The 56,866-nt window shown below is 42.8% G+C and overlaps 1 protein-coding gene and 1 pseudogene across 3 annotated transcripts; one reads left to right on the top strand and one right to left on the bottom strand.

The window, feature by feature from the left end:
• The first annotated feature begins 3,242 nt into the window (after positions 1-3,242).
• Positions 3,243-36,777, top strand: Cdk5rap1 (CDK5 regulatory subunit associated protein 1). 3 transcript variants are annotated; one of them, XM_037205331.1, is made up of 15 exons: positions 3,248-3,332; positions 3,747-3,840; positions 6,007-6,337; positions 8,367-8,470; positions 9,068-9,102; positions 11,002-11,102; positions 15,837-16,047; positions 17,061-17,181; positions 17,824-18,054; positions 19,841-19,938; positions 21,741-21,796; positions 23,446-23,576; positions 26,798-26,947; positions 30,175-30,315; positions 36,539-36,777. In XM_037205331.1, the coding sequence occupies exons 3-15, from the start codon at positions 6,028-6,030 to the stop codon at positions 36,623-36,625; spliced, it is 1,776 nt and encodes a 591-aa protein (XP_037061226.1). In that variant the 5' UTR covers positions 3,248-3,332; positions 3,747-3,840; positions 6,007-6,027; the 3' UTR covers positions 36,626-36,777. The 3 variants fall into 3 exon arrangements, with proteins under 3 accessions (XP_037061227.1, XP_037061226.1, XP_028744751.1); XM_028888918.2 differs by having other exon boundaries at positions 3,747-3,859; XM_037205332.1 differs by lacking the exon at positions 3,747-3,840 and having other exon boundaries at positions 3,243-3,332.
• Positions 36,778-37,175: 398 nt separating this feature from the next.
• LOC114706537 lies at positions 37,176-37,630 on the bottom strand (annotated as a pseudogene).
• Positions 37,631-56,866: the final 19,236 nt, after the last annotated feature.

Here is a 56,866-nt window from a genome sequence, read left to right as displayed (position 1 = left end):
AACCAGAGGGTTTTGTTTCTGATTATTTTTAAAACTTCCCTGACCCAAATCCCACACTGGCCTAGGAATCCGCAGTTGGTCTCTGGAGTACTGCCACAGCCCCGGGCGCTTTTCTGATCCTCCGGCCCCTCCTCATCCCGTTCACCCCCGTGCCACAGTGTATTCACCACACAGTCGCCACTTTGTAGGCAAGGACACTGGCGTCAGCAGTGGCTAGTTGGCCATGGTTATCCGACCGTCAGCAGCACAGCCCCAGCGGGAACCCAGCCAGTCTGAGGTTGAGTTAGTCAGTGCTAAGAATAGGGCTTTGGGATCAGACTGAACTATGGGCGGATCCCAAACACGGCCCAGCTCTGTCTTACTGTGTGGGCCTTTGTGTGTGACCACTTTTGTATTCTCATCTTTAAGTGTGTAAAATGAGTTAATCTCATAGATTTTTTTTTTTTTTTTTTTTTTTTTTATGAAACCAAAAAGAAGTTTTCTGAGATAGGTCTCACTCTGTAGCCCAGGCTGGCTTGGAACTAGATATGTATAGGCCAGATTTACCTCAAATTCACAGAGATCTGCTTGCCTCTGTCTCCAGAGTGCTGGGATTAAAGGTATGTGCCACCATGCCTAGCCTAGGTGTCTTTAAGAAGCTAACTACATCCGTGAGGGCTCTGCCTTTATGACTTAATTACTTTGCAAAGACCCTACCTCCTATCCTTGAAGGGTACAGTTTCAACATGTGGATTTGAGGGGGATACCCGCATTGAGACCATAGCACTATCTATGTCTTTGAAATAGGAGAATGAGGTGGAGAGTGAGGCCCAGGATGCCTTACACAGAGATTTCAGAGTTAACATAGTAAAGAAATCAGTTGGAGGGCCACTGAGATAGCTAGTACTGAGCAGTTAGCACTGTTAGTACTGGAGTTTGACAACCGGCACCCACAGCAGGTGACTCACAACGCCTGTAACTCTAGCTTCACTCGGAGGATAGGGGGTTTCTGGCTTCCCACACAGAGGTGCTTCCAGCTTCCCGCACAAACACACAAAACAAAACGAAGAGGAAGACTGGGAATGCCGATCTCCTTCCCTCCACCCAAATCCAGGCTCTTGGTGGGAGTAGTGACGGGAAGAGACCAGGAGGGGGCGCCTCTCCTCTGTTACTCATGCTATATGCTTGTGGAATTTGAACTGTCCACATGGAATGTTTACACTTTAAAACTAGGTGTTATGGTGGAGCTTGCAAAACACCTGTGCTACACAGGGTGGTTCTGACCTCAGGGCTCTGGTCTGTCTGCCTGCTCTCAGCATTTTCCTGAGTATAGAGTCTATAAGTTAGGTCTAGGGGAGAAGGAGTGAAAGGACCAAGGAGATGCCATAACAGGCTGCTCAGTCTTCTCTCAGAGACCAGGCCTCAATTTTAGTTTCCTGAGACTTAAGCAAACAGTTTCTGAGAGGGCCTTGAACAAAAGACATAGTCCTTGCAGTAGCTCCCTTTTTGCACTTACTTTGACTGTTCAAGGTTCAGCCAGTTGTTTACTGTCTGGGACCCCTCACCCACTTAGAGCTACGTGCATGGGTCAATGTGAACATGCTAGGCCAGCCTGCCTTCATGGCAGCTTAAGGACAAAGCCTGGGACTTGTCCTGGACAGCCCCCAAAATGATAATTGTAACCCCCAACCAGTAAATTCAAAGGTTACATACCCTCACCTAATTAAAAGAGAACAGAGACCTTCAAAAATAAAAATAAACCAATGCAAGTTGCACCTGTGCCAAACCCCCAACCGCCCTGAAAGGCTTTCGGTTTTTGCCTTTAAATAGCTAGCCTCACAAAGAAAGAGCAACTCCTCCCTGCCTCACTGTATTGGGTGTAGGAACGAGTTCCCTGTCTAGACTTGTATCTATAGAATAAACCTTGCTGTTGCATTCTGGACATCCTCGGTCTTTGGTCGCGACCTGGGCATAACAGAAGCACCTTGGCTAGAGGCATGACCCACGGGGAAGGGAGAGCAGCTGAGAGCAGCTGAGAGCAGCTGAGAGCAGCTGAGAGCAGCATCAAGGCCCTGCCATGTGGCAGGAACAGGTAAAGAAGTGGTGAGGAACAACAGGGCTGTCCAGGGCCATTTGGGAGATTCAGGAAAGGTGGGCAGTTCAGAGCTAGCCACAGAAACCCTTCTTTACTGACTCTTTTCTCTAAATTCTTGTTTACATTTATTTATTTACTTACTTATGAGACAGAGTCTTACTAGGTAGCTCTGTGTGGACTTGAATTCACAAAGACCAACCTGCTTCTGCCTCCTGAGTGTTGGGATTACTGAAGTATGCTACTGGGCCAGGAGACATTTAGTGTGTGTGTATTTGTGTGTGTATTTGTGTGTGTGTGTGTGTGTGTGTGTGTGTGTGTGTGTGTGTGTGTGTAGGTTACATATCCCATGGCGTATCTGTGGAAGTCAGGACTTGTGGGACTTGCGGGAGTCAGTTCTCTCCTTTCACCTTGTAGGTTCTGGGGATTCGAACTCAGGTTGTCAGGCTCTGCTTCCTGAGTGTTGGCATTACTGCACAACGAGACGTTTGTGTGTGTGTGTGTGTGTGTGTGTGTGTGTGTGTGTGTGTGTGCGCGTGTGCGTGTGTGTTGGGGAAGGTTGTATGTCCCATGGCGTATCTGTGGAGGTCAGAGGACCTGCAGGAGTAAATTTTATTTCACCTTGTAGGTTCTGGGGATTCGAACTAAGGTTGTCAGGCTTGGCAACAAGTGCCTTACACTCTGAGCCATCTTACCAGACCCATGGGTCACTTTTCTTAAAAGGGCCTGGTGCGGGGAGAAGAGTGCATGTGACAGGAGGGAGCTAATGGGTGACAGGGCAGAGCCCCTACTTTCCAGGGGTAGAGCACCCCTAAGAATCCCCCATTTTCTCGGGAAGAGGGCAGATGCAAACTCTGAGGCTGCCCACGTGCCCAATCTGTTTGTTTTTTTGAGACAGGGTTTCTCCATGTAGCCCTGGCTGTCCTGGAACTCGCTCTGCAGACCAGGCTGGCTTCGAACTCAGAGATCCGAGGAACGAAAGGTGTGCGCCACCACCGCTCGGCCCAACCTGGTTTTTAAGTCTTATTTAGAATTTTTTGGTTAGCATATAAAGAACTGGATTTCACACCCGTATATTTTTCAAAGCCTAAGGCCTGAGTCTACCAGGCCGGTAGGAAACATTTCCCTTAGAACACCGCTGACGGAAGTCACGGCGGAACAGAAGTTGCACGCCTAGGCGCGCAGCGGAGGACGCCGGAGAGCAACCCACACCAGCTGCCAGAGCTTCCGGTTCGGACGCGGGACCTCGCAGTTGCGGGAGGTGAGAGACTTGAAATGGCTTTGCTCAGGTGACGCGCCGTGGAGCAGGCGGGTTCGCGGCGTCCAGGAAAAGCCGGGTGCACTAGGGGAAGGTGCTAGGTGTTGGGCGGCGGGCAGCCTTGCGAGGGACCCTGCGAATGTAGCTCAGTCCCGCTGCCTACTTCTGTACGTCCTGGGCCAAGTCCCCGGGTCGTGCCGAGCCCTAGCGCCTCCCCTCGGATCGGCCTTGCTGGGTGGCTGTCGGGGTTCTTGTGGGCGTGCGCGCGGAGCCCCCGCCACGCCCAGCACCAGTATATGCCCAATCACGTGCTTGAATGTGGCAGGTGGTTCCGCCCCTTTCCACTGCCATTAAGAACTCCGCCCTGCGCCGTGCTGTGCAAACCTTTAATAAGCTTGCGTTTGACCCTCCCACCAGGTTCAACCAAGAGGATCGCTGCCCCATCCCAAGGCTCACAAGGCTCCGGATCCCAGGCTTACCCGGCTAGTCAGCAATCACATTGACTCTTAAGGTCCATGCTGTGAAAAGAGGTGTGGGCTGTGAATGAATGTTTGCTGAAGTCTTAGTACGCCTGTTTGGGTTTTTTCCCACCTCTTTAAAAATATTATGTGTAAGCCGGGTGGTGGTGGCGGCGGCGCTCGACTTTAATCCCAGCACTCGGGAGGCAGAGGCAGGTGGATCTCTGTGAGTTTGAGGCCAGCCTGGTCTACAAAGAGAGTTCCAGGAAAGGCGCAGAGCTTCACAGAGAAACACTGTTTTGAAAAACAAAACAAAAAATTATGTATGTGTGGATACAGCATGTGGTGATCAGTGTCATTCCTCTTTCCACCGTTATTTCCATTCACGGTGGATTCAGGGGCTCTAACTGAGGTCTTCAGACTTGAGCCACAGGCACTTTTACTCACTGAAGTTTAAAGTTTTTTGTTTTCTTTGTCTTTTGTTTTCTCTTTGTGTGTGTGTGTGTGTGTGTGTGTGTGTGTGTGTGTGTGTGTGTGTGTGTGTGTCTGGGCTTAAAAGTGTGTGCTGCCAGTGCCTGGCATCCGACTTTTTTTTTTTTTTTTTTTGAGACAGGAATTTTCTGTGTAAGAGCCCTGGAATTCAATTTGTTGAACAGGCTGGCCTCAAACTCACAGAGATCCTCCTGCCTCTGCCTCCTGAGTGCTGGGATTAAAGGCATGTGCTATCACCAACGGCTTCTGGCTAGATTTTTTATTTTGTTTGTTTGCTTGTTTTTGTTTTTAGTTTTTTGAGACAGGGTTTCTCTGTGTAGCTCTGGCTGTCTTAGACCAGGCTGGCCTCGAGCTCACAGAGATCTGCCTGCCTCTACCTCCGGGTGGTGGGATTAAAGGTCTGCGCTACCACTGCCCAGTTTCAGGGTGGGATTTTAATGTGTGATTTTCATAACATCTGGCAAGTGGTTAAGTCTTGTTTTTACTTTTTAAAAAAATAGTTATGACATTTGTAGTCCAGGTGGTAATTTGACTTGCAAAAAGTGGTCACACAGCAATTAAAGCGCAGAGGTAGATGATTTTAAAGCTCACACCTGGGCTGAAAAGATGGTTCACATGTATGCATGAAAATAAAAATATAGTGAAAAAATTTAAAGCTCACACTAAAAGTTGCTTTTCTGACACTTGAGAGTAGGTTAGTGTGTGGTCCTCCCTGACCCCCAGGGTTTCTCTATGTAACAGACCTAACTGTCCTGGAACTCACTCTGTAGACCAGGCTGGCCTCAAACTCACAGAGATCCACCTGCCTTTGCTTCCTGAATACTGGGATCAAAGACATGCACTATTACACCCATGTTTTTTTTTTATAATTACATTTTATTTATTTAATGTTTGTTTGTGTGCTCATGCACATGAGTGTGTGCCATAGTGTGTGTGTGCAGATATTAGAAGACAACCTATGGAAATCAGCTCTTTCTCTTCACTGTGTGGGTCAAGTCAGGGTTTGTGGCAGGTGGCTTTACCCATCTCACTGCTCTACTTTAGTTATTTCTATCTGTAAATTATAGATAATATAAGTTTATTATTATTTTTTGTTGATACAGGATTTCTCTGCATAGTTTTGGCTATCCTGGAACTCGCTCTGTAGACCAGGCTGGCCTTGAACTCACAGAGATCGAAGTGCCTCTGGCTCTCAAATGCTGGGATTAAAGGCATGCACTACTATGCCCAGTGTGAGAGACCCTGCTAGGTTGTCCATGCAGGCCTGGAACTCCTGGGCTCAAATGATCTTTCTGCCTTAGCCTCCCAGGTCACGGAGACTATAGGTTTACCATGCTTGGGTTAAGGTAAGCTATCAGGAGTACCTTTGAACTGGATATGGTGGTCTGTGCTGGCGATTCTAGTACTTGGGAGACTGAGGCAGGAGGAATGAGGAGAGTTTGAGGTCAGGCTGGACTATACATCAAGATCTCAAAAAAAAAAAAAAAAAAAAGAAAGAAAGAAAGAAAGAACAAACAAAACCTAGTCCCTCCACCCCCACCCCTCAGCCTGGATTACATAGTGAGGTCCAGGCTAGCTGAAGATAATACTGAGATTATGTCTCAACACTTCTTATGCTCCCCACCACAAGGCACATTCTCTTCTGCTTTGGTGAGGAGGAAGTGTCCAGAGCAGTCAGTACCTGTATAGAGTGTGTGGTAATGTCGGTGTGTCTCACTCTTTTGCAGACTTAGGACTGCAGGTGCGCCATGCAGCCTTTACAATGTGTCCTCCAAGCACAGAGATCGCTAAAGTGGGGGCCGCTGACCTCTGTGTCCTGGCCGCTGCTCAGGACCTCCAGGACACATAGCAGTGTCCCCACCACTTCATGTCTCAGTCCAGAGGGGCAGAGCTCAGAAGGTGTTCAGAAGGATTTCAGCTCCAGGCTAGCCGCTGGACCAACTTTTCAGCATTTTTTAAGAAGTGCTTCGGTTCTTCAAGAGAAACCATCTTCTCCAGAAGTGGAGGACCCACCCCCCTATCTCACGGGGGATGAACTTCTAGGAAGGCAGAGAAGAGGTTAGTTTTACATCTCTCTTCCCCTTGGCTTCCTTCCGTGCGCCACCGCGGCCTCTGGCTCGACTGCTTAGCTATTCTCTTAGTACACTGTGGCTTTGGGGGGTCAACAGCGTGGGCAGGTTGCTCAGTTATAGAATCATCAGACCCTGCCGAGTAACGTTACTGTAGAGAGACTCAGAGGCTGGCCTGGGGGAGAGTTGTTTGGTAGAGGGATTGCCTGGCCTGCATGAAGCTCTGAGCTCCATCCTCAGCTCCTCAAAAAGAAAACAGAACTCAAAAGCTCTGCCCAGGAAATGGAGTCCTCTCTTTGGTTACTTTTGGAAACACTGTAATCTGTGTTCTATTTACAATTTTAAAATTCCATTTAAATTTCATCGTTTATGTGTTTGTGTGTGTGTGTGTGGTTTGTGTGTGTGTGTGTGTGTGTGTGTGTGTGTGTGTGGTTTGTGTGTGTGTGTGTGTGTGTGTGTGTGTGTGACATGTGGAGGTCAGAGGACAACTGTGAGAGTTGGTGTCTCCTTCCACATGCCATCAGGCTTGGTGGCAGAAGCCTTTATCCATTAAGCCAACCCTGCCCTCTACCGTTTGAAGCTGGGTCTTGCTGTATAGCCCAGGTTAGTTTGAAACTCATAATCCTCTTGCCTCAGCCTCCTAATTGCTGGAATTACTGATGTCTGCCATCACTTCTGGTTTAGAATTTTATTGCTTGCCCTCAGGTCTGATAACCTGAGTTTGATCCCTGGAACCCACATGGTGGAAGGGGAAAACTGACTGCCACAAATTGTCCTTTGACCTCTGAACCTGTGCTATGGCATATGTGCCCCCACCTTCCAAAATATATAAAAAAATTGGCTAGGCCTGTGGTAAACACCATTTTTCTCAGCACTTGGCAAGCAGAGACAGGAGGAGTTCTCTGAGTGCAAGGCTAGCCTTGTCTATATAATGAATTCTAGGCCCGCCAGAGCTAGTGTTCTGCCTGCATGTGTGCCTGCACACCAGAAGAGGGCATCAGATCCTATTATAGATCATAGTGAGCCACCATGTGGTTGCTGGGAATTGAACTCAGGACCTCTGGTGGAAGAGCAGCCAGTGCCCTTAACCACTGAGCCATCTCTCCAGCCCGTTTCCTGTTTTTTTTTGCTTTTCTGAGAAAGAATCTGTCTCTTTAGCCCAGGCTGGCCTGTAGCCCACTGTGTAGCTCATGCTGGCTTCCAATTCATGACAGTCCTCCTGCCGTGGCCCCCCATGTGTTGGCTTTATGGATGTGAGCCCACTGTGTCTGGCTTCCATTTGGGATAATAGCCTGCTGGTGGTAACGGGGTAGTAACTAGAAGTAAGATTTGAAAGGGCCTACCACAGTGTGAAATTCATGTTTTGCAACTTGGTGTAAATTTGTACTTTTGCTTCATAGTATCACCATGGCTGCCTTCTTTTTTATTCTGTGGTGTTTGTACCCTCTAGTCAGTGCTGCAGCTTTCAGAGGCTAGAGAACCTCCTTGTTAGAGGGGGGACTGTAATATGGGGCCTTGAATTTAGTTTTTCCTCAGATGGATGAAAATGATCGTTAGTCTTTCCTGTTCTGGTTGTTTCTGTAGCCCTATTTCCTCCTTTTTTTCCCCCCTCGAGACAGGGTTTCTCTGTGTAACAGTCTTGCTGTCCTGAAACTCACTCTGTAGACCAGATTGGCCTTGAACTTACAGAGATCCACCTGCCTCTGACTCCTGAGTGCTGGGATTAAAGTATGTGCCACCAATGCCCAGCTATTTCCTTATTTCTTAAGGAGCACTTTCCTTTTATATTTTAAATACCCTGTTTGAAATAGGTGTGTGTACATGATGCATTTCCTTTGTTCTGAAAGACTGTTATTAATTTGGGGGTACTTCTGGCCGTTGGTGTTTTACGGTCCTTGTGGATAACAAGGACAACAGGGGACTGTGGATAACAAGTTGCCTCAGGTGTTTCTGAAGGCTTTGGGAAGGAGGCCCAAGACATGTGGCCCTCTGCCTACTCAGCCCACCTTTCATTGCAGTCTACCTCGAGACCTACGGCTGCCAGATGAATGTAAACGACACGGAGATAGCCTGGTCCATTTTACAGAAGAGCGGCTACCTGCGGACCAGCAACCTTCAAGAGGTGCTTGCATTCCCCGCTTCCCTGTTTCCTGGGCCTGGGCTACCTGCCTTGGTGTAGGCTCTTAGATGAGTTTTAGGGAGAGAGTGTTGCTGCTGAGTTAGTTCCTTTGAGTGCTGTGTATACTAGACTGGCATATACTGGTGTTCCAGCTGTTTTCAGCTTTCATGATGCTGTTCATCTTCAGGAAAGGGGTTATCAGACTTGGTGTGGTCACCTGTGTCTGTAATCCTACCTTTGGGAGGTGGAGGCAGGAGGATCTACAATTTGAGGCCGTTTGACTACAGGGCATGATTGTGTCTCCAGAGCAGCCAAACCAAACCCAACCAAACCAGAGCCAAACAAAGATACTTTATGGAGAGTGCAGGTGAGGCTTAAGGAGTTGGTGCAGAATGGGTACAGAGCTTTCCCTGGGAAGTTCTGGAAGGAGATGGTGGTGATGGTTGCACTGTTAGTGTTCAAGTGTTCCCATTATAGCACTGTACCCTTAAAAATGGTTGAAACACCGTAACAATAGGAAAAAAGCAGGTGGGCTGCGTGATAGTGATTCTGCAAGGCTAATTCAAAGCTTGTAAGTTTCTTTTTCTTGTTCTCCCTTAGGCTGATGTGATCCTTCTTGTCACATGTTCTATCAGGTACAGATTTGTTCTTTCCATAGGGAATAAATATATTGTGTGTAACCATGTCAAGGAGGCTTACTTATGGAGATGAGCCAATGACTCCAGGTCAGTGAGAGTTAAGAGTTTCTCTGTAATAGAGATAGTATTGATACAATTGGCTGACATTTGCTGAGCATGTCCTGTGTGTTGGGTTCCATGTGTACAATATACATGGATGTATTAGTTTAATTCTCACAGTAGCAATTCTGTGAAGTTGTTTCTCTTACCAAATCCATTTATCTGGGCATGGTAGTACACACCTGTAACCTCAGCACTGCAGAAGTTGGGAGGATTGTGAGTTCTAGACCAGCCTGGACTACACAGTGAAACTGTCTAAAAAGTAAACAGCAGTCACAAAAATGCCTAAACCAAGCTCTGTACATTATTTAGAATGTTTAAATTCACAGTGCTGAGCTCCCAAATTTCCTAAAGTTTTCTGGCTATTAATGGCTTATTCTTATAATATATACATCTGATTTGAGTTGTAGCCAGTGGTCGGGAAACAGAATTCTGAGAAGATATAAGTGACATCTTCAGAGCTTGCCAGGAAGTACTTGATCATAGGAAGTTCATCAAAAGTGATAGACTGGAGAGATGGCTCAACAGTTAAGAGCACTGGCTGCTCTTCTAGTGGACTCGGGCTCAATCCCTAGCAAGCACATGGTAACTCAGTTCCAGTTCCATGGGATCTGATCCCTCTACAGGCACTAGGCACATGGGTGGTGGTGTACATAGATGTAGACAAAATACCCATATACATAACAGATTTTAAAAATGATTTTTTTTAAAGATTTATTTATTTATTATGTATACAGCATGTATGATTACAGGCCAGAAGAGGGCACCAGGTCTCATTACAGATGGTTGTGAGCCACCATGTGGTTGCTGGGAATTGAACTCAGGACCTCTGGAAGAGCAGTCAGTGCTCTTAACCTCTGAGCCATCTCTCCAGCCCTTAAAAATGAATTTTAAAAGAAGCAAACATCCTCTTTTTGTTGTTGTTTGTTGTTGAAGACATGTTAGTGTTACTATTTCCACAGCTGCCTTTAACATTAACTCCTTGATCTGACACATTTTTTTTTTTAAAGATTTATTTATTTATTATGTATACAGCATGTATGACTGCAGGCCAGAAGAGGGCACCAGATCTCATTACAGATGGTTGTGAGCCACCATGTGGTTGCTGGGAATTGAACTCAGAACCTCTGGAAGAGCAGTCAGTGCTCTTAACCTCTGAGCCATCTCTCCAGCCCCTGACACATTTTTTTATGGGACCTCTGTGGAATGATACTGAGCGGTTGTTATGAGAGATTCAGAAATGAACCTTCCTCCATAAAGCTAGACTTCAAGGAGCTTGGTCTCGTATAGGGACTGTGACAGGTGTATAAGTGGCCCACTAACATCTGATGGAAAAAGTTAACTAAACATCGTACAAGCTGGGGTGGTGGTTTATGCCTGTAATCCCACTACTTGGGTGGTCAAGAAAGACAAGTTGCTGTGAGTTTTAGAACAGCTCAGGCTACATAATGTGTTTTAGGTTAGCCTGGACTACAGAGTGTATGAAACAACAAAAACAAATTTCCAGGTTCAGGAGAAGTAGAGTTAAGGTAGAGGATACTTGAAGGGAAGAGAGTCACAGAAGAGTTGGGAAGGGCTTGTGAAGGTTGTAGTTTTTGAGTTTGGTTTAAAGGCTAGTCTGGATTTTGAGATGTGCAGGGAGGATATTGTTGGAAGGCAAGAGAATGATAGCAAGTGGTGCTCTTCCAGTTCGCCTCTAGGTGCCTTCCCTGAGTTGAGGACTCAGATGGCTTTCATTTTCTTCCCATTGACCTGCTCTCCTATCGTGCTCATTTTTGCCTCATTGGGTCTTTGCAGGGAGAAGGCTGAGCAGACCATCTGGAACCGTTTACATCAGCTGAAAGCCCTGAAGACAAAGCGACCACGCTCCCGGGTACCTCTGAGGATTGGGATTCTAGGTATAAATTCATTTGCATATTTTTCCTTTTTGAGACTTGGGATCCTAGAGTTTTTCCTTTAGAGCAGTGATTCTCAACCTTCCTAACGCTGCGCCCCTGCAATACAGTTCCTCATGTTGTGGTGACCCCAACCATAAAGTTATTTTGTTGCTACTCCATAGCTGTAATTTTGCTACTGTTAGGAATTGTAATGTGAATGTCTGATATGCAGGATATCTGGTATGTGACCACAGGTTGAGAACTGCTGCTTTAGAGGCCTGGATCTCAGGGTGTAAATTAGCCATATCTATCCCGTGCATCTCTTTTACTTGTGGTTAGAGACTGCGAGATTAAGTGAGATGAAGCTCATTAGAAATAATAGGTACCCAGGTGGTTGTGGCACACGCCTTTGGTCCCAGCACTCGGAAGGCAGAGGCAGCTGGATTTCTGTGAGTTCGAGGCCAGATAGTCTATAAGTGAGTTCCAGAATAGCCAGGACCATTATACAGAGAAATCCTGTCTCAAAAAAAAAAAAAAAAAAAAAAAAAAAACTAAAACAAAAACAAAAATCCAGTCAACCAACAAACAAAAACCTCAAAAGAGTAGGATAATGGTATTCCTGCTATGAGGGATTTAACCGCTTGCCTTTAGCTGGGTGGTAGTGGTACATGCCTTTAATCTCAGCACTCAGGAGGCAGAGGCAGGCAAATCTCTGTGAGTTAGAGGCCAACCTGGTCTACAGAGTGAGTTGCAGGATAACCAGAGTTGTTACACAGAGAAACCCTGTCTTGAAAAAAAAAAAAAAGGAGAGAAAGAAACAATAGATGCTCAGTTAGTCATGTGCTCTTCCTAAAGCTTGATGCAGTTCATGTAGTACAGAGTAATAGATACAGGATTGGCATTTGGAATCTGGAGGTAACATGAGTTTACAGTATAGTCATCTGCCATGTGAACTACTGAAGCATGCCCAAGTGAAAATCCAGGTCTGCCCTGACCAGTATGGTAGTCAATAGTCACATCCAAAATAAAATTTCAAAAATCCACTTCTTCCTTTGCATCAGATATATTTCAGCTTTTCAGTAACCACAGCTGACCAGGGGCCACCAGCTCACACAGCAGCACCTCCAATCATGGCCATCCAGCACATCCCTTCACCTTGTTAGAAAGCTCTGTTGGACAGTTCTGGTCTAGGAGGCCAGGAAACATATTTCAAAAATAACTGCTTGGGGGGTTGGCCAGGTGGCTCAGCAGGGAAAGCACTCGCCGTCTAGTCTACTGACCTGGCTTTGATGCTGGGACACACATGGTAGATGGAGGGAACCGACGACCCCACTGTGTCCTCTGACCTCCACATGTGTACCGTAGCATGTGCACACCATGTAAAAAACACTCTAGTCAAAAGCGAAATCTCTGCATCCTTTCTGTCTCAGAATTTGGCTGATATATTTAACTTTATACATAGTGGACTGTGTCCATTGTAGTGTAGTTAACCCAATCACTCGATATGTCAACACACAGCTAGTGTATCCAGTTATACTGATTGATATAGGAAGATGCTAGAGGAGATTTATTCCTTTTCACTTCATTATAGTTGCCCTTGGGTATAAATCCTTCAGGAATTTTATAAACCCCAAGGAAAAAGAACTTAAAATAATCATGGTATACATCAATTTGCCATTTTTATAGTTTTTATATATGTTCTGTGGTATTACGTATATTCGCATACTTAGGCAGCCATTACTACTGTAAGTGTTACAGCTCTGAGGGCAAAGGTATCCTGGCAGTCAGGAGCCAAGGAATACCACAAAGTCACACTGCACAACAAACCTCACACAAGAGATTTATTGGAAAAGATGCAGGGGAGTGGCTGCCTCTGCCTGGGAGAGAAGCAGCAGAGAACTGAGCAGGAGGCAGGCTTTATAGCGTTGGTGGAGCTTTCCAGGGTAGCCAGGGTGGGAGTTTGTGGCCTGATCTTGGGGTACGCTCAGGGGGTTGTGGGATTTTGTGGCTTGATCTTGGGGTACGCTCAGGGATTTGTGGGAGTTTGTGGCCTGATCTTGGAGGTTTTTTTTGTCCTGTGGAGTGGAGGTTGGCCCCCTGTGTAGAGGGCTAGACACAGCTATTATGGCTGTTAGAGGAGTCTAGGGGCGGGGCCTGGCCGCTTGTGCCTCAAGGGACTTAATTACCATCCACCTTCATAAGCAATAATTTAACATTTCACCTTCCCTCCGGCTACTGGCATCCATCATTCTATTTTCTGTTTTTGGATATACTAGGTACTTCCTATAAATGGATTTATACAGTATTTGTCTTTGTATACTTGGCTGTGCCACTTTGCATACCATCAGTAAGATTCTTATGCTATATGTTATAGTGTGTGTCAACATTTCCTTTCCTTTTTTTGTGAATGGGGTAGTGGTGCTAGAATTTAAACCCAGGGTTTCACATGCTAGGAAAGTGCTCTACCACTGAGGTATACCTCCAATCTCAATCTCTTTCCTTTTAAAGCTTGAATAATATGCCATTGTATATTTGTGCTACATTTTTTTATATCTGTTTATTGGGTTGTTTGGGTTGATTCATTTAGGTTGTTTCCACCTTCTTTGTTCTGTGTGAGACATGGTCTTGCTATGTAGGTCTGGCTGGTGTGGTATTTGATATGTGACTTTGAGATGGCTTCAGAGGCATTGCCATACTCCTGCTTTAGTCCCCCAAGTGCCGGAATTACAAACTTGTACCACTTTGTCTGTCTGTGAATAATTTTTTAACATTTAAAAAAAATGTAATTTATTTGCCTGGTGTGGGTGACAGCATGCTAGTGGAGGTCAGAAGACAGTTTACGGAAAAGTTGGTTCTCTCATCCTATCACGTGGGTCCCAGGATGACACTCAGGTGGCAGGCTTATTTGCAAGCACCTTTACATGCTGAGCAGTCTGTCTCATTGGCCCTGGATGTGAGTAATTTTTAATTGTTTTCACAGGGAGTGTCTTGGTTTCATTTTTGTTGCTGTGATGAAGCACTCTGACCAGAAAGGGAGGAAAGGGTTTGTTTGGCTTACAGTTCCAGGTTACAGTTTATCACGGAGGGGAAGTCAAGGCAGGAAGGCAGGAAGTGAAGCAGCTAGTCACGTGACATCCACAGTCAAGGCAGAGAGAGAATGGACACATCATTTCTCTGTGTAGCTCTGACTTTCCTGGAACTCCCTTTGTAGCCCAGGCTGGCCTTGAACTCACAGAGATCCTCCTGTCTCTGCCTCCTGAGCACTGGGACTAAAGCCGTGCGCCGCCACCACCGCCCGGCTGCACATCATTTCTTGTTGGCTTGCTTCTGCTCAGCTGACTAGCTTTACTTCACTCATATACAGTTCAGGGCCTTGGCCATGAATGATGATGCCACGCCCAGGGTGGCTCCTCCCACTTCCATTAGCAATCAAGGCAATCCTCACAGACTTGCCCACAGACCAGCCTGATCTAGACGATTCCTCAATTAAGACTCTCATCCTAGGTGAGCTTAGGTTGGGTCAGTATGACAGTTTATACTATGGGACTAGGGTGGAGAGATGGCTCAGTAGTAAGAGCATATGTTGCTCTTCTAGAGGACTTGAGTTGGTTCCCATGTCTGAGTCACCTGAAACTCGAGTTCTCTGAGGTATCCAGTGCCCTCTTCTCAGGCACATGTGCATCCCTGCCTCAATAATTATAAATAATTTTTTTTTAAATCTTAAAAAAACAAACAAACTATGGGGCTGGAGAGATGTATTAGCAGTTAAGAGCGTGTATTATTCTTTCAGTTTGGTTTCAGAGGATCCAAGTTTGGTTTCCAGCATCTGTGTTGGGCAACTCACAACTGCCTGTAATTGCAGATCCAGGGGTTCCAACACCCTTTACTGAATTCCATAGCCATCTGCACTCTTGTGCACATACTCATACACAAGCACACATTCACATAAACAAACAAACAAAAAATGTTTAAAGAAACCCCAAACAAGCCAGGTGGTGGTGGCGCACGCTTTTAATCCCAGCACTCGGGAGGCAGAGCCAGAGCCAAGAGGATCTCTGTGAGTTCGAGGCCAGCCTGAGCTGCAGAGTGAGTTCCAGGACAGGCACCAAAGCTACACAGAGAAACCCTGTCTTGAAAAAACAAACAAACAAACAAAGAAACCCAACCAACTCACCACTCCAAAGAGTTTGTAAAAGGTATGCTTTAAAGTTTTATAGCCTTAATAAAATGATGGTTTGGGGGTATCAATTCTATCAGCATAATTATTTGTATCACTTCTCATGGGTTTAGTAAGTATTGTGGGCTGAAAGAGAAAGAAGGGTAAGTGTAGTTGTAAACTTATAAATAAGCTTCTGATGTAAAATACGTTCTAACTTAGCGGTAACTTTTAACTGCAGACGAGGTAGTTCATCTTTGAGAGGCTTTTGAGGGGCAGGGAATGCAGTGTGCTTGCTTAGTATGTGGGAAGCTCGGACTTCCATCTCCAGCAGTGGTGGAAAGAATGGGGGAAAGGCTCTTGGATGCCTCCCTGCACCCCCAGGCATTTAACTGAGTTGCTCTGAATATTTCTGTGGTTTTCTTGTATTTGAAGATGTGGGTTCAGTGCTATGGGTCCAGTTTGAAGGATAATACTAAACTCTCAGAGAAGTTTTCTGTGCCCTGGTCTCCAGGACAAGTTATAAATCATGTGCGCTGAGCAAAAGCCAGGAAACCAGATGAGCTGCGGAAGAGGTACTAGTTCCTTTTACTTCCTAGGCTGCATGGCTGAGAGACTGAAGGGGGAGATCCTCAACAGGGAGAAAATGGTGGATCTCTTGGCTGGTCCAGATGCCTATCGAGACCTTCCCCGGCTGCTGGCTGTTGTGGAGTCGGGCCAGCAGGCAGCAAACGTGCTTCTCTCTCTGGATGAGACCTATGCGGATATCATGCCAGTCCAGACGAGCCCCAGTGCCACTTCTGCCTTTGTGTGAGTCATTCTGTGAGACTTGGGGATGAGCTTCTCCCTTCTCTCTTGCTGTTGAAATGGCGTGTTTAATCTTATTATGTTGGACATAAGGGAAAGGAATGCATTTGAACAGGAATGGTACAACATACAGAAACCAACAACACGTGATATAGTAAGACTCCCTCACACCCATCATCCCTGCTCTCTCAGGCTATTTCTCAGAGGTTTGCATGTCAGTCATTCTTATTTAATCTTTCTAGAACTGTCCCTTGAATATGCAGTCATATACTCATATGGATACGTTCCATACCCTCCTTTTAAAATATAAATATTATTGTTCTATGTTTATTTTCCTTTAAGGAAATACCTTGGACTTTCTTGATAGAAAAACTTTTTTTTTTTTTTTTTTTTTAAAGCAAGAGGCAGAAACCTTACCTACTGTGAGTTCAAGGACAGTCTGGGCTCCATAGCACGTACTAGGCAATTAATTCAGAGCTCCATTGAGAGACTGTCAGAAAACCAAAGCTGGAGTCAGATGCATATCTATAAACATAACAGGTGGGAGATGGAGGCAGGAGCATCAGGCGTTCGAGATCCTCATCCAGGTTTTTTGCTACATACAAGTTTAAGTCTTGTCTGACCCAGAGAAGACCCTGTCTCAAAGAAAAAGATTGTATGAGAAGTGCAAACTATATTTTAAATTCAGGGTCTCTTTTATATCATAGATAGACATAGTTTGCTTTCAATCTCTACATAAAAGTTCCAGCTGATATACCTATAAAAACAGTAGGAACTCTGCAGTGCTGAGTCTGACCTCTTCCCTCACCACTGTGCTTCCTCACCAACATGTCTCCCAGTTATAGTCTGCTTCATAGTCCGTGATTATGTACGGACAGATCTCACATTAGTTCAGTGTGAGCTTAGAGGCAGGAGGATCCAGAGCCAAAGAAAATCCCAGGAGAGCTGTAGAGCTGGAGCCCTGCTAGGACAGCAGTGCTGCTCTGAAGGCGGTGTTCTGGTGCTTCCTTCCCCAGGTCCATCATGCGGGGCTGTGACAACATGTGCAGTTACTGCATCGTTCCTTTCACCCGTGGCCGTGAGAGGAGTCGGCCCGTTGCCTCCATTCTGGAGGAGGTGAGGAAGCTTTCTGAGCAGGTAAGGCTATCCGAGTTTTCTTTGAATGAGCATGTTCTGGACAGGCTGAGGGCAAACCTTTCTAATTTTGTAGACTGTGGTATCTCTTTTGCCTCTTTCCTATCCACAGATAGTCTCATCACTGGCAGCTTGTAAAATCTTTATTTTCACCTGCTGAAATACTAAAATTGTCCCCTCCTCTCCATTTTTAACTCTCTTATAGTACAAAACTCCTTTAGGATAGATACATTCTGTTTAAGAGATTGAAATGGTAACAAAAACCTGCCTTTACTTCCTGAGTGTTGGGATTACAGGCATGCATACTCTGTACGTAAGGTTTTATTCTGCTGTTTAGTCTTTAGATAAGATATTCCAGTGTGGCCGGGCAGTGGTGGTGCACACCTTTGATCCCAGAACTTGGGAGGCAGAGGCAGGTGGATCTCTGTGAGTTCAAGGCCAGCCTGGTCTATAGAGTGAGTTCTAGATACACAGAGAAACCCTGTCTTGAGGAAAAAAAAAATGACACTCCATAGTGAAATTATTGGATTAAAGACAAGTTTTTGCATGGCTCTTGGTAGATTGAGCTAATTTTTAATTAGTGGTTTGACATGATACTATTCAAGAGTTTCAAACTTGTTTTCAACATGTTTTTCCTATTTTTAGGGGCTAAAAGAAGTGACTCTTCTTGGTCAGAATGTTAATAGTTTTCGGGACAATTCAGAGGTCCAGTTCAATAATGCAGTGTCTACCAACCTCAGCCGTGGCTTTACTACCAACTATAAAACCAAACAAGGTGGGCTTCGTTTTTCTCATCTTCTGGATCAGGTTTCAAGAATAGACCCCGAAATAAGGATCCGTTTCACCTCTCCCCACCCCAAGGATTTTCCTGATGAGGTGAGTGTTGATGATATTTAGTGTTGTGACAAACTTTTATTAGCATATCATTTCCTGGATGAAGTAGTATACAGCAGAGACCTTGAATTCTGCTTTGGGGATTCTGTGTTACATTGCAATATCTCCTTGCAGAACTACTGTGGCCTGCCGGGTGGTGGTGGCACACGCCTTAAATCCCAGCACTTGGAGGCAGAGGCAGGTGGATCTCTTTGAGTTCGAGGCTAGCCTTATCTACAGAGTGAGTTCCAGGACAGCCAAAGCTGTTATACATAGAAACCCTGTTTCGAAAAATTGGGAAAAAAAAAAGAACTACTGGCCTTTTGTCAAGACTTAAAGTCCCCTAAGGTCAGGAAGGCGATAGGATGGTTTTGCAATGGGAACTTGGGACCACTGGTGTGGTGAGAAGTTTATGAAGGTGGGCATCTGCATGATGGTGCTGGTGGGGATACAGTGAGACCAGCCAGGGAGGCTATGTGATGTCCGGGAAAAGCACCAGACTGTAGCCAGAGACACACTTGGGCTCAAATCCAGCTCTTGCCCAGTGTGTGATGTATGTTTATAATCTTAGCTTTGGGAGGTTAACATAGGTTAACCAGCCTTAGCTCCATAGTGAGGGTCAGTCCAGTCCGGGCAACTTAGCAACATGGCTTTTTTTTTTTTGTTTTGAGATGGTTTCTCTGTGAAACAGTTCTGGCTGTCCTGGAACTCGCTCTGTAGACCAGGTTGGCCTCGAACTCACAGAGATCTGCCTGCCTCTGCATCCCGAGTGCTGAGATTAAAGGCGTGCGCCACTACCACCCAGCGACTATGTTTTAAGAAACAAAAAACCAAAACTAAATGTCAAAGAGGGGAAAAAAAAAAATCATCCAAATTCCAGATGTTGTACTCTTTTGCTAGTAGATATATAAAGATACTTTTTAGTTTGCTGTCCTTATCTGGGAAAAGAGAGTAGTAATAACCTAGTGCTGTGGGTTGTTGAGAATGAATACGTTTCAAACTTGGTCCAGTGCCACACATTGAGTAAACAGCACACATTTTTGCTCTAAATCCATTTATCCACTTTTTCTACCTAGATTGGATTGTCTTCTTACTGAATAATAAAAAGTTCTTTGTTTGTTTGTTTGTTGTCAAGACAGGGTTTCTCTGTGTTGTCAAGACAGGGCTGTTCTCTGTGTGAACAGCCCTGGCTGTTCTGGAACTTGCTCTGTAGACCAGGCTGCCCTCTAACTCAGAGATCTCCCTGCCTCTGCCTCCCAAGTGCTAGGATTAAAGGCATGTGCTATCACTGCCTGGCTCTTTCTATTTTTTGAGACCGGTCTCAGTCCATGTTGGTCAATGTAGTTGAGGCTGGCCTTGAACTCCTGATTCTTCCCCTCTCCTAAGTGCTAAGATTACAGATGTGCACCATCATGCCTAGTTTTCTGCAGTGCTGAGAGGATTGAACCCAGAGCCTCCTGCATGCCAGGCAGTCAGTGTACTATCTGGGCTTTATTCTCAGTTCCCAATCACCCTTTTAATAATTTGAAAATCAGCCTCTGAAGAGAAACAGTGAGAGGAGTACACTATTGAGTACTGTGTTACACGCCTTTGATTCCAGCACTCAGGAGGCAGTCAGGCAGATTGCTGAGTTAGAGACAGTCTGCTCTACATAGTGAAATCTTTTCTCAGACAAAACCAAACCAAACCAAAAACAAAACAATAGCAACCCTTCCCAGAATGTAGGAAGTATCCTTTTTTACAGGATTCTTTGGTGAGACTTAACCCACAATGTGTTCTGTTTAATCAGGTTCTACAGCTGATTCACGAGAGACACAACATCTGTAAGCAGATCCACCTGCCAGCCCAGAGTGGAAGCAACCGTGTGCTGGATGCCATGCGGAGAGGGTCAGACTTACTGGGGAGAGGACATCCTTGACCTTTCCAGATTTTCTGAATCACTAAACACTGATTTGTTGCTAAGGACCTAGTTTAGTATACAACACACAGTAACAAATTAGTAAGTGAGTGTTGTTTGAATGTATCTATGGACAGGTGAACTTGCTTCTGTGCATCCCCTAAGCAGAGTAAGCAGTGAGTCTCTCATTTGCTTAACAATTTTTAAATTAAGTGCTTGCTGAGTGCTGTTGTGGTCACATCTCGAGACCCCTAGCAAGACCTCCACAGAGCCGATATCCGATGCAAAACACACAGGGGTTTATTGATAACAAGCAAGCCCCGGCTTGGTTCGAGTCCAGCACACTGGCTAGCCAGGTGAAGGAGGACGGCCCTGAGCTCTCAGGGTGAGGGGTTTTTAAAGGGAAAAACTGCAAGCAGCGTGGTACAAGCCTTTGCATCATATGATTGGGTGAGGGTGTGTAACCTCTGAATTTACTGGTTGGGGGTTACAGTTATCATTTGTGGCCCGGCCTGGACAAGTCCCAGACTTTGTCCTTGAGCTGCCATGGGGGCTGGCTGTCCTAGCACATACTGACTGTGGGGGCTGGCTCAGTGGCCCAGGCTCTGTCCTTAAGCTGCCATGGAGGCTGGCTGGCTTCACATGTTCACATTGACCCATGCACGTAGCTCTAAGTTGGTGAGGGGTCCCAGACAGTAAACAACTGGCTGAACCTTGAGCAGTCAGAGCATGTGCAGAAAGGGAGCTACTGCAAGGACTATGTCTTTGTTTATGGCCCTCCCAGAAACTGCTTGCTCAAGTCTCAAGAACTGAAATTAAGGCCTGATCTCTGAGAGGAGACTGAGCAGACTGTTATGACATCTGCTTGGTCCTTTCAGTGCCATATTTGAAGGTTTAGCCTTTTAGCTTGCAGGAATAATAAAGTTTTGGGTCTTAGAATACAAATGCAGATTACGACTCACTTTGGAAATAAATCTGCAGAGGTGAGACTGGGGGCTGATAGGACCTAAGGCAAAGTTCATAGCAATAGAACTTTGCCTTGTTTTCCACAGAGGCAAAGATTTAGAGGTCCTCTTTTTTTTTTTTTCTTTCTTAAAATTGTATTTTATGTGTATGGGTGTTTTGCCTGCATGTATGTCTATATCTTGTGCATGCAGTGCTCACAGAGGCCAGAAGGCAGCAGATTCCCTGAAACTGGAGTGGCAGATGATTGTGAGGTGCCATGTGGGTGCTGGGAACTGAACTTGGGTCTTCTGCAATAGCAGCCAGTGCTCTTAACCATTGAGCCATCTCTCCAGCCCTGAGAGGTCCTTTTAAGTGTTTAATTTCTTCTTGATTTGTTAAATGAAAGGTCCTTAGGAGCTGGAGCATGTGTGTATATGGTAATCAGAGGACAATTGTCAGGAGTTGGTGTTTTCTTCTACCACGTAGGTTCCAGGGATTGAACTGAAGTCATCAGGTTTGGTAGCAAGTATCTACTTGTTGGAACATCTCACTGGCCCAAAGGGTTGCTTCCCTGTACTCCTCTGTGGAGTTTTGTGGTTGTGAAATCTCAAATCGAAAAATGAATACATGTGGGAATTCATTATTATCTCTCGATAGCGTTCATTTAAATAAGATTGAGTCAGGTATGGTCGTTTAACCCTATGGGCCAAGCACTTGGGAGGTAGAGCTAAGTGGAACAGAAGTTAAGGGTAACTCCAGCTACATGAGACCCTGACCCTCCCCCACCAAAAAAAAAAAAAAAAATGAGTATTTTATCTAGGTCTTTACTTCTTGTTCTTTACTGCAGATACTCAAGGGAAGCTTATGTGGCATTGGTTCATCACATCAGAGAATGTATCCCAGGTACTTTTAAAACGTTGAGCACCTTACCACAGTCCGCATTCATCTTGCTCAATTACTAGCCTCTTTGGCAAATTCCTTATGGTGTCATTTCATAGTTTTTGCTACTTTTATGTTCATTTTTTGCTTCCTATTTTCCTCTCTCTGTTCCACTTTCTTTTCCATCTTTCTGACTGTGTATGTATTGCAAGAGATGGAATCCAAGCCTCATGTCTTGTGGGCATATGCTCTGCCACTGAACTGCATCTCTAGCACTTGAATTTTTTTAAATTTTATTTTAGGTGCATTGGTGTTTTCCTGCATATATTGTGTAAGGGTGTCGGATCCCCTGGAACTAGAGTTACAGACAGCTGTGAGCTGTCATGTGGGTGCTGGGAACTGAACCTGGGTCCTCTGGAAGAGCATCCAGTGCTCTTAACTGCTGAGCCATCTCTCCAACCCCCATACAAAAGTTTCTAAAACTAAATACTCTTAGTGTAAAAACTCAGGCAGGCGAGATCACTCGGTGGTTAAAAGCACACACGACTTTGCCAAGGACTCAAGTTCGGTTCCCAGCACCCATGCTCTGCAGCTCACAACTGCCTGTAACTCTAGCTCCAGGGGGATCCAGTGCCTCTAACCTGTAGGCCCTTGCACTCTCATGCACACACCCACACGCATACACATCATCAAAACTAATCTTTAAAAAAGTGTGTAACTATTGAGGGGGATGGACATATAGCTTAGTTAGTAAGAGTGCTTGTCTACCATGCACAAGACCCTGGGCTTGATCCTTATTATGTCATAAAATGAGGCTTGGTGGCACATGCCTATAATCCTAGCACTCTAGATGGAGGCAGGATAAACTCAAGGTCATCTTTGGTCATCTGGGCTATATGTGACCCAGTCTCAAAAAAGGGTGGTGGGGGGAGCTGAGGATATACACTTGAATAGCATGTGTGAAGCCCTGAGCTCAGTCTCAGTACTGGGGGACCAAAGCCACAAAAACATAAGTCCCTGAGTACCTAGCACTTGAATTTTGACACAGTCTCTTGTTATGTTGTTCAGGGTGGCCTTGAACTTGATCTTCCGTCTTTATTACTATTGCTGGGATTATAGACATGCACTACTATGTATTCCACTATAATTAGGCAGGTGCTAGGGACCCTAGGTTTTGTCCCTAGCACAGTGGACAAACAATCCCCTATCTCCAAACAATAGCAACAAAATAAGATACAGAGATGTATATGTTTGTGTGAAGCACCGAAAGGTTGACGCGTGAAAGCAGGACCTGGGAGCTGGAATGTTGGAGGTAGAGTGCTTGTCTAGCACATACAGGCTCTGGGTTCAGTCTTTAGCACTGTCTCCCGCCCCTCCCCTGCAAAAGCAGGGCCGATTTGAAACTGTGCTTCTGCACTATCTCTGAATCCAGCATTTGAAGCCCAGATTTGCTTTCTAGTGCTTGAGGAAATGCAGAGTGAGAAGCCAGTTCTGGCAGGTCGTGGAAATGCAAGCCTCTTTCCCCTTGCTCGGTAATGGCTTCCGAGTAGTCTGGAAATGCGTCCCGTCTGCTTTCCTCCCTTCTGTAACCTGTAAATGCCCACATTCCTTCTGAGGTAGGCAGTGGCAGTACTCTAAGCACTGGTCCTCTGTCCTTTGCTGTCTGTTGACAGGTGTGAGCCTCAGCAGTGACTTCATCACTGGCTTCTGTGGAGAGACAGAGGATGATCACCTGCAGACAGTGTCTTTACTTCGAGAAGTTCAATATAATACTGGTTTTCTCTTCGCATACAGCATGAGGCAGGTGAGTCCCAGATGGGAGACAATTAGCATTGCTGTCTTACCAGCTCGGGACTGAATGGAGGTAGTTGGGTAGAAAAGAGTTTGACTTTGTGAAATGTTGTAAATGTTGTGAAATTCCTAAAGTCTTATAAAAAAAAAAAAAAAACAAAAAACCTGGAGCCAGATATTGGGGTAAATATTGAGAGATCAGAGAGACAAAGGAACAAGCCACTGGAGAAACTTCTCACCACTACCGAATCCTCAGGCCGAATGGAAGTCGAGATCCTATCTCCACGAATCCTCTGACTGAAAGCCTCTGAGTCCTCAGCAGAAAGGGCTTCTAGTTCCTGTCTCCTCAGGCCTTATACGCCTTTCTCCGCCCAGCCATTTCCCTTCCTTTCAATGCTGGGATTAATGGCGTGTGTGCTTCCAAAATACTGGTAGCAAAGGCTTGAGATCTCAAGTGCTGGGATTAAAGGCATGTGACTCCCAAGTACTGGGATTAAAGATGTTTGTCATCAATGCCTGGCTCTGTTTTTCTCCCAGACTGAATCAATCTCATGTAGTTCAGGGTGGCTCTAAACATCAGAGATTCAGATGGATCTCTGCTTCCTGAGTGCTAGGATTAAAGGTGTGTGCCACCATCGCCTGGCTTCTATGCTTAATCTAGTGGCTGGCTCTGTTCTCTGATCCTTAGGCAACCTTTATTTCATACACATTATATCACCACAGTGAAATCCTAAGATCTTTGTGGTTTTTTTTTTTTTTTTTTTTTTTTTTTTGTTGTTGTTGTTTGTTTGTTTTTTGTTTTGAGACAGGGTCTGTGCGCTTTCTTCTACTCCTGATTGCTGGGATTGAAGGTCTGTGTCACCACAGCCATCTAAGTCACAGAATCTTACTGTCAATTGTTTTCTTTTCTGTAGTTAATTTTATATGTTATGTCAAATTTTAGCCATTGTTTTGAGATAAGGTCTTAATATAAAGCTCTGGGCCTCAAGCCTGTTTTCTTTCTACTTCACTTAGCTGCCTGATCATTACCGTTATAGATGTTAGCCACCACAATCAGCAAACTTCAGCAATTTGATACGAAAAATACTACCATGCTAGTGTTCCTATTTATGAATATTTTACAGTAGCTGAGTTTGGTGATATATGCCTGTAATTCTAGCACTTAGGAGGCTGATGCAGGGGAATTTCAAGTTTGAAACCAGCCTGGGCTACAGACTGAGACAGTCTCAAATCAAAAACAAACAAACAAGTAAATCAAGACAAAACTAAAGCCCAGTGCTCAGTGTTCTGTAGTCAGTATAAATGGCCTTTCAACACACAGTGGAAGTATGGCCCTCAAATTGTGCCTTTGTCATGTAGTAACAGTGACCTTGTCTAGAGTCCTTGGTTGCTGTGTGAAGTGAGAACGACACCAGCTCAGGGCTGTTTTGAGGCCTATTAAGATGGTGTGTACAACTTAGAGTGGTGCTTCCTACACATAAGTGTGCCGTCAGGATAGTTATCATTGCTAATAGCAGGCCAGCATCAAGCAGATCTATACCCATTCCCCGTTCAGTTTTCCTCTGTGGGTATGGTAGTTCTTTAAGGTCAGGTTGGTTTGAATGTCTTTAGCTTTTTCTTTTATTCCTTGGCTTTTCCCTAGCTCAGCGGTTCTTCACTTGATTTGAGCATGAGCATAAGCATAAAGACATGTAAGTGTATACCCAGGATAGTTTTTAGATACTTTTTGAGGATGTATTGATGTAACCAACCGTCTTATTAAATAAGAAACACAGAAACAATGTAAAAGAGAAAGCCGAGAGAGGTCAGAGCTCAGAGCTAAAATCTCACCCTTCCTCCTGCTGTCCCAGCTTCTCGAAAGAGAGACCTACTTCCTGTCGGTTCGTTTTTTTATAGTATGTTGTTCTGCCTTCTCATTGGTTGTAAACCCAAACACATGACTGCCTCGTCACTGTCTGAATGTACAGCCCCCTAGGTCTTAAAGGCATATGTCTCCAATGCTGGCTATATCCCTGAACACAGAGATCTTATGGGATTAAAGGCGTGTGCCACCACCGCCACACTCTTGCTATGGCTCTAATAGCTCTGACCCCCAGACAACTTTATTTATTAACATACAATCAAAATAATAATTCAGTACAATTAGATTACCACCACAAGGATGATTATTGTTTCTGACTAGGTAATATGGCTTAGTGCTTATGGTATAAAGTGTGAAGGTTAAAACACTTCTTCCTAGCCAGGCAGTGGTGGTGCATGCCTTTAATCCCAGCACTTGGAAAGCAGAGGCAGGCGGATCTCGGTGAGTTTGAGGCCATCCTGGGCTACAGAGTGAGTTCCAGGAAAGGCTCCAAAGCTACACAGAGAAACTCTGTCTCAAAAAAAAAAAAAAAACAAAAAAAAACAAAAAACAAAAAACTGAAACACTTCTTCCTTTTGTTGCTCCCAGGTTTAGTTCCCTTCTTGAAGGCGACTACTCTTAGTGATTTCTTCTATTACTTTCTGGATATATTTCATGTGTTTATAAACATGAATACTTTCTACATCAAAGACATGCATGCTGATTGGATTTTGCTAATTTCAGCTTGCAGAGTATTTTAGAACAATTACATTAGTATTTGTGGAGCTATCTTATTAACAGTTGCTTAATATTTCATTTTGTTGATAAACCATAATTTACTGGGTACTAGTTGGTGAGTATTTCAGCTGCTTTACATCTGTGTCTCTATAAACAGTGTGGTGAATAGCTTAGTGCATGGATTATTTAGTTTGTGCCCAAATATAAACTTAGGACAAATATGAAGACTAATTTGAGTCTTATTTTCTTTTAAAAACGTATTTATAAGCTCATTTATTTTGTGTATACGTGTTGGTAGGGGCGTGCATGTGCTGCAGTGTGTGTGTAGGTTAGAGGACCACTTGCTGGAGTTGGGTCTCTCCTTCCACTGTGTGGGTTCTAGGATTGAATTCAGGTCATCAGGCTTGGTGGCAGACACCTTTGCCACTGACCTATTCTGCCAGCTGTGAGTGTTTTTTGCATGTGCTAAATTTAGAATGCCTCTACAAAGATTCTACTTCAGTTACCATTTTCTCATGGAATGTTCCTAGAACTAGAGAAATAAGTCTGGCTCAGGTGTGGGTTTTAACTTTTGAGTAGAATGAATACATTCCCTCCTTGTGCCCTGAGGATTCTACAACTCGTTAGTGACTCTGTTCTGTTTTGTTTGTTAATAGAAGACACGAGCATATCATAGGCTGAAGGATGATGTTCCAGAAGAAGTAAAATTAAGACGTCTGGAGGAACTTATTACTGTCTTCAGAGAAGAGGCTTCAAAAGCCAATCAGACCTCAGTGGGTTGTACCCAGCTGGTGTTGGTTGAGGGGGTAAGGTCACATGCATCTTTTTCTTAGAGTTTTAGTTTTTGCCTTTTAAAATAACACTATGTGTTTTCTTTATCTAGGTCTTACATGACTTTTTTTTTTTTTGAGATCTAGTCTCATGTAGGTTGACCTTGAACTTGCTATGTAGCCAAGGGTGACTTTGAATTTCTGAGCCTCCTGCCTGTATCTTCCTAAGCACTGGGATTATAGGAGTGCACCATCGTGCCCAGGTTATGTGGTGTTGTATCAAACCCAGGGCCCCCTGCATGCTAGACAAACACTATACAATCTCCAGCCCAAAATGTTTACTTTTATCTTGCATATTATGACCTTGCTGAATTTGATGGTTTATTTTCTTGTTAGTGTTTTGAATTTTCTTTTCTTTGGTTTTGAGACAGGGTTTCTCTCTAGAACTTACTCTGTAGACCAGGCTGGCCTTGAACTCGGAGATCTGCTGCCTCTGCCTTGCAAGTGCTAGGATTAAAGTCATGTGCCACGATTACCCAGCTGTTGTTTTGAATTTTCTACGTATATAACCATTCCATATTTTTTTCTTTCTTCCTAATATACCAAGTATTTTATATTTAGAGAACTTCCTGTGAATATTCTAGTGATAGATTTTCTTAATTTTGGGTTGTCTTCATTTCTGCTTCTTTCCCAAAGGATATTTTCTTTAAGGATTTATTTTGTGTGTGTGTGTGTGTGTGTGTGTGTGTGTGTGTGTGTGTGTGTGCGCGCGCGCGCATTTGTGTATATTTGAGTTCTCAAGGAGGTCAGAAAAGGGTGTCAGATCTTTTGGAGCTGGAGTTACAGATGTATGTGAGTCTCTCTTGAGTGTGCCCTAGGGTCTGGACTGTAGTCCTTATGGTAGAGCAGCAATTGCTCCAACCTGCTAAGCTATCTCTCCAGCCCCCAAGGGATAGTTTTGCTGGAACTTGTACTGGCCTTCATGTTTTTTTGACGAGAAATCATAGATGTTTTTATTCGAAATTTTATCTTTTTAGGAAATACATCTCTCTCTGTTGCCATCAAGGTTTATTGACCTTTCTGTTTTTCTTTTCCCTTTCTCTCTCCCTTCCTTCCCCACTTCCCTTTCTTCGTCTCCTCTCCATTCTTCTTTCCATCTGTTCCCTTCCTGACTCCTTCCCTTTCCTTTTTTTTGGATTAAATAATAGAAATTATTTCTTCTAATTTTGTGGCTAGAAGTCAGAGATGAGCCCAGTCCAGTTCTCTTGAGAGTCTACTTCCTGCTCAGGCAACACCTTGAGCTGCTTAGGACAGCTCTGGTGGCTGGAGCTGCAAAGAGGCAGCCCAACCCTGGAGGGGAAGTTTTTCTGACTTCTTGGGAAAGTCAGGCCTGGAACTGCTTCAGCAGGGAAGGGTATCCTGACTGGAGAGTCAGGCAATACCTGGTGTTACGGGGGATGATCTCCCCGCAGGATATAGCAATCCTGCTTCTCTCCTAGAGAGCCTCTACAGCTGAGGTTTGTTCAGCCCCCACTTAAGGGGGCTTCCTAGCAGAGCTCTATAGCTTGAGTTTTCCTGCCTTGCCCACAGTCAGGACGAATCTTTGTCACCCACCAGTCCCACAGCCGCTCAGACCCAACCAAGTAAACACAGAGACTTATATTGCTTACAAACTGTATGGCCGTGGCAGGCTTCTTGCTAACTGTTCTTATAGCTTAAATTAATCCATTTCCATACTTCTATACCTTGCCACGTGGCTGGTGGCTTACCGGCGTCTTCATATGCTGCTGGTCATGGCTGGGGCTGGCAGTGTCTCTCCGCCTCAGCCTTCTGCTTCCCAGAATTCTCCTCTCTCCTTGTCCCACCTACTTCCTGCCTGGCCATTCAGTGTTTTATTTATTGACCAAACAGAGCAACAGATTTGATATACAGACCATCCCACAGCAGAGCTCTGCTTCTCCGGCCTTAGAAATTGCAAAAATGTAGCAAATCTCCTCAGGCTCAGGAGAAAAGTGTTATTTTCCCGCTTTCTCTTGCTCTGTCCACTGAGGGACGTCTCAGCAAGGTTCTTCTATTCAGCTCCCCCTTGCTCAGTCCACTATGGGACATCTTAGCTAGGTTCTTCTATGCACCAGTGAATGAAGGTCTTCACACCCAAAACTCTTTTGAGAAAGAGATTTATTCAGGAAGGAGGAGTCCAGGAGAATATCTGCCTCTACCAGGGTGGAGAGAACAGCTCACAACTGACCAGGAAGGGTGGTTTATATAGGATGTCCTGGGGGTGGAGTCAGCCCGTGATTGGTTAGTTTTTTTTTCTGCCCAGGGATTAGCCATTTTTGTGGGCTAGGGACAGAGATGGCCCTGATTTCAGGGCCAAGCTGTGTCTCTTTCACTGGCCTTTCTTGGCTTTTGACACTACCTCTAAGGCCAGGGCACATTTCTTTCACTGACTCTGATTCTAGGCACTAGTTTCAGAGTCAGGGCATGTTTCCTTGGTTCTGGGTTTAGGGATAAAGTGTTTATTTCTCTGGCTCAGGTCCCAAACCCAGGCTGTATTTCTTTTCCTGGTCCTGGGCCCTAGGGCCAGGATTCTACTGTCCTGCTCTGTGATTGGTTGGTTTCACAAGACACTTGGCCAGGGGCAGAGATGGCTCTGATTTGAGCCAAACTGTTTCTTTCACTGGCCTTATCTGTGTCATCTTTCCCTAGTTCTGGGCTCCAGGGTCAGGGTGGGTTTCTTTAGTCAGCCCCCTTTCCCTACAAATTATTTCTGGTATTTTGTCTTATTTTCTGATTTTAGGGCAGAGGGTAAATTTGGTTCCTGTCAGAAAGACTCATATATATTCCAGAACTTAATACTCTCATTGTGGTTTATCTTTCTTTCTGGTCCCAGGCTCTAGTGAGTCTCTAGCTTCAAATTGGCATATTTAATAGGAGCAAGTAACTCAAGCCAAAAACTCTGGGACAGTCCTAAGTGCTTAGTGTGAGATCAGGAATCATGAACGTTGATTTGTTAAGCACATCACTCACAAGTACCTGGACTTCATGCTTATTGAAAGTTACTGCAGAAGCCAAGACTATAAAGATTCATTGGTCCATTTAAATAGTCAACAGAACTTTCTGTTGTGCACCATGTGTTGTTCTGTTGTTGAAGCAGACACACACACACTGAGACTTTGGATTTCTTGGTTAAGGAATGTTCTGTGATAGATCCTGGAGAGCCTCAGACAACAGGTGCAATGTCTTCTCTTTGCTTTTTGCAGTTCAGCAAACGTTCTTCCACAGACCTGTGTGGCCGGAATGATGCAAACCTTAAGGTGATCTTCCCTGATGTAGAGGTGGAGGATGTCACTAACTCTGGGCTCAAGGTCAGAGCTCAGCCTGGGGACTATGTGCTGGTGAAGGTAAGGTGTCTTGAGTTTCCTTGTTCTGTCCATCTGACAAAACCTCAGAAGACAACTGATGTACTGGCTGGAGGCCTCATAGTCTCCTTTACATTCCCTGACTTTGGACCAAGAAATGCTTTTCTTAAATAAAGTTGGGGATTTCCAATGTGGGTTAGGCCCCCTGGAAGAGCAGCAAGTTCTCTTAACTACTGAGCCATCTCTCAGACCCTATTTTACTACTTTTAGTTGTGTGTATGTGTATGTCTGTTCATGTGAATGCAGGTACTTGCAGAGACCAGAAGTTTCAGATTTTCCTGGAGCTACAGTTTCAAGTTATTGTGACCTACCCAGTGTGGATGCTAGGAACTGAATTCAAGTCCTCAGGGAGAGCAATATGCACCCCCCTTTTTTCCCTCTAAATTTATTCATTTCTTTTATGTATATGGATGTTTTGCCTGTATGCATATCTACCCACCATGTGTGTGCCTGGAGCCTGTGGAGGCCAGAAGAGGGCATTGGATTCCTCCTGGGACTGGAGTTACAGACAATGTGAGCTTCCATGTGGGTCCTGGGAATTGAAACCAGGTCCTGTGGAAGAGCAGTCATTGATCTTATCTGCTGAGCCATCTCTCCAATCCCCACAGTATGTGCTGACAGTGCCCAAGATTATTGTTTAAGATAGCAATGTAACTTTAGATTTAGTTGCTATATGCAAGGGGGTGCAGTAAATAAACTGCTGACGTGACCGCTCCATATTAGGGAAAGTTTTTCTTGTGAGTAAGAGAGAGAAAGTATCCAGAGCAGAGAGAAAGAGAAACAGGCTGGACCTGGCCAGGGCTGTCGGTGGGAGAGGAGGGAATAGGCAGAACGGGAATAGTGAAAGTAACAAGCATAGCCGGGGGCCGGGGCGTAAAGGGAGCAGGGGCCCGAAATGAGAAGGGCTGGGTGCTAGTGTGGACTTTGAAATGTATTACTGGTACTTGTGAGTAGATTCTGAGTGAGCCTGGAGGCTGGCATGGGCTTTGATATGAAACCACAGGTGGCCATATGCCCCTTCTGCCAGAGGTAAGGGAAATGACTCCTTTTGGCAGATGGGAATTGGTTTCCCAAGTTGCCGAGGAAACAGCCTTTTATCTAACTGCTGGAAATCCTCTTATAATTCAGTTTGAACTCATTTCTGGATATTTGGATTGCCTGAGATCTAACAGTTGCCTTCTCATATTGCCTCTTAATTTCTTCCCACTGTAACTATGGGTCACTTGATAAAAAGGAATTAGGTTGGTGATCAGGTTGTAATTTTGTCCCCCCTCTGAAGTCAGGGTTTCTTTGTCTATCCCTGGCTGTCCTGGAAGTAACTCTGTAGACCAGGCTGGCCTTGAACGCAGAGATCTGCCTGCCTCTGCCTCTGGAGTGCTGGGATTAAAAGTGTGCATCCTTTAATTTATCTTTTGGAAACAGGTTTTCTCTGTGTATCCCTAACTGTGCTGGAACTCACTATGTAGATAAGACTGGCCTCCAATTCACAGAGCTCTGCCTGCCTCTGTCCCCACCATTTCCCCTTATTCTGAGAGCTGAGGTAAAGGTAAGTGCTGCTCTGGCAGATGACTTTCCTTGTTATTTTTGTTTTCGGAGACAGGGTTTTCACTTTGTAGCTCTGGCCTGGAGCCCACTATGTAGACCAAGCTGACCTTGAATTTACAGAGATATGGCTATCTCAGCTTTCTGAGTGCTGGGATTAAAGGCTGTGCCACCTCACCTAGCTTCTGGCACTTGACTTCAATCCCAGCACTGGGCAGGAGATAGAAGGGTCCCTGTGGTTTACTGTCCTGCTGAGCCAGCCTAGTTGGTAAGCCCATGTCCCAGTGAGACATCCTCTCAAAACCATGGTGCACAGCTCTTGTGTAATGACACCCAAGATTGATCTCTGGCCTCCACATATTCGTGTACAAAGTGTGCATGTATCCATATTTGTGCAGTTGTTCACAATGAACAGATAAGTCAAGTAAAAAGTTTGTCATCAAACCAAAAATAAAAGTTCCCATCTTGTCAAAGTTCCCATGTTATGATAGTATAATTCTTTTTTTGAGACAGGGTCTATGTATCTGTGGCTGGCCTGAAACTCACTATGTAGACTAGGCCTACCTAGAACTCAAGAGAGGTCCATCTTCTTTCTGAGCATTGGTAAAAAGATGTGTATCACCAAGCCTGGCTTACCTACAGATCTGAATTACCTGATTTGTTAAAGATTTAAGTCCTATAAACTAAAAGGAATTTTGGGCTAATTACGTCAACACTCTCTTAATTTAATACGGTGCCATATAGACAAATAGAGAACACCTGGAGAGATGGTTATCAGTTAAGAGCACTTCCTCCTCTTCCAGAGGCTCCAAGTTCCTTTCCCAGCACCTGCTCTAGGCGGTTCACAAGCTCCTGTTTTAGACAAGCCAGCTAGAGCTTCATGGAGAGACTTTCTTCCTCCCCCACCAAAAGAAAACAATATTATTCTTAGTAGAAACAAGGTAGAAAATGTATACCTCAAAAAACACAGAGATTAACTGCACATAATTGAGAATGTCTTAACTCAAAGCAAAACGGTAGCCAGATTAATGACTCATACCTCCAATTCTAACTCTTAGGAGCCTGAGGCAGGAGGATAGCTGTTGTGGAGTAGAATATTTGTATAACTATGAAAAAACGTGTTGCATATGTTTAACCATGTAAAGATGTGTTGCTGTTTCATCCTGCCTGCCTAAAGCACCTGGTTGGCCTAATAAAAATCTGAATGGTCAACAGCTAGACAGAGGAGGGATAGGTGGGGCTGGCGGGCAGAGAGAAAATGGGAGCCAGCTAGCTAGCCAGCCACAGGAGAAGCAGGAAAGCAGGATGAACAGTATGTAGATGAGGTAAATGAGCCTTGGGGCAGCACATAGATGAAAAGAAATGGGTTAATTTAAGTTAAACAAACAAACAAACAAACAAACGGCCAGAAACAAGCCTAAGCTAAGGTTGAGCATTCATAATTGCTAAGTCTCCGTGTCATGATTTGAGGGCTGGTGGTCCAAGAAAGCCTGCTATAGATAGCCACAAATTCAAGGCTAGCCTGGACATAGTGCGTTCCAAACCATCCTGGGCTATTTCACAAAGTGAAATACTGTCTCAAAATAAAATAAAAATAAAATAAGGTATTGTTGTGTCGGCCTGTGTCCATCCTCCCCACCCCGCTCCGAGACAGGGTTTCTCTGTGTAGTCCTGGCTATCCTGGAACTATCTGTATAGACCAGGCTGTCCTCAACTCACAAAGATCTGCCTGCCTCTGCCTCTGCCTCCTAAGTGCTGGGATTAAAGATGTGTGCCACCACTGCCCTGCCTGGTGAATTTTTATAGTGACCTCACTCAGGTAGCTTTTTCTGAGATCATAAAGAATGTTTTTTGGAACCAAGAAATGCCCTTCATATACTTCCTAGTTGTGGTACATTGTAGGCCTGTGCCATACCCTGTCCCATTTCATACTATAGTTTGGTTTTGTCTGGTTTTGATTTCTTGCAAACTGAGTTCTGTAGTATGTAGTTTGAATTTCTGCCTCCTTTTCCTCAACTTATATTCTGTGGTTCTTTTGTGAGTTGTATTTTTCCATCATAACAGTTTGTTATGTGTTTTATTGCTGGTGGGCCATATTGGTTGTTTCCAGTTTGGAGCTAGTACATGTGACATTGCTATGAGTTTCCTGTGCATGTACTGTGAGGCACGTGAGTATTATCTCTGTTGGTATGGCTAGTCACAGGGTGACTGTAATAGGAATAGCCCAGGTGCCCTGCACTCCTGCCAGCAGTGCTAGAGAATTCTAGAAATTTCACCTTCTCTGTTTCTGTTCTTGTTCTCTAGTGTCTGCCCCATGACAGCTGGTGTGATCTTTCTGATTCAGATCATTTACTCTGCAGCTTGGGCCCTCCATCAGCTTTTCATTGGAGCCAGAGTGTAATTCAGGCCTATGTGATCTGTCCCGGCTACTTCCCAACACGATGTTCTCTCATTCTCCTCCTCCAGTCGCATGACCTTCCTTTTGTCTCTTAAGATTCTGTTCTTGTCTCAGGAACTTCTACATGCTGTTTTGGCTTGGGAGGTTCTTGATCTTTGCCTGGTTCCTTGAATTTCTCTCTCTATTATCACCTCAGAAATGCCTTATCTGAACATCATTGTTTAGAAGCAACTTTCCCTGCCTAATTCCCATGCCTGTTAACTTCCTGTTCCCGTAATCTTCAGAGTACTTTTTAGTACCTGAAATCATTTTTGTTTATGTATATGCTTATTACCTGTCTTTCTCTGAAACTCTGTTGTGGGTAAGGAAGTACCTATTTTGTTTATATTTGTATTTCCTGCACCAAAGGTAATTTCTAACATGTAGTAAGAACTTTGTAAATATTTACTAATAGATCAATTTGTTCTGATGAGAAATATGATTAATGGTAACTTTGGGGTGCTAGCCATTCAGTCCTCAATCTCACTAGGCTTTGATCAAAAATATCATAAGGATTGGTCAGGTGGTGGTGGCACACACCTTTAATCCCAGCACTTGGGAGACAGGCAGATAGATGATCTCTGAGTTTGAGGCCAGTCTGTTCTACAGTGTGAGTTCCAGGACAGCCAGAGCTACACAGAGAAACCCTGCCTTGAAAAACAAAGAAAAATTCGTAAGGATGGCTTTTACTAGCCCAGCTTTCACCCTAACTCATTCCAGAGGTTAGAGGGTGGGGTCTGTGGTGGGCAGGCAGCTCACAGTGAGCCTTACAGTTGGAGCTGAGAAGGAGCCTTCTCCTCAGAGAAAGGTGAGATGCTATGGGGGATGGATCTGGACTTGTGTTTGACCTTGTTTTTGTTTTGTTTTTAAAGGTAGGGTTCTTACATAGCCCTGGCTGGCCTGGAACTCACTATGTAGACCAAGCTGGCTTTTAACTCACAGAGACCTGCCTGCCTCTGCCTCCTGAGCACTGATACCAAAGGTGTGCATCAACCACTGCTGGCTACCTGTTTGTGTTCTAATTGAGAGACACAAAGGGAGTGGATCCAGTTAGGAGGAGAGGTAGGGAGGAACTGGGAGGAGTGGAGGGAGGGGAAACTAATCAGGATATATTATATGAGGAAAAAAATATTTTCAATAAAGAGGAAAAAATAAATAAAAATAAACATAAATTTATTATTTCAGATGGACACTGTAGATCTCTCCATAAAAGGGAAAGCCAGGATCTTGTGCCATAAATAGAAAGTAATCTTAGAAATAAGCTCAAGCCGGACGGTGGTGGCACATGCCTTTAATCCCAGCACATTCGGGAGGCCGAGCCAGGCAGATCTCTGTGAGTTCGAGGCCAGCCTGGGCTACAGAGTGAGTTCCAGGAAAGGTGCAAAGCTACACAGAGAAACCCTGTCTCAAAAAACAAAACAAAACAAAAAAAGAAAAAGAAATAAGCACAATGGGGCTAGAGAGATGGCTCAGCATTTAAAGAGTACTGACTGCTCTTCCAGAGGACCTGGGTTCAATTCCCAGCATTCACATGGCAGCTAACAACTGTCTGTAACTATAAGACCTGACACCCTCACACATACATGCAGGCAAAATACCAATGCAAATAAAATAAAAACAAATAAAAAAAGAGAAATAAACAGTGAAAACAAAACAATGTCATTAAACTCCAGCCGGCTCTGGTGGCCTGACAAGGCTCTGGAGGCCTTTTCTCTGTTGAACAAGGAAGTGTTCACAGAGTGTGGAAAGCATGCCAGCGGTCAGGGAGACTGTCTGCCTAGTAACAGACTGAAGGGAGCTGCCGAGGGAGGAAGGCTGCACTCTGGGTCCGCTGCTCTTTGATGACTGTGGCTCCCAGCGGCAGCCCAGGTGTGTCCTGCTATGCCCCGCCCGCCTCGGGAGCCTGTGGTTCTGTTCTCCCTTCCTGTGGAAAGTCCAGGTCAGCTCAGGCTGAGCTGATGGCTCTAGCCAATCAGGTGTGCAACTGTGCCCTGTCAGGAGACTGATGACTGTGGTTGGGATGTCCAGTGTCCCTGACGGGCCTCACACACCCGATGGAGTGTGTGGCTTCTTACCTCATATGCATTGCCATTCTGTCTGATGTCTCTTCCTTTCAGGTTCGAGGTGACACAAGTACCATGCACTTCCTGTCACCTCTATCCGTGTCCTGTGCCCATGGTGCTGTCAGGTTACAGCATTGTCTCCTTTTGATGGGTTTTCTTTCAGATCACCTCTGCCAGTTCTCAAACTCTCAAAGGACACCCTCTCTGCAGGACCACTATGAAAGACTCGGCCACGCATTGCTTGACCTGAGAGGGTGGCTTACTAGTGGACTTGGGCGGTTTTTCCTCATGCTTTGAAGACAAGGCACTAGTCATGAAGTGCCTTTGTACCAAATGGAAGAGTACATTTCTTTGTTGTCACTTGAATAACTTTTACAACAATAAATTTCATAAATTAATGGCTCCTTGGTCTCTACTTTTCATTTTCACTTTGGCTTATTTATGGGGTTCTTTTCTTTTTCTTTTGTATTTCAAATTTTATTAAACTTATTTACCTGAAATATATGTTTATATACAGGACAGATACAGGATTTCAAGTAACTTACGAACAGTCATTATCTGTTAAAAATAGTCTTCTTTCTTCCACACACACACCTTTCCTTTTGACAGTATAAAAGCTGGATGCAGACTTTGGATGTAAACTTATCTCACTGTTAACTGCTGATGAAGACGGGAGACACACTGTTCACATTTCAGTTAAATGACAGACACAAAAGCTGTTCCCTCCGACACAAAGATGCCCAGGTCTCTCGCAGCAGGACTGTGTGCATCCCCTCCGACACAAAGATGCCCAGGTCTCTCGCAGCAGGACTGTGTGCGTCACGTTTACACCACATCATTTCTTCTTCTCCCCCTTCCCCTTTTTACTCCCCTCTCCTTGCTGAAGACTGGGGTCAGCACCACTGGTTTTTTGTGTCCTTGTTTTTAGCTTGGGACTTCTGTGACGGGAACTGCACCAGACAGAGGCTGCCGTCCTCCTGTTTGAGCTGTACCCGGACTCTGCTCCTGTACTGCACATCGCGGTTCCATTCTCTGGAGTACATTTTGTTTTTCTCCAGAAATGTATTCAGTCCAACTGCTGAGCACACGTCCTGAATCTCAGTAGCGGTAGGGTTTTCTACAGCCTTACTTATGGGAATCTGCCTCCCCTCCGCTATGGTCTTCTTATTATTTAAGTAAGCGGGTAGATACAAATAAACCTGTCCTGGTCGGCCGGGGACCGCGCGGCTGTGCACGCCATCTCCACAGGAGTCCCCATCACCCTGCCAGCGCTCCAGGCCCCACACCAGCCGGAAGTTCTTATGGGGTTCTTTTCTATCGCTGTGTTAAGTGTTTCTCAGCACAGTGTTTGTTATCCAGTGCTGTAGACTCAGTGGCATATTACCACCTCTACTTGTTCATTTACTTATTTATTTTGGCCTGAGAATTTATTCATGGCCATCTTTTCCAGCTTTCCCTTTAGCTGGAGGATCACTTGGAATTTTGATAACTTGAAAATGTTATTACCTATTAATAGGCTCTGAGCAATGGTTCTTGGCTTATTTACTGTTGCAGTTATTTTCATGAAGTAAAAACAAAGAACATGAGAATAAAAATCCAAGTGGTAGCATGGAATAATTAGAACTAGATTTCAGTTCAAATCCTTACTCCTTTAGCATTATATGAGACCTGTGGGTGTAACTCAGTGGTATAATGCTTGCCTAGAATTAGCAAGGCTCTGGGTTAGACCCCCAGCACCACAGGGGGAAAAGAAAAATAATGTTTATAGTGCTCCCACCCACCCACCTCTTCCCCTGAGGTAGGTTATTTGTAATTGAGGCTGGCCTTGAATTTGCTCCTCCCTCCTCCTGAATGTCAGAATTGAAGGCGTGCACGCCACACCATGTATGCACATCTCAGGATCACATCTAGAGCTTCGTGCATGCTGAACAAGTACTCCCCACCAACTGAGCTATAGCCACTGGCCCACTATAAGCTCTTACCAAATGGAAATAGTCCTTGAAAGATTTGCTTCTGAAACAGACTGTGTACTTGGGCATGCTGAGCTGTTAGTTGTATCTGGCTGTGATCTGCTTCAGACACCCTGCTGACTAGCTTGGAACAGCCCATGGGAGCCTTCTTCAGTGTGGTTCAGTCCTGGACAGTTGGTTCTATTTTCAGTATCCAACTTTTTTTTTTTTTTAGCTTTTTATGTGCATTGGTGCTTTGTCTGCATGTATGCCTGTGTGAGATGAGATTTTGGCATTACAGACAGTTGTTAGCTGTCATGTAGGTGCTGGGAATTGAACCCAGGTCCTCTGGAAGAGCAGTCAGTATTCTTAACCACTGAGCCATCTCTCCAACCCCTTCAATGTCTTATCTTATCCTAAAGAGAACACCCGTTATGGATCTTTTCCCAGTTCTTTAAATTATCCAAGCATTACAGTAGTTACCAGAAGGAAACTGGCAAGAAGACACAGATGAAAACCGTATGTAATTGGACGTTTCTCTCTCACCCCCTTACTCCCAAATACCTGGGAGCCGCTTCCCAAATAATTGACTCGGAGGCTTAATATTACTTATAAATGCTCGGCCAATAGCTGAGGCTTATTACTAACTAGCTCTTACATTTTAAGTTAGCCCATATTCTCTATTTACGTTCTGCCATGTGGCAGTACCTTATTTAGCACGGCGTGTTCATCTCTTGTTCCCTCTGTATCTTGCTGGTGACTCCTCACTCTGCCCTTCTCATTTCCAGCATTCTCAGTTTGGCTTTCCTACCTAACTTCCTGCCCAGCTACCAGCCTGTCAACTTTTTATTAACCAATGAGGGTAATACATATTCATAGTGTAGAAAAGGATTGTTTCACAGCTATCATACTCTGCAAGAGATGTCAGATCAGAAGTGGTCACATGTGGTGCTGGGCCAGCTCTCTCTACCTTCCATCAGTCTTCTCTCTGACTTACATCCCATCTACCAAAGAGACTGTATCTTTTCTGCCAAAAAGATAAAGGGTACAGTTTTACAGGAAACAACAGAAGTCTTTACCCTAAATTTATAGTACAAATGTGAACCTTTAAATGATTCTTCTATAGACAAGTCTGAATAACTCAAAGATGATTCAAGTGTATCTCCAGCTCAGGAAACTATTGACAGCTTTTACATAGGAGCATTGGTTACTTAGTTTCTGACTAGTCAGTATCCCACAATTGTGTTTCGTCCTTTATTTAAATACTCTAAGATAGTCTAAGCCTGGATATGATGGCATTCTTTTCTACCTTTTAAGCCCCTGCAATTTAAAAAATGATTCCTTGCCCCTTAGTAATGCATTTTGCTTCCACAGCTCAATTTCAGGCATTAGTGAATGATTAGGATTTGCTCTCTTACTCCTTTTTCTTTAAGGCTTTGGCTTTATGTATGTTTAAATCTAAGGAAATTTTTACTTCTATGAAGTATGGTCCTAATTAGTCTTGATAATAAAAACCCAGAATCAGACATGGAGGGTGAAAGCTGAAAGATCAGAGGAACAGAGCAGCAGCCACTAGAAACTTCTTACCTCTATGAATCCTCAGACTGAATGGGGTGGGGCGAGATCCTGTCTCCACCCACCTTATATTCCTGTCTCCACCTCCCTAGTGCTGGGATTAAAGGTGTGCACCACTACCACCTGGCTCTGTTTCTCTTTTAGACTGGTTCAATCTCATATAGCTCAGGGTGGCCTTGAACTCCTGATCTTCCTGCTTCCTCCTCCCAAGTGCTGGGATAAAAGGCGTGTGACACCACTGCTTGGTCTCTATGGTTAACTAGTGGCTTCCTCTGCTCTCTGATCTCCAAGGAAGCTTTACTTGTCAGAACACAAACAAAATATCATACAATGCTTCTGTATTTCATTTCATAATTAAAATTCATTTAGTATATAGCATTGCTGTTTGTTCCTTAACATTTTTAAAAAGATTTATTTTTATGTACAGGTGTGTGTGTGTGTGTGTGTGTGTTTATCTGTGTTTGAGTATATGCATGTGTGTGCAAGTTCCTGTGGAGCCCAGAAGAGGGTGTTGAATCCTAAGATTAAGTTACAAGTGGTTGTGAGCTGCCTGATGTGGGTGCTTGGAACTGAATTTAGGTCCTCTGCAAGAGCAGTATGCACTCTTATTGTTGTATTGCTGTGAAGAGATGCTGTGAACAAGGCAATTATAATAAGAGAAAAAACATTTACAGTTTCAGATAGTTAGTCCATTATCATGGCAGGGAGTATGACAGCATGCAGGCAGATGCTGGAGTGGTAACTGAGAACTACATTCTGATCCATAGGTAGAGAGACAGAGACTCTGGGCTTAGCATGGACTTTTGAAACCTCAAAGCCCCAGTGACGCACTTCCTCCAACAAGTCCATACCTCTTAATCATTCTAATCCTTTAAAATACTACTACTCCCTGGTGACTAAGCATTCAAATATATGAACCTATGGGGGCCATTCTTTTTTTAAAATTTTTATTAATAATTTTTAATAAAAAATAAAATAATAAATCATTTTTATTAATATTTATTATTTTTATTAATAATTTTTATTAATAAAATTTTTATACACAGATCTCCCTCTCTTCCCTCCTCCCCCCCCCCCCCCGCCTTTTTTTCCCAGCCCACTCCCCATCCCCTCTTTTGACTAGTAAGGCCTCCCATGGGGAGTCAACAGAGCCTGGTATATTCAATTGAGACAGGTCCAAGCCCCTCCCCTTGCATTAAGGCTCCAGAAAGCCGGCTCATGCACCAGGGATGGATCCTGATCTTATTGCCCAGAGGCTTCTTGAGCTGACCAAGCTACACAACTGTCTTGCTTATGTAGAGAGCCTAGTCCCATCAGTCCTATGCAGGTTCCACAGCTGTTGGTCTAAAGTTCATGAGTTCCCACTAGTTTGGTTTGGTTGTCTCTGTAGATTTCCCCATCATGATCTTGACGCTTCTTGCTCATAAAATCCCTCTTCTCTTTCTTCGGCTGGACTCCTGGAGCTTGGCCTGGTGCTTGGCTGTGGACCTCTGCATCTGCTTTCATTAGTTACTAGATGAAGGCTCTATGATGACAGGGTATTCACCAATCTGATTACTGAGGTAAGCCAGTTCAGGCACCCTCTCCACTATTGCTAGTAGTCTAAGCTGGGGTCATCCTTGTGGATTCCTGGGAACTTCCCTAACACCTGGCTTCTCCCTATCCCCATGAAGTCTCTGTCTATCATGGTATCTCTTTCATTATTCTCCCACTCTGTCTGTGCTCCAGCTCCCCCATTCTCTCATGTTTTCATTGGGGGCATTCTTATTCAAACTACCACAAAGAACCATTGAGTGTTCTCTCTAGCCCTTAAGATTTTTTTTTTGTGTTTATTTATCTATTTGTGTGTGTGTGTGTGTGTGTGTGTGTGTGTGTGTGTGTGTGTGTGTGTGTAGGTCAGAGGACAACTTATAGTTGTTTTTTTCCTTCCATAGTGTCATAGGGATAGAACTCAGGTTGTCAAGCTTGGTGCCAAGTGGCTTTCCTTGCTGAGCCATCTTGTTGCCTCCTACTTGGTAAGAATGTGCTGGATAGTTTTATGTCAACTTGATGCAAGCTAAAGTCATTTGAGAAGAGGGAACCTTAATTAAGAAAAGGCCTCCATAAGATCCAGCTGGGAGACAGGTGTGGTGGCAGCTGGCAGAGACAGACAGGCCCGGTGGTGGCGACAAGCAGAGGCAGGTAGGTCCTCGGTGGCAGTCGGCAGAGATAGACGGGCCCAGTAGAGGCAGGCAGGCCCGGCAGAGGCAGACAAGCCTGGTGCGGAGGCAGGCAGGCCCAGCAGGCGGCGGCCAAAACACAGTTGCAATAAAGACCAGAAACTGAGCTATTACCTGCTGAAGAGCTAGTGAAAACAAGCTCTTAATCAAGGGCTTGGAACAGGGAAGCCTTTAACCCCAACACCCGGGGAGAAGTTATCTCCGTGGGACGGAACCAGAACGAATCTGAACACTCCGTCTGAGGCCAACCCAGGGCCCAGCTGCTGATCCTGCAAAACCCAACAACTTGGAGGTGTTGGTGAGACTACCCCACTCAGCTGAAATCCACCCGGGAGAAGATTCAGATCCTTACAGTTTGAAGTCTGAAGAAACAAGATCAGCTGAGGAGGTCAACAAATCGTGACCTGGGAACACAGAAGAAGGTGCTGCCCAGCCACCAAACCAGATCACCAGAATCGTAAGTATATACTTCACTGACTGAGATCAGCTGCTCCTGAAGAAACAGCCCAATAGCACCAATTTAACCAAGAACTCCTAGTGAACCAAGACTAAAAATTAGAACAAGAGAGGCACTCTCAGACACAGACATCACCTGCACTGAGCAGAGGAAGAGATGAGTAGACGCCAGTGCAAAAATACAGGCAACAATATAAAGACCTATATGGCAACACCAGAACCTAGTGATTCTACACCTGCAAGACCTGAACATACCAAGACAGAAGAAACAGAAGAAATCAATCCTAAAAATGACTTTAAGAAGAAGATAGAGACCCTTAAAGAAGAAATAAAAAATTCTCTTAAAGAGGAAATAAAAAATTCCCTTAAAGAGGAAATGAAAAACTCCATTAAAGAGGAAATAAAAATTTCCCTTAAAGAGGAAATGAAAAGCTCCATTAAAGAGGAAATAAAAGGCTCCCTTAAAGAAATGGAAGAAAAAATGAACAAAAAATGGGAAGAAATCAAAGAAAGCCAAGAAAAAGCAATTAAACAGATGAAGGAAACATTCCAAGATCTGAAAAATGAATTCGAGACAATAAAGAAAACACATGCTGAGGGAATGCTGGAAATAGAAATCCTGACTAAACGAACAGGAACTATAGAAACAAGCATAACCAACCAATTGCAAGAGATGGAACAGAGAATCTCTGACACTGAAGACACAATAGAGAAAATAGTCAAAGAAAACACTAAAGACAAAAAAGTCGTAACATAAAACATCCAAGAAATTTGGGACACCATGAAAAGACCAAACCTAAGAATAATAGGGATAGAAGAAGGAGAAGAATACCAACTCAAAGTCACAGAAAATATATTCAACAAAATCATAGAAGAAAACTTTCCTAACCTAAAGAAAGAAATACCTATGAAGATACAAGAAGCTTACAGAACACCGAATAGGCTGGATCAAAAAAAAAAAAAAGTCCCCTCGCCACATAATAATCAAAACACTAAACACACAGAACAACAACAACAAAAAAATATTAAGAGCCAAAAAGGAAAAAGACCAAGTAACATATAAAGGCAAACCCATCAGAATAACACCAGACTTCTCAATAGAGACTATGAAAGCTAGAAGATCATGGACAAATCTTATGCAGACACTAAAAGACCACGGATGCCAACCCAGACTATTATACCCAGCAAAACTCTCAATCACCATAGGCTGAGTAAACAAAATATTCCAGGATAAAACCAGATTTAATCAATACCTGTCCACAAACCCAGCCCTACAGAAAGCACTAGAAGGGAAAAATCCAACCCAAAGAAGCTAAACACATCCATGAAAAATCAAGCAATAGATAATCCCACACCAACATACACCAAAGAAGGACAACACAACACAACCACAAAAAATAACAGGAATTAACAATCACTGGTCGTTAATATCCATCAATATCAATGGTCTCAACTCACCTATAAAAAGACACAGGCTAACAGAATGGATAAGAAAACAGGACCCATCCATACGCTGCATACAAGAAACACACCTTAACTTCAAAGACAGACACTACCTCCGAGTAAAGCGCTGGGAAAAGGCTTTCCAAGCAAATGCACCTAGAGAAACAAGCTGGTGTAGCTATCCTAATATCTAATAAAATAGACTTCAAACTAAAATCAGTCAAAAGCGATCAGGATGGACATTACATATTTATCACAGGAAAAATCCACCAAGATGAAGTCTCGATTCTAAACATACATGCTCCAAATACAAAAGCACCCACATTCATAAAAGAAACACTACTAAAGTTTAAAACGCATATCAAACCCCACACATTAGTAGTGGGAGATTTTAACACACCACTCTCACCAAAAGACAGATCTACCAGATTGAAACTTAACAAAGAAATAAAGGACCTAACAGATGTTATGACTCAAAGGGACTTAATAGATACCTACAGAACATTCCATCCTAACACAAAAGAATATACCTTCTTCTCAGCACCCCATGGAACCTTCTCAAAAATTGACCACATGCTTGGCCACAAAACAAATCTTAACAGATACAAAAAAAATTGGAATAACCTCCTGTATCTTATCAGACCATCATGCCTTAAAGTTAGACCTCAACAACAACAAAAATTATAGAAAACCCACAAACTCATGGAAACTGAATAATGCCCACCTGAAACATCAATGGGTCAAGGAAGAAATAAAGAAAGAAATTAGAGCCTGGTGGTGGTGGTGGCGCACGCCTTTAATCCCAGCACTCGGGAGGCAGAGGCAGGCGGATCTCTGTGAGTTGGAGGCCAGCCTGGTCTCCAAAGCGAGTTCCAGGAAAGGCGCAAAGCTACACAGAGAAACCCTGTCTCGAAAAACCAAAAAAAAAAAAAAAAAAAAAAAAAAAAAAAAGAAAGAAATTAAAGATTTTCTAGAATTCAATGAAAATGAAAGTACAACATACCCAAACTTATGGGACACTATGAAAGCAGTGCTAAGAGGAAAATTCATAGCTCTAAATGCACACATAAAGAAGATGGAGCAATCCCATACCAATGAATTAACAGCACAACTGAAAGCTCTAGAACAAAAAGAAACAAACTCACCCAGGAGAAATAGATGCCAGGAAATAATCAAATTGAGGGCTAAAATCAATGAAATAGAAAACAAGAGAACAATACAAAAAATCAATGAAACAAAGAGTTGGTTCTTTGAAAAAATCAACAAGATGGACAAACCCCTAGCCAAATTAACCAAAAGGCAAAGAGAGAGCACCCAAATTCACAAAATCAGAAATGAAAAGGGAGACATAACAACAGACAACGAGGAAATCCAGAGAATCATCAGATTATACTTCAAAAACCTGTACTCCACAAAAATGGAAAACCAGGAAGAAATGGACAATTTTCTGGATAAATATCACATACCAAAATTAAATCAAGACCAGATAAACCATTTAAATGGTCCAATAACCCCTAAAGAAATAGAAACAGTCATCAAAAGTCTCCCAACCAAAAAAAAGCCCAGGACCAGATGGTTTCAGTGCAGAATTCTACCAGACTTCCAAAGAAGAACTAATACCAATACTCTTCAAAATGTTCCACACAATAGAAACAGAAGGAACACTACCAAACTCTTTTTATGAGGCTACAATTACCCTGATACCCAAACCACACAAAGATGCAACAAAGGAAGAGAACTACAGACCAATCTCCCTCATGAACATTGATGCAAAAATACTCAACAAAATATTGGCAAACTGAATCCAAGAATATATCAAAACAATTATCCATCACGATCAAGTAGGATTCATCCCAGGGATGCAAGGATGGTTCAACATATGAAAATCAGTCAATGTAATACACCATATAAACAAACTGAAAGAAAAAAACCACATGATCATCTCATTAGATGCTGAAAAAGCCTTTGACAAAATCCAACACCCCTTCATGATAAAGGTCTTAGAAAGATCAGGAATACAAGGAACATTTCTAAACTTAATAAAGGCAATTTATAGCAAGCCAACAGCAAACATCAAATTAAACGGAGAGAAACTCAAAGCAATACCACTAAATTCATGAACAAGACAAGGCTGTCCACTCTCCCCATATTTATTCAATATAATACTAGAAGTTCTAGCTAGAGCAACAAGACAACAAAAGGAGATCAAAGGGATACAAATTGGCAAGGAAGAAGTCAAACTTTCACTATTTGCAGATGATATGATAGTATACATAAGTGACCCCAAAAATTCTACCAGGGAACTCCTACAGCTGATAAACTCCTTCAGTAAAGTGGCAGGATACAAGATCAACTCAAAAAAATCAGTAGCCCTCCTATACACAAATGATAAAAGGGCTGAGAAAAAAATCAGAGAAACATCACCCTTTACAATAGCCACAAATAATATAAAATACCTTGGGATAACACTAACTAAACAAGCAAAGGAACTTTTTGATAAGAACTTTAAATCTCTAAAGAAAGAAATTGAAGAAGATATCAGAAAATGGAAAGATCTCCCATGCTCATGGATAAATAGGATTAACATAGTAAAAATGGCAATCTTACCAAAAGCAATCTACAGATTCAATGCAATCCCCATTAAAATCCCAACACAATTCTTCACAGACTTGGAAAGAAAAAATACTCAACTTCATATGGAAAAACAAAAGACCCAGGATAGCTAAACGAATCCTATATGATAAAGCAACCTTTGGAGGCATCACCATCCCTGACCTCAAACTCTACTATAGAGCTATAGTAATAAAACAGCTTGGTACTGGTAAAAAAACTGACACACGGAAATGGAATCGAATTGAAGACCCTGATATTAATCCATGCACATATGAACACCTGGTTTTTGACAAAGGAGCCAAAACTATACAAAGAAACAAAGAACAAAGTATCTTCAACAAATGGTGCTGGCATAACTGGATGTCAATATGTAAAAGATTACAAATAGATCCATATCTGTCACCATGCACAAAACTCAAGTCCAAGTGGATCAAAGACCTGAACATAAATCCAGTTACACTAAACTTAATAGAAAAGAAAGTAGGAAGCACTCTTGAACGCATTGGCACCGGAGACCATTTCCTAAATAAAACACCAGCAGAACAGACCCTGAGCACAATTACTAAATGGGACCTCTTGAAATTGAGAAGCTTTTGCAGGGCGAAAGACACAGTCAATAAGACAAAAAGACAGCCAACAGAATGGGAAAAGATCTTCACCAACCCCACATCTGACAGAGGATTGATCTCCACAGTATATAAAGAACTCAAGAAACTAGACATCAAAATACTAAACAGTTCAATTAAAAAGTGGGCTAAAGAGCTAAACAGAGAATTCACAAAACAAGAATCACAAATGGCTGAAAGACATTTAAAGAAATGCTCAACATCCTTAATCATCAGAGAAATGCAAATCAAAACGACTCTGAGATACCACCTTACACCTGTCAGAATGGCTACGATCAAAAACACCAATGACAACCAATGTTGGAGAGGATGTGGAGCAAAGGGAACACTCCTCCACTGTTGGTGGGAATGCAAGCTTGTACAACCACTGTGGAAATCAGTATGGCAGTTTCTCAGAAAATTAGGAATCGAACTACCCCAAGACCCAGCCATTCCACTCTTGGGCATATACCCAAGGAATGCTGATTCATACCATAAAGATACATGCTCAGCTATGTTCATAGCAGCACTATTTGTAATAGCCAGAACCTGGAAACAACCTAGATGCCTGTCAATGGAAGAATGGATGAAAAAAATGTGGTACATATACACAATGGAGTACTACTCAGCAGAGAAAAACAATGAAAGCATGAAATTTGCAGACAAATGGATGGAACTAGAAAAAATCATCCTGAGTGAGGTAACCCAAACCCAGAAAGACAGTCATGGTATGTACTCATTCCTAGGTGGATTCTAGATATAAAATAAAGAACAATCAGACTACAACCCATAGAACCATGGAGGCTATATATATAGCATGGAGGTCCCTAGGATAACTATGGCTTATAATAAATTTCGGTTTTACTCAAAAATAAATAAATAAATAAATAAATAAATAAATAAATAAATAAATAAATAAATTAAAAAAAGAAAATCCTAAAAAAAAAAAAAAAGAAAATCTTAAAAAAAAGATCCAGCTGTAGGCAAGTCTGCAGGGCATTTTCTTAATTAGTGATTGATGGGGAGGGCCCAACCCATTGTGGGTGGGGCCATCCCTGGGCTACTGGTCCTGTGTTCTGAAAGAAAGTAGGCTGAGCAATTCCTGATGAGCAAGCCAATAAGCAGCACTCCTCCATGGCCTTCACATCAGCTCCTGCCTCCCAGTTCCTGCTCTTCCTGAGTTCCTGTCCTGATTACCTTTGATGATGAAGTATAATGTGGAAATGTAAGCTGAATAAACCCTTTCCTCTCCAAGTTGCTTTGGTCATGGTGTTTCATCATAGCAATAGTAACCCAAACCAAAACAGAAAGGTTTGGTTTTTTATTTTTTATTTTATGTGTATTACTGTTTGCCTATGCGCACACACACACACACACACACACACACACACACACACACACACACATAGCCAGAAGGGGCATTGGATTCTGCATTAGTGAATTTTCTGTTGCTGTGATATGAAGCATGATCCTTCTTATTAGTCTTATCGATAAAAACCAGGAGTCAGATACTGGGGTAAAGCTGAAAGATCAGAGAAGCAGAGCAGCAGCCACCAGTGACTTCTTACCTCTCTGAATCCTCTAACCAAAAGGGCTGAGATCCTGTCTCTGCCATGCCTTATCACTTCTTCTCTCTCTGCCTAGCACTTTCCTGTCTGTACAGACCTCCAGACCTCTTTGATTAACTAGTGGCTAGCTCCACCCTATGATCCCCAGGCAAGTTTTATCTGTCAGAACACAAACAAAATATCACACATTTCCCCCTTTTTGTCTAAATGAAGAGCAAAGGTTTTTAACTTACATAGAACAACTATTTATAATAAGTATAATAACTATATACAAATATATACAAGCAATAATTACATTAACAATGTCTAGTCCATTAGCATTTGACAAATTCAGAGAAAATCTAGCCTATCTTGGTGAGTCCAAAGTGTTATACCTAATTCACTTTCTATCATAACTTGCATTACCCACCCCAAACTATTTTTTAATGTCTCTCAACCTTATGTATTTACACCTCTTTAGTGAGTTTCTTTTCTGAGTGTGGTAACAAGGAAAACTATATTTATAACTGTCTAGTCTTCAACTCCATTAGAGACCTGAGGATGATGTAATATTACCTGAGTAAACAGGAAGTGCAGAGCAAACAATTTCCAAAATTAAGAAATGACAGAAACATCTGGCTGCCTGGACAGTCACCCAAGGTTCCTCTGCAACCTTAGGGCATCCATCTTTGGCCTGCAGGCTTAGAATATCTGACAGACTTTTCCATGAAGCAGGATTTTTGGAAGACTGTCCTGCCTTGTCTTGGCAAAGTTCAGCAGTCACTTTCTTTTTTGTCCTGCTTGTCCAATTTTGACAGCATACTGTCAGCAGTCGAGGCTAGTGCAGTTTCTTGCACAGTGGCTAACTTTTGACACAAAGAAAGTAAATTGCATATGGAGTTTCTTTCATGCCCATCATCTTCTTTGAAGTGGATTGGTGCTGCCAGGAGCAGACATAAGCAGTCTTATTGTCATAAAAAACCCTTATGTTATTAAAACATCTTAAATGCCATTTTCTGTAGATCTCTATAGTGCTTGAAGACCACTCACTCACCTATCTGAAATATCTGTTTGACCTTAAAAACATACCTAACATGACTACAATTTTGACTGTAATAGATGACTACTAACCTGCATTTCTTTATTTTCCTAAATAGTTTGTAATAATAACTTTCAAGTACTAGAAATTTATATTGTATTGTTATATGAGCTGTATAGGTATGATACCTTGAACAAGAGTAGAAATGTATGTACAGTATGTTCTAACAAAAATAACCTTAAATTTTGTATCAAACACAAAAATCCAAGCCAATGTAAAATATTTAAAACTAGTATTTGCTTTTTGGTTTAAAAGCAGATTCAATAATCTACCCTTTTATCCTATTTCTGTATCCCCCCCTTTTCTTTTTAGAATTAGATCCCTGAATCTAATCTCCTTGATTCAGCTATTTTTCCTGACCATTACCAATAACAACTTGTAACCAACCCTCCCCAAATGATGACAAATATCCATAACCCATTGAATGACAAAAAACTGCCCAGCCAACTCTTGGGAATATGGGTGTTGTATTCTTAAAATTTCTTCCCGCTGTCTGGGGATGACGGCATCTTTAGGGGACTCTTGAAATTGTCCTGAGCAGTTTGTAGTCCAAAGCTGATCTTTAGGTGGTGTTTGTCAGCTTAATGGAGTTATCATAGCCCTGGTGGAATCCTCATTGTGGGCTCCATCATTCTTTTGGAGATTTCAAAGGTCATTGTTAGGCATGGTCATGGTTTATTGCAGAAAACTTAAAACATTTTAAACATCATGTATAGCAGATCTCAAAGAGGTTAAATGACCATAATTTGCTATGTACATCCAGAGTACAAAAACTTAATTCCTAGTTATCTGATAGAAACTCAAACCCAAAATCATGTACAGGAAATTAGATGAAGGCTTTTTCAAGAATTAGTACTCTATATAACCATTAATATCATAACAAAAAGTTTAAAATATATAATATAAATTTTATAAATTTTGAGATAATATTTATACCTTAAGAAAAGTTTTAAAGAGTCAAAATAAAACCAAAGGATTATGAGATTAGTGGCAACAGGTGGCTCTTCTGACATGAGACAGAGATTTTGGATTTTTTTTTTTTTAACAAACATGCTTATGTTTAGGGGAGAGAGTCATTCTCCAACTCCAAAGCCAGCTTTAATTTTTAATTGGACTGGGACTACAAAAAGACCATTTGCATTATATGTTTGTAGCAAATAGCAGAAACAAACATTTGGGAACATACATTAAATTTTATACTGTTGGAAATATGATATACCAATAGGCTAATTTACTCTTTTTTTCTTAAAACATTTTCCCTGGATGACTCATCCTTTTCCTCAGATGTCTCATTTGTTCAGTGGTCTTCAGATTTCTTAGCTGGTTACCTTCATTTTCTTGGAAAGACATAAACAAAACCCTGCTCCAACCCTAACTTTGGGAAGTTTCCCCTTTGGCAACTTATAGCTGATCAAATGAAAAGCATTTGTTAGTCTTACAAGTTAGTTTAGATTGAAAAGTCATGCTGGTTGATGAACTATCACCTTTTCTAACCAAGAGATCTCTCTTGTTCAAATCAAACCTTTATCAATTTTGATAGTATCCATAGCTTTTCTTCTTTTGTGGAAACAAAAGCAAAACCTCTTCCCCAATGTAATACATATCCTGGCTTCCATTCTGAGGTCAACACATCTTTAAAGTATACAGGCTGATTTAATTCTGTAGGTTTTTTTCTATTATTCAATGTCTGTTTGCAGCTGTTGTTACTTTTTCATTAGCATTTAGAAAATTTAAAGTTAATAAAGCATTATGCAATCTATCTCTGGGTGTCTTTATTTCCCTTTCTGCTTATTAAGCATATCTTTTAGAGTTCAAATAGATCTTTCTATAACTGCTTGCTCTGTAGGATTGTGTGGTATACCTGTAATATGCTTTATGTTTTAATCTGAAAAAAAAAGATTTCATTTTACTAGAGACATATGCTGGAGCATTATTAGTCTTAATTTGTACAGGTATTCCAATGATGGCCATAACTTTGAACAAATGTGTGAGTAGAATCAGCCTTTTCAGAACTCAAAGCAGTTGGCCATTGAAATCCTGAATATGTATCTATGATGTACATATTTTAATTTCCCAAACTCTGCAAAATAAAACACATCCATTTGTCAAATTTCATTTCTTTGAGTACCCTTAGGGTTATTTCCTGCAGGTAGTGGAGTTTGGTTATTCAAGGCACAAGTAAGACATTTTAAAAAATAATTTCCTTGGCTTGTTGCCAAGTGATGGAAAAATCTTTTTTCAAACCCTTTGTGGTAATATTTCATTTGTGCTCTAACAAACAAAGCTTGCCTTGGGATCAGAAGACAGAGCCAGCCACTATATTAAACATAGAGGTCAGGCAGTGGTAGCACATGCCTTTAATCCTAGCATTCAGGAGGCAGAGATCCATCCTGATCTGGTGAGTTCAAGGCCACACTGGGAACAGAGCCAGGTGTGGTGTGGTGGCACATGCCTTTAATCCCAGAACTAGTTAACCATAGGAATCTGGAGGTCTGTACAGACAGGAAGTGATAGAGCTGGGCAGAAAGAGGAAGTGATGTAGTAGTGATGAGAAGAAGAAAGATGGCAGGGCACAGAAAGGCATATAAGGTGTGAGTACACAGGAAGTAGCTTTCTCAGGCTGAGGATTTCCTAGCGGTAAGAACTTGTGGCTGGCTTGTCCTATTATTCTGTAAGCTTTTACCCCAATACCTGGATCTGAGTTTTTTTTTTATTAATAAGACTGTTTAGCAATTTGTGTTATACCCTTGCTATTGACAAGTTTTTTTTAATGAAATTCTGAGGCTTTTAGCACATTTCTTACCAATAGTTGATCAATTTCATCATTACTTTATGCTAGAGGGCCTATATGGGATCTAATCTGTGTTATATATAAGGGATGATTTCTATTTCTGATTATATCTTGTAACTAAATAAATAACAAAGTCAATTCTGTATCATCTGGAATAAATTAATCAGTTTCAATAAGTAAAACAACTTTTTCTGCATATTGAGAGTCAGTACCCATATTAAGAGGTTCTGGAAAATCTAATAATACCACAAGAATAACATATAATTCTGACTTTTGAACATAGCCATAAGGGCTTTGAGCCACTTTATTCAAATTTCCTGATTTATAACCTGCCTTTCCTGATTTGTATCATTATAGAATGTAGGGGTACCAGAAATTGGTGGTCCCTGTACAATGTGAGGAAGCATCCAGTTAGTTCTCTTTATAAATTGAATTCTCTTGCTTTTGGGATATTTGTTAATCTCTCACAAAAATTACTGCAAGCTCTTTGCCAATGTTCATTTTATGCCCATAAAGAGGAAATTTCATCATTAGTAAAAGGTGCTACAATTTCTGTTGGATCTATTCCTTCTAATAATGAAGTCTGAGTTTTCCTTTTAGAATCAACTCAGAAACCTTTTCTACATAGGTCTTTAATTTTTTTACTCTGTTTGTGAGGTAAAAATATCCATTCAAAGATATTATCTTCTCTCTGCATTAAAATTCATGTAGGGTAATGCATAGAGGGTATGCATTCAAATGCAATCAAACTCTGGATCCAAATGATCCACATGTGCATCTTGTAATTTATTTTCTACCAAAGCCATTCTTTCTCAGCCTCAGCTGATAATTTTCTTGGACTGTTTAAGTCCTTATCACCTTGTAAGGACTGAAACAAATTACTCAGTTCTTGTGTTGTTAATCCAATTGTGGGCCATAGCTAGTTAATGTCTCCCAGCAATTTTTGAAAGCCATTAAAAGTCTGCAGTTGATCTATCCTGATCAATTTTGGGGTTGAATTTTTGTAAACCTATTTTATATCTTAGGCAATTAATAGAATCTCCTCTTTGTATTTTTCTTTAGGAGCAACTTGTAATCTTCAACAAGGCAAAGTTTTCTTTACCTCTTCAAATATTTTTTCTAAAGTTTCTACATTTGAATCAGCTAGTAAGATATTGTCCATATAATGGTAAATTATAGATGAGGAAACTAAATAATTTCTAATGGAGGTCATACAAAATATTGGCACAGGGTGGGGCTGTTTAGCATCCTTTGTGGGAGAACCTTCCATTGGTATCTTTTTTAACAAGATGAGAATTATTTTAAGTAGGCACTGTAAAGGCAAAATTTTCTCTATCCTTTTCTTGTAAAGGTATAGTGAAGAAATAGCCTTTTAAATTGATAATTATAATAGATCATCTTTTAGGTAAGAGCTTTTTCATGAAATTGTGCCCCCCAAATTGGATGCCAGATGAAGCATGATCCTAATTAGTCTTATCAATAAAAACCAGGAGTCAGATACTGGGGTAAAGCTGAAAGATCAGAGAAGCAGAGCAGCAGCCACCAGTGACTTCTTACCTCTCCAAATCCTCTGACCAAAAGGGCTGAGATCCTGTCTCTGCCCTGCCTTCCTCTCTCAGCCCAGCCTTATCACTCCTTGTCTCCTGTCTGTACAGACCTCCAGACCTCTATGGTTAACTAGTGACTAGCTCTGCTCTCTGATCTCTAGGCAATCTTTATTTGTCAGAACAAACAAAATATCACACAACAGTGATAAAATATCCAAAGCAACTTATAGAAGAGTTTATACTGGCTTATGTTTCCAGAAGGAGAGTCCCTAATGATAGAGGAGGCATAGCAGCAGGCAGCTAGAACAGGAAACTGAGAGGTCACAGAACATAGGTGTTGGGTGTTCTGTTGCCAGTTGGTCAAAGAAAGAGGTCACTCTAAGATGAATTTTTTAAAAAAGTTTTTCGAGACAGAGTTTCTCTGTGTAGCTTTGGAGCCTGTCCTGGATCTCACTCTGTAGACCAGGTGGTCTCAAACTCACAGAGATCCACCTGCCTCTGCCTCCTGAGTGCTGGGATTAAAGGTGTGCACCACCGCTACCTAGTTTAAGAAGGATTTTTTAGGCCTGTGTGGTACCAGGAAGGTCCAGCCTCTGCTTGACTAAAGTTATTGATTATTATGTAAAGTTGTCTTTTGGGTAAACAAGTTCTTCATACAAAAGTCTCTGATCTACTTTAGTCTTAATTGTGTACTGTTTGCAGTACCCAATAATCTGAGCACTCCAGATGTGCCAGGATAGTTTTGTGACTAAAGTTATGCAAAGGCAGTAAAGCTGCTTCTGAAACACAACTCTATAAATCATAGAAAACACTCATTGATTTCTACCAAGATTTTCTTCAAGGTTAAAGTACTTCTAGAAGGAGCTGGAGAGATGGCTCAGCAGTTAAGAGCACTGGCTGCTCTTCCAGAAGTCCTGAGTTCAATTCCCAACACCCACACGGTAGCTCACAGCCATCTAGAATGAGATCTGGTGCCCTCTTCTGGCATGCAGGCATACATGTAGAGTATCCATAATCCCATTTCCCCCCACTCCTGCGTCTTTTCATGTCTCCAAAGGGAGGACCATGGGGACTATACTGCCAAGTTTGACTGCCAGCTTGGGATGGACCCTGCCCCCCTTGAGTTACATAGCAGTAGCTTTTGTATGCAGTTTCTCTCCAGGAGCAGAAGACCCCTTAGCCCTCTTTCACAACATAGAAGCTTAGACTCTAAGCCTTAGAGGGATGGTGTCTTGCTGTGTGTATGGGGGTCCCCTTCCTATTCCAATGCAGAGAAAGAGGTTTTCCTCTTCATGGTGCTAATCCCAACAATTAGTCCTTTTCAGCCTATGCCTTGGCAGTAGCATTAAGCTTCCTAGTGCATTCTTTTCCTTTCCGAACTACATTTTTTATTTCTTTCTGCCCCATTTACTCTTTTTCATTGTAGGCTGGCATAAGATTTATCAGTTATGGCCATTCCATAGACTCATATAGCTCAAAATTTACTCTGCCAAGGAAATCAGCCCATTATTTTTAAATTTAGCCTCATGTACTCTCAAGATATGAGTGGAAAATAGCTAGATTTTTCCAAAATACCACAGAAATGGCTTCTGTCCCAGTGGCTAACTCAGTCTTTGCTTCTCTCTGAAACCTTATGAGCTGGGCTTCTATAGTCTGCATGACTCTCAGTACAACAGTCTTTCAGGCTTCTACTAGAATGGCCCATTAAACTCTGCTTACAGCATTTAACTGCTTTTCTAGTTCAAAGTTCCCAACTCATCCACATTCCTCCAAAAAACTTTGTGGTAGAATATTATTTTAACCAGACAAAGATGTGTTACATTTGTTTATGCTGGAGAATATTACTTTAAATATGTGAAAGTGCATTATATTGTTCTGCTGCCTTTGTTAATGAGGTAAAGATGTGTTAAAGGTAAAGATTTGTTCATGCTGCATTTGTTTAATTATGTAAAGATGTGTTGCATTTGTTTTACCTTGTCGGCCTAAGACACATGATTGGCCTAATAAAAAGCTGAACAGCCAATAGCTAGGCAGGAGAGGGGTAGGCAGGGCTGGTGGGCAGAGAGAATAAGTGGGAGGAGACATCTAGGCTTGAGAGAGAAGGAGGAGAGAAGAGGGAGTAAGAGAGGCACACACCTGGGGCCAGAAGCCAGACAAGAGAAGCAGTGATTAAAATAAGAGCTAAGCCAAGGCCGAGCATGCATAACTAATAAGTCTCTGTGTCATAATTTGGGAGCTGGTTGGCGGCCTAAAAGAAAAAGCCTGCCACAAAAAACATGGTCATGTTCTTCACAGCAGTACCCCACTTTCTGTTGCCAACTTCTGTTTAAGTTACTTTTTGTTGCTGTGATAAAGTTCCATGACCAAGAGCAGCTTACGGAAGAGTTCATTTTGGCCTACAGTTCCAGAGAGTGGGTCCATAATGAACTGGAGAGTCCAGTTATCCTGTAGTGGCTCAGTCCTCGAAGCTGGGTGTCACAGTAGTCCCAGTCTGACATTGAAGGCCTGGAGGATTCCTGGATAGCTGCTGATCTTCAATATATATTGGAAGCCCAAAGAAGTAGGTTCTAATACTGGGGAAGGAATACCACAGTGACGGGATAAATGAACTTGCCAATGAGAATGAGGGCAAGCAGGCAAAGCCAAT

The sequence above is a fragment of the Peromyscus leucopus genome, chromosome 4 (assembly GCF_004664715.2).
Source record: "Peromyscus leucopus breed LL Stock chromosome 4, UCI_PerLeu_2.1, whole genome shotgun sequence".
Classification (NCBI taxonomy): Eukaryota; Metazoa; Chordata; class Mammalia; order Rodentia; family Cricetidae; genus Peromyscus; species Peromyscus leucopus.
The sequence above is the reverse complement of the archived record's forward strand: the minus strand, read 5'-3'. Positions and strand labels throughout refer to the sequence as shown.

What these genes read in the sequence shown, in the direction of transcription:
- Cdk5rap1 (XM_037205332.1), top strand. Translation starts at nt 6,028, where the DNA reads ATGCAGCCTTTACAATGTGTCCTCCAAGCACAGAGATCGCTAAAGTGG. An exon ending in TCGCATACAGCATGAGGCAG is followed by an intron (nt 23,577 to 26,797) that starts GTGAGTCCCAGA and finishes GTTTGTTAATAG; the next exon opens with AAGACACGAGCATATCATAG. An exon ending in AGCTGGTGTTGGTTGAGGGG is followed by an intron (nt 26,948 to 30,174) that starts GTAAGGTCACAT and finishes TGCTTTTTGCAG; the next exon opens with TTCAGCAAACGTTCTTCCAC.